We start from the raw sequence: 72,089 nt of genomic DNA, 5'->3' as shown, positions 1-72,089 counted from the left end.
AGAGAAGCAGAAGCAAAGATATGGGGGGTGGGGGGGCACCATGCACCAGGCACATTCCTGGGGGCAGAAAATTGTTTCACTGATCCCTCCCCCTTCCCCTCGCAGTACCCCAGCCCTGGCGCCCCCCCCCCCCTCCACTTACCTTAGTTCAGCCTGAAAAAGTTCAGGGTGAAAAAACGGCCTATTCAGTTCAGGCTGAAAAAAGCTCTGGTGGGAACTATATTACCCAGGAGACCTTGTGAGCCTCGTGAGCCTGAAGATGCCGCGAGCCTGAAGATGCTGTGAGTCTTAAGATGCCGCTCTTGCGAGCCTCAAGATGCCGCGGGGCCCGTGGGGGGGGGGCAGAAAACACCGAGTCCGCCCCAGGTGCAGTTTGGTCCAGCTACGCCTCCGGAGAGCAGCAAACATTTTATTTTTCCCATCTGACTTTTTAAAGTTCTTTCTTTCAGTTTATGAACAGCTCACACCCATTATTCTCTGCTGGTTCATGCTTCTCCTTGCTGTCCGCCATTTGCAGAAGGTTCCCATGGATGTTTGCTCTGCTTGAAGCTCGTCCGCCAGACATTTCCATGTGTAAAGTACACAAATGGACTGCAGATTACACACAGGTGTCGTTTTCCTTTTTTGTTCTTTGTTTTCAATGAGGTGTCTTCAAAGCTATGAAGATGAGAATCACAGCAAATTCCCACATCAAATATTCCCATATTCCCATCCCATATGTCTTCCTGGCTCTGAAGACACCTCATTGAATAAAAGGAAAAACGAAATGTGTGCGGAATCAGCAGTCAAAACTAACTTGATTCATGTACTTTACACGTGGAAATGGCGGGTGCGAGCTGCTCACAAAATGGAAGTGAGAGTTTGAGGAGGAGTGGACAAAGAAAAAGCATTTTCCCCTGGAACACTTTTTTCCACACTATCTGGACAAAAAGGCCGAAACAATTCCTTTTGAAAAGTCTGCAAGATGTTTTATTTGTGTTGTGTGGAACGGGCCACAGATCTTAGTTCTTCTCCAAAAGCTCTCTCAAATAACATCTTTCTAAATGACTGAAGAAAACTGGCTACCCAATCCTTCCTTAGAAGCCAGGTCCAGCTAAAGAGAAGGTCTGAAGTCTTGTTACCCACAAACATGCATTCCTTCTTAAAGGGAACAAGCACCAGGCAGTCCTTCCTCTGGTGATCTTTAGGTCTGACAAGGGATATTCTTGAGGTATGAAGTAGAATTGGAGGAGCCATTCTTTCAGATGACTTGGGCTTAAAGGTTAACAGCAGTATCCTAAAATGAGCTCTGAAACAAAGTTGTAACAAATGCTGTTATTTAAGGATAATGTAGTGCAAGTTCTTCAATTAGTCCCTCTAAAAGTTCACATAAAATTTTCAAAATCAGTCCTATCGGTATGCCAGCCTCCAGGTGGGGTCTGGAGACAACAGAGATCAATTCCCCTGGAGAAAATGACTGCTTTTGAAGGGTGAACCCTACAACCTAGTATGTATGGAGGGCTTTTCTCACGGCTCTTCGCTCTGTAGTGGGGTCTCCTTGCATTTCTCTATTTAAATGCAAGGAACTGCCCCTCTGCCTGCTGTGCAGCTTGCCTGCCCCCACTTCTAGGTTGCTCCCAGTCAGTCACAAGAGTGCCTTTTTCAAACAAAAAAAAAGCCCTTTAATTTTTTTTAATATCGTTTTATTGAGCCATCATTATTGACTCAATAGTATCCCAGAAATGTCTCCAAGGCATGGGCAGGGGAAGACGGGGAGGACCAGAAACCCTGAAGATTTTCTGCTCTCAGGAACCTTGGGGCTTCTAGAATCTGCCATGCTTTAAGTCTGAGTGTATCTGAAGAAAAACAAGAGTTTGGATTTATTACCCTGCCTTTCTGTCCTGTAAGGAATCTTAAAGTGGCTTACAAACTCCGTCCCTTCTCCTCTGCACACAACAGACACTTTGTGAGGTAAGTAGGGCTGAGAGAGTTCTGAAGAACTGTGACTAGCCCAAGGCTTCATGTGTAGGAGTGTGAAAACAAATCCAGTTCACCCAATAAGATTCCACCACTCATATGTAGGAGTGAGGAATTAAACCGGGTTCTCCACATTAGACCCCAGCACTCTTAACCACTACACTGGCTCTCTGAAGTCAAAATTCTGCCCCAAAAGAGATGTACCTTCACTGCACTGGACATTACATTTTATTTGAGAACACTGAAATTCTGGACAATTCAGGAGGTTACTATGTCACACTGCACAGGGATGCCATTGAAATTCACAAACACCAAAACAACTTCAACAAGAAAGAAGAGACTCTGAAAATTAACAAATCTTGGCTACCAGTACTTGGCTCCCCCTCCCCTTCCCTTGCATGCCACCCCTCCCCCTCCCTCCACTAGGGTGGGTGGGTCATGTCCAAGTGCTGGGGCCCTTCCCCCTCCCCTCCCTTGCATGCCACCCTCACGACGCCCTCCCCTCCCTCACTCCCCTTCCTTTGCATGGAACTTCTAGAATTTGCAGGTTCCATCTCTCTCCAGGAGTTTGGATCTGGCAACTACCCTCCCCCATCCTCCCTAACTTCCACACAGGGATTATTCCTGCATGGAATTCATTATGCTCCTGCATTTTGGGGGACTTCTTCATGATGTCATGGTCCTTCAAAGACAATGACTCATAGTGTCTCCATGGCTTTCACCAGCCAGGGTGGTATAGTCTTTAGAGTGGTGGACTCTCATCTGGAGAACCAGGTTTGATTCCCCACTCCTCCACATGAATGGAAAACTCCAATCTGATGAACTGGATTTGTTTCTCCACTCCTGCACAAGAAGCCTGCTGGAGTTTATAAGCTGCTTTGACACTTTTTACCAGACAGAAAAGCAGGATATAAATCCAAACTCTTTATCTTCTTTACTACAGATCAAGGAAGGAAGTTGGCTGGACAGTACTTCCAAATTGTTGCTCCACTGAACACATTATTTTAAACTTCTCCAGGTGACAGAAACATGGCTTGTCCACCTCATTCCCATCGGCTTTATCTCTCACCAGTCATGTAGCTCTTCCAGAGTCCTGTTCACAAAGCTGTTAGGTTCACCAGAGAGTTGTAAGAGTAGAACAGCTCCCACTGCCTGTCATGTTTGTACCACCCAAATGGCATCTTTCAAATGGTAACAGCACATAACTATGTGCTCCTATTTTCTCTTGTGACTTACAGTATAAAACATCCCTGATTACACCAATCATCAATCAGATGTTCATGAAAACTGCTGCATTCTTCTTGCCTGTCCTAACAAAGCAGACGATTAACCAAAGTTAAAGGAGCAATATGGGCAACGTAGATAAAGATAGAACAAGCATGCTAATTGGTGGAAGTGCGTCAAACCTGAACAAAAACAGAATTCAATTAATATTTTCTTTTTGTAATTCAGATTTCTCGAGATGTAGTCATTATTTTGCCTCACTGCACCAAGACAAGGTCAAGGGAGGAAAAAGTGTGCCACTAATGGAAATGCACAGAAAATCAACAATAAAAGCACCATCTAACTCTGAACCTGATTGATCTGCCATTAATAATACCTGCGATCATATTTGCATAAAGAAATAGTGGCCAAAAATATCATCATGCTTAGTTTGGGGTGAAAGACAATTTCCTGGAACTAAGCTCCATTTAATAACATGGGGCCTACTTCTGAGTAGACCTACTTAGGATTGGCCCTTTTGACTATCAAAGCTCAGGCTGCTATTAAAGGCATAAGAATAGGGCCAGTGAAAATATCAAAAAATAGTCGGCACCACAGCTAGGCCACAATATATGGGTGATGGCCTGTGTTTTCGTTCATTCTTATTTATATTCCTCCTTTCTTCCCAGTAGGGAATCAGAGCACCTTATAACATTGTTCTCCCCACTGCTGCATTTTATCCTCACTACTGCTACTCTTTGCCATCAAACTGCTCTTATGCCATTCCCAAGGGTGGCCATCCTCAGGGGGATCCATAGAGAGTACAAAGATGACTTGTGAGTCCCAACCCATTTGTGCCACATTTACCGGATTCTCTATGTTTTTTGGTCCTGGAGACAAATGATACTTGTGAAAAGACATCTTCTATTAGACCTCAGCTACTTAAAAAGGAAGCATTCTACACTTACAGGCTGGACTATTTCCTCATGAATGAAACCAATCTATTGACTATTCCAGTGGTGGCGAACCTTTGGCACTCCAGATGTTATGGACTACAGTTCCCACCAGCCCCTGCCAGCATGGCCCAATTGGCCATGCTGGCAGGGGCTGAAGAATATTGTAGTCCTAACTTTGCTGGCGTATAAGATTCTCTGAACTATTCTCTGTGTTTGTAAACACAGGCAAAGCTAATTAGATGGTCAACAGGCTATATGTTACATACTAGGGATAGTCTTTTACCCTCCCTTATGAATTAGCATAGGTTGTAGGAGACAAGCGTTCCTGTGCATACACAGTGGTACACGATTTTTTTATGTGTTATGGTAAAAAAAAAGATTTTGGAAAAATACCTTTTTACTATTACAAGTAGTAATGTTCTGAGCAGTTACGGACATGTAATTTCATTGAGGTAGCTTTTGTTGTCATGATTGTTTCTTAGGAGAGGGTCCTGAAGCAATTTACAATTGCAATTGTTGTTGCTGTTATGTTGTTATGTTGACACTCTTTTTTACAGGAGGGGCCAAATGAAGTCCTTGTGACAAGGTGTGACTCAACCTGGGGTCTTCCAGCCCTACAACACTTTGATGTTTGTCATTTGAAAAGGAAAGGTTCATAAGTTGTTACTTTTGTAAAAAAACGTCTGCTGTTGATTTTGTAAATGAATTGTTAAATGATACGCAGAGACTGTTATCTGGCAAAACATTTATTAATTAAGAATAATGCACTGTAATACATTGGTACAGCTATGGGAACATGGCAGCCCACAAACAAGGAGGGTCCCCTTATCTCTTCAGGGAGCCCATTCCACAGAGTGAGAGCAGCAGCAAAAAATGTCCAAGTTCAGTCCAATGCAAAGTGGACCACTTTAAGTGCAGGAACAGCCAACAAGGAGCAGCCTGATTTTTCCCATTGTCCATCATCCTCAATTAATTTGCTTTATGCTATTTATATGCCACTGGTGCAAAAAATAGCCTCAAAATACATCAGTATTGGGCCAGGAAGGGGTGTGTGTGTGAGAAACTGGTGCAGATTAAAACTCAGTTTGCAAAAAATAAAATGGGGTGGGTTACACTTGGGAAAATTCAGAAGTTCAAATTGCAGCTAAGAACCAAGACAGACCAATAATAAAATTATTGGTAGGCTAGAATATTAAGGAGAGAGAACCTTATACTAGAAGACATCTGGCTGTCTTTTAAAGACATAAACAGTTATTTGGGATTATATAGATAACAAAAACAGCATGCATTTCAAAGCCCACCCCCTAAAATCTGATGATAGTTTAAAGATTAATTTTCACTTATTTATTCAAGCCTACGGTTACTGCAACCCTTCTAAAACTGTTGTGATATTCTACTTTGAAAAGGTATGAAATAAATAACGAGACTGAGAATAAGGATAAGCAGGTTGCTTTTTTGGGAGGAGCCATAGTTCAGTAGTTTGAAGTCATCTTTTGCATGCCGAACATCTCAGGTTTGATGCTCAGCACCTTTAGCTACAGGTGCTCAAGTTGCAGAGGTGGTCAAGTGGCTGCCAGTCATGGTTAAAATAATGTGCTAGATGAATGGTCTGACTCTGTATAAAACAGCTTGAACATTTAAAAAAAATGAAACTATTTTTTATTATTTTCTCTATTAAGCCTCAAAGACTAAAAGAGCAGGATTTCACTTGGTTATTGTTATTTTTTTAGGATTACTGTATGACTGTACCAAGCTCTATAGAAAGAGGCCAATTATTGGATTCACTTTGTGGAATCTCTCTTCAGTGCGCAATTTGTCCTTGGGACCACTAGCCCTTACTTTCACCCAGGAGAGACCTTGAAATCAGCAGGCCAAATGAATCATTCCCATACATCTACAGAAGTTGAAACAGAATGACATCGAGAGGTGACTTGTCCTTCTTGGCGCCTCTTTTCTACTTCTACTTTTGTCTGGATCTGCGGAACAGCAAATTAGCTGTCACCGAGTTCCTAAATTTAAAGTTTTGCTTCAGCTTTCAGAGTCATTCTTTGCGCCTGCGTTTGTTTCACTTGGTAATTCGGCCTTTTTAATCACATTTTGTGATAAGATGAAAATTACAGGCAGAGAAGCGGGACCCGCTGAGTTCTCTGACTCATCCTGAAATTATTACAGCTTTGGGACTTGCCTTTGCTGCTGGCCTTAATCCTCCTCCTTAATTTTCTGATTCCTGCTTATATGTATGGGTAATAATAATAAATGCAAGCATTATTATAGTGCCATGACTATACTGCAGTAGGTAAAGGCTGAGTCAATTTTCATTTTAACTGGCGTGCATTTATTTAGCAGAAGAAGAATTTGATGGTTTTTTTGATGCTTTGAGGGGGAAAAATACCAGACTGTGAAAAAAAGACTGGTAAAAGATGTAGACCAGGTCAATGTCTCAGGTAGGGGCTAAGGTTGTCAACCACCAGCGGGTGGCTAGAGGTCTCCTGCTATTGCAACTGATCTCCAGGTTACAGAGATAAATTAATCTGAAGAAAATGGCCACTTTGGAAGTAGAACTCTATGATACTATTTCCTGCTGAGGTCCCTCCTGCTCAGGCTCCACCCCAAAAATCTCCTGGTATTTCCCAACCTGGACTTGGCAACCATTGTAAGGGCAGAAAAGTGGCAACCTAAATCTGAACAAAACAGCAGCTGAGATGGTAGAATTCTTCTTGAATTGTATTTCTTCAGAAAGAAGATGGACGGTCACATGTCTGAATAGTCTCTGATGTAAGAAATTCCCTGCCCTTGCAAATCTAGCATGATAGGGAAAAGGATACTCTAGAACAATCTGCCTGAGATCTTGTTTTCTGTGTACAACACCACCATATTTGCTACTGAAACTGTGAACAATGTAGTCATTTTATTTAGGTCCTTCATCTTTATTTGTCAGCCACAGGCCATCACATCCAATAATCACAAAACATAAAACCTCGCACAATATGTTAGATTAAATTAGGAATAGAGAATGAAATGCCATATCTAGAGTTGCAGCACTGCTTGCAATCCCTGCTACCATGTGGTTCTAAGCTACTCCTGCTGCCCTCTTCCTTCTTATTTTTGCAGCTAAAAATATAAAAATGGCAACATTTCCTGCAATCTCTGGGAATACATCAGCCATGAGAAAACATTTTCTTCATCACTACCATTGGTCCATTCAGTTCCTTTACGATCTTGTTAAGATTTTTAGCCCTTATATAATAGTAGAAGGGGCATCTCAAAATGTAGTGTGGGAGGTCCTCAATCTGACCGAATGTGCATTTACACAACAGTAGTTCTTTTGGGATTTTATTATATCTCCCCAAGATAAATTCAGTTGGGAAGGATTGAAATCTTAGGCTGGTGAAGGCCTTTCTGAGGTTAGCATCTGTAAGATTTGTTAAATATTGAGCTATGATTTTATTTTTCTTCACTGTTGAATTGTGTACAGTTCTGGGCACCGCAATTCAAGAAGGATATTGACAAGTTGGAACGGATCCAGAGGAGGGCAACCAAAATAGTAAAAGGTCTGGAATCCATGCCCTACAAGGAGAGACTTAGGGAGCTGGGAAATGTTTCGTTTGGTGAAGAGAAGGTTAAGAGGTGACTTGATAGCCTTATTTAGTTATTTGAAGGGATGCCACGTTGGTGAGGGAGCAAGCATGTTTTCTGTGGCTCCAGGGTTCCCCCTAGATCCTTTCTTAAAGATTGGTGTGACATTGGCCATCTTCCAGTCTTCAGGGATGGAGCCTGATTTCAGGGATAAGTTGCATATTAAAGTGAGAAGATCAGCAATTTCATGCTTGAGCTCTTTAAGAACTCTTGGGTGAATGCAATCTGGGCCAGGGGATTTGGTAGCATTTAGTTTATCAATGGCTGCCAGAACTTCTTCCTTGTCTACCACTATCTTCACTAGTTCCTCGGATTCGCCTCCTGAGAAGCTTGGTTCAGGTGCAGGAATTTTCCTCACCTCCTCTTGGGTGAAGACAGATGCAAAGAATTCATTCAGCTTCTCTGCAATCTCCCTGTCATCTTTTAGCACACCCTTTGTTCCTTTGCCATCTAACGGGCCTACCACTTCCCTTGCTGGCTTCCTGCTTTTGATGTACTTGAAGAATTGTTTGTTGCTGATCTTGATGTTCGCAGCCATGCATTCCTCATAATCCTTTTTTGCCTCCCTTACAGCTAACCTGCTTCTCTTTTGCCACCATTGTAAGGTTAAACAAACCTTTAAAAGCTCTCAATGTGAAATAAAATGAAAGAATACCTTGCTTTTAGCAAAGAATTACATATAGGGGAAGAAGTACAAAATAAACTATTTGGAAATTCCTCCCCTTGATGCAATTCTCCTGACACATTTATACTTGTATCTGCCACGAAAAGGGCATGCATTTAAGCACCCTGCTGCTTTGAATCAGAGGAGTTTAAGAAACTGAGGGACATCATGTTGTCTTCAGTGTCATTAAATGCAATCTCCCCAGCATGGGAACCTGGACCTCTATCCAGTCCCTTCATGATCCTTTTGATGACTGACTGAGAGTGCACAAATATGGAAAAATTGATAATTTTTAAAAGGTTCAATTTCTTCCCAATATGTAGATGAATTCACTTGCAGGGCCGCAGCTGCCAGCAATGATCTATCCATCTCAAAAGATGACTAGCCAGCCAGATAATGAGATCCTCTCTGTTGAAATGAACTCTCTGCTATTCAATTTGTCCAGCTTTTGACTTACGAATTTTGCGTAGCCGGTTCTCAGAGAAGGCAACAGAGGACGACTGGGGCTGGGCTATTAATGGGCAAAATTATATATACCCACACATTTACTTGCCTAAACCTTTCCGGGATTTCATGCTGACTATTTTAATCCTATGAAGAGGAGACGGCAAAGGCCTTCTTCCAGGTCACATATGCATTTAGTGTTGCCACCTTTTTATTTGTCCTTACCAAGTTCATGTACTTTTACCAGCAGCCTAAAATACAAAGAAATTAAATATGCAAAGTTTTTTTTTTCTAGCATGAAGATGAAGGGGTGGAAATATCTGGCCACCTGAGAGCTGGTCTTCCAAGATAGGGGAGTTCTGTGGCTCCTGTCGGATTTGGAGGGGCACAATTTCAGTGTTCGCTCTGAGCATCATTTTTTATAGATTCTATAGATTTGGCTGCACTGGGGTCTCCCTGCATTTTCTCATTTACATACAAGAAGGTGCCCTATTTGGTTCCCTGAGCCTAGCTGCTATTTTGCCTGCCTTCTGTTTCTGGATTCAAGTGGTTGGCTGCCACCTGGTCTTTAATTTTTTTTTTAAAGACTGTGCCTTCTACGTATTGATCCTGGGATAGATTGAAAGTGCTTAAATTAAAGAGGGGACCTGTATTGATCTCCCAGAAATGCCGATAGAACTGCTCCTATGTGGGCAGGAGAAGGCAGGGAGGAACGAAAAAGCAAAATGCATACCATGTTTTGCTCACTGCTGGAAACCAGGGGTTTTCTCTGACCTGTTGTATGGTCTCTTCTGAAGAGGAGAAAAGTATTGAAAATCTGATCCATGCACAAGTGAGAATCTGATCTACAGGTAATGTATGCTTGACCCAAAGAGACCAAATGTGTGCACTGATATTACCTGTTAAATAATCTAAAGTATTTGTTTATTTTATTTATTCTTTGGATTTATTTGCCGCCCTCCCCCGAAGGCCTCAGGAGATTTTAGGAGGTGAGGCCTTGCTTTTGTGGAACAGCGTGTGATTGGAATGCAAAAAGTCCTTGTTCCAATCCTTAGCATCTCCAGGTAAAAGAATTTGGTAGGAAGTGATGTGAAAGACATCAGCCAGAGACTTTGGAGAGCTGCTGCCAGTCTTAGTAGACAATACTGACTGATAGATCGATGGTCTGAGTCAGTGTAATGTAGTATCATGTGAGCTGTTTCATTTTTCTTCAAAGAGATGCCAGGCTACAATCTCTTTACAAACACAACCCTATGATCAGGAAACCTTTCTCCATAATCTTTGATTGCACGGGGACACCCTGCAGTCTCTGTAGAATTTTACATTCTTTCAGAGGTCCTTTTATCTATTCATACTTTACCTTGCAAGTCCCATTCTAAAGCAAACGTACACATGACTAATTATGCCAGTATGGACGGGCGTTTGCGTGCGGATGTGCATCCCAAAGCAAGAAATATGTGCAGCAGGCGGACACGAATTTTACACATATGTGGATATGGATTTTTACACATAAATTTTAAAATCCATATCCACATGCACATGACAGCCTGTGGATATGCATTTTAATGTATGTTCAGATACACAGCTGATTTACTGGGGTGCTGTGTGGTTTCCGGGCTGTACGGCCGTGTTCTAGCAGCATTTTCTCCTGACGTTTCGCCTGCATCTGTGGCTGGCATCTTCAGAGGATCTGATAGTTGGAAAGGAAAGCAAGTGGAGTATATATACCTGTGAGTAAAGGTCAGTAGGTGAGGGCATCTGAATAGGAGTGGCCTGGCAGGGTGAGCCTGTGGTGTTTTGAAAGTCCTTTTGGCTGCAAGAAATGATGGGATAGTACCTGTGTCTCTGCAGCATTGAAGAAAGGTTAGAGAACACAGTAGGTGTGCTTTCCTGAGCCGTAGTTTTTCCAATCTCCGTGTGTCTTGGAACAATTTCTCCCCATAGAGATGTTCAATGTATCGTCAAAGGCTTTCACGGCCAGAATCACTGGGGTGCTGTGTGGTTTCCAAGCTGTATGGACGTGTTCTAGCAGCATTCTCTCCTGATTTATACTCACAGTTCCCAATCCAGAGTAGTCTACATTCAGAAAATGTCTGATTGCACATGTTCTAGGGGTCATTGAAAACAGATGTTGGGTTGGATCCTATGGATCCTTGGATGACACTGCAAACACTATACCATACATCTGCTGTCATCAACTAATGGCTCTCATTGTCCTTAATTTCAAATTTGCCCATTACTGTTTTTTGCACAAAATGCATTAGATCCTGTTTGCAAGACAAACCTGAAAGTGAACTTCTCATTCAGATGACCACCCATGACTGTTAAAGGAACACTGAGGTTCCTTTGTCAAATTCAGGACTCTAAACAGATGGCATTTATGTTAAAAATAGTGATGTACTGTTGATCAAAACAAAGGAGACCTGGGAGATGCCAGACCAGAACCTCCCAGCATTTTCAAAATTCGAACAGGAGCCATATATTCAGACTGGGGCTGCACTGAAAAGAGGAAACAAGGTTTTTCTTCTCTCTTATGCAGTTTTGCTGAAAGAAATCTACAGCCTCCTAGTCTATTTGTCAACCCCAAAATTGGGGGGGGGGGATATCATTTTGCCTTCAAGAGCTAATAATATCACAGGGGGTCTGTCAGTTTCATTTGGCATAACTATGCTGGAAAGAAAGAGTAAAAACCCCTCCAGCTTGGATTTTTCATAGCATTAAAAAAAAAACACTGGGAGGGATCTGATCCACATATTTTCCAGTATTTCCGCTAGTTCAACCACTGTTACCAGGGTCAGATTAAGACCATTAGAGGCCCTAAGTACTGAAAAAAGTATGGTACCCCCTTTACTGTATATGTAATTTTTAAAAACACAATAGTAAAACGTAATGTGTGTGATACACAGCATTTTAACTTACACAAATCAAAGATACAAAATAATGTTTACTGTTGCTCACTTATAACTTTATTTATACTACAAAAGTTTTTCTCCTGCATTTTTAATTGCAAAGTCTTTGATCATATCCTCGAAACCAATCTGTCATGACAGCTCTGCTTCAATACTTAGCAGAGATAAGGAGGAAAAAACTCCTTGGGGCTCCCTTTACTTGAGGCCCTAAGAAGCACGTGCTTATTTTGCTGAACGGTTAATCCAGGGCTGACTGTCACCAAAGCAGACAGCAAACTCTCTGACAATGTTATTAGCTAGGCAGCTCACACATTAATTTCCTTCTGCACTTTCAAATTGTACATAATTTCTAATTAAGATGCCCACCAGTAAATTGAGGGAATTGAGACATTTTTGGCTGAGAGCTCAGGAACCCGGTAAGCTGCTCATTCCTGCTATGCCCATTTTCAGCCTGTCTGCAGGCTGCCTTTTGAGGTATCACTGTGTTAAAAATAATCTCTCTGAAGATATCATCACCACCCTGCTGTAGATGTCACTGATGTAGCACTTCTCAAAGGATCTATTAAAAGTAATGTCATTAATTACTTAACTTGTCATCACAGTGCTGCTTTCCGGAGGTTTCAAATGGCTCATTGCAGCCAAATCTGGAACAGGCAGCATTTGTACCTTACACAGAAAATCAGTGGGGACTGGGGGCACATTCGCACATGCAGAATAATGCACTTTCAATCCACTTTCACACTTGTTTGCAAGTGGATTTTCCTATTCCACACAGTAAAATCCAGCTGCAAAGTGCATTGAAAGTGGATTGACAGGGTATTATTTCTGCATGTGCGAAAGTGCCTTGAGACCCTTCAGCAGCTATTTAGGATTTTGCATTTATTGGATTCTTTGGCTCTGAAAGCACTATTAGTGGTCACCAGGAGGTTACATAAAGCCCAGACAGCCAATTGGTGGCCGTGATCCAGTTCTCAGGGTAATTTTATCTCATCCCTGGGGAACATGATCAAATGTTAATCAAGACACTGTGGAGAGCTGTTCAGACTTTTGCTCTGAGAGAGGGCTATTTTTCAAAAAGATAGAGATATTCCACACTTTGATTTTGTATCCCTTAGCATGATAATCTTGCCCGAGTGCATGTGTCCCAGAACTGAGAAGCTTTTACAGCTGAACTGGACTAACTACTGGTGGAGAAAAATATGTTTCTGACATCAGACCCAAATTATTGTCTGTTCCTTAAGAATAAAGAAATTGGCCACATCTGGTCACAGAATATAAAACCATGATCATAATTTTAAAATGTTGCATTGTTAATAACTATCCCTCTCAGTAAGCATTTAGAATTAGTGTGACCACTTTTTTAGCTGCCCCTGCTTCTGGGCCCCCGAACAGCAGCCTTTAACAAAGAAAAGCCACCAAGGATACACCAAGCTGGACTAGTTGGCCAGAGGTAGAAAGCACCAAAAATACAAACTTAACCATGCTCCAACAAAGGGCCTCATTTCTAGTGCAGTCCTTCTGACATTAAATTGAATGCAGTCACCATTTTAATTGCCAATGCTAATTCCCAGCGCCAGTATTTAGCCCTTGCCCTAACTATACTGACAGAAGTACAGTGACATCCTTGTTTGTATCCATACAACACCATGGTAAACTCTGGTTTTCAATTAAATATCAGGATTAAATATCTATCATTCTAATCATTAAGTTACTTCTTGAACCATGATTTGTTTTGCCTGACAACAGACTAGTAGATAGCTGATATGTGGATAGGCTTGTGGTAATTTGCATATTTAGCAAAGACTCATGATTATGCTGTTGTAATGATCACGATAACATTAAAAGGTGGTCTAAAGTTGGACTGGGCAAACGAAAAGAGCAAGACAACAATTGTGGAAAAAAACTGAGGCTTTTTTGTTGGGACTCATGGAAGATGATATTCCAGATCAATACAGACCACCCTTTATGTATATGACTACTGCAGAAAGGATTCTAATATGCACAAAAACAAAAAGACAATAAAATACCAACAAAGAAGGATTGGATTTTGAACATCACAGAATATTCAGAAATGGCAAAACTCACGTCTCTATTAAGGGACAATAATATGGACAACTTTTTAGAAAACTGGAAACCTCTTACAGAATACCTTTTGAGACCTTATTCAAACAGGGAAACAATAGCAGGATATGAAATCTAAAAGAAAACACGAATCTAGAGTTTACTTTCAATCAAAGATGAGACAGCTGGAAGTCATTGTAGGGCAGGTAATGTGTGGTATTTGTATTTTTTAACTTCTTATGTTATTTTTTTATTTTGTAGTAGTTGTTGGTGTGTTATGTATGTGCTTATGTGTTTTTTTATGTAAGAAAAAAATAAAAATTATTACTAAAAAAAGAGAACCACTGTGTTGTAATAGTCTACATAGATAAAAAGGAAACAGATCAGTTACCTGTGAATGTAACCGTCATCATAGGTTTAATGTGAGAAGAAAACCCAGAACAATTGTTGATAAAGCATTCCAATTACAACCATAGTACACAGGTTTTAATGTTTTGCAGGTATTTGAAGACCTGGTCAGAAGCTTAAAGAGAAAGAACTGAAAATAACTGCACCAGCTGACTAGGATTGAACATTAGAACATTGAACATTCCCCTTTTTGCGGTTATTTGTTTGAAACCTGGACTTGGGCTGATGAACAAGAGCCAAAGAACTCTTGCATTTTAGCCTCTGGCCCTGTGTAAGCCATGCCACAAAACCAGTGCCAGCTCAGGACACACACACACACACGGGCGTATATAATATCTTAAAGATTTCACACTGGCCACTACTTTATTTCTATGCATAATACAAAGTATTGATCATGATCCATAAAGTTTTAAATGGCCTGGGATCAGAATATTTTTTTAAACTGCCTGTTCTCATACAAGCCTGCCCTATCTTTAAGATCATTTTTGTAAACCTGTCTGAAAGTGCCTCTACCTTCGGAGGAAAATTGGACAGTTCCCATAGACATGGCCCTTTCTGTGATGGTGCCTCAGTTGGAGAACTCCTTCCCATAAACTGTCTGGCTGATGCCTGAACTGATGGCTTTTAGGAACCAGCTGAAGACATTTATTTTCCTGGGCTTGTTATCATTTTAACTCATTAATCATGCTCATAATCTGTTGCTGCTTTACTTGCTAATGTTCTATTGTTTACTTTTTATTGATGGAATTTTAAAGTATGTTGTTGACCACCTTGTTATCCAGTGGCTCAAAAGCGAGATACAAGCAGAACATTTGCATCAGCCATCCTGATAAAGGCAGAGGAAGTATGCATTATGATAAAGGTAAATCTGTGAAGGGTGATTTATAGCATCTGATATTCCGTTTGATTTCTACATTAATATAAGAAGGAAGGAAGACTGTAAATACAGATAGAGAAGTGGTAGCAGCGAGGGTAAGAAGTAGTATACTTGTGAAACAAAGAAGGAAGGAAATGTATAATCACTCTTAGGCTTCTGAATTCATTATATACTACACAATGTCCATATACCTTTCATGAACCAAGTCTCCAGCTATTCAAAAGCATTTCATATTCCCCAAGCCAGATAAACTAATCAAATCCTTTTCAATTAATCTAAAGGGGGGAAAAACCCTGATTAGATGGTTAGAGAATGGATGTGAATATTTTTTTAAAGAGTAGGCTTTGACAGGGCTTGGCACGCAGACTACAGAGCTTGCAGTTTGCTGACAGTCCTCATTATTATTTACTGTTTGTTATTACTGCAGCATCTAAAGCCATTTATCTGCAATGTAACCAGATGCCAGTTCAAATGCAAGCATGTTACTGGAGAACTAGAAAACAACAGAAGCATTTCCTCTTGTTCATAAACAAAATAAACAAAATACATTACATTCTTCCAAAAGCAGATAGATGAGATCACCTTTAATTTATAAATTACAAAGATTAGAATAAAATACGAAGATTAAAAGATAGAGTGCAAAGCAAAATTAAGATCGCTTATTTATGACTGTGCATAAGAACTTGGATGTTTGCTCTAGAGCATCCCTGGATTCATTAACAGATAAGCAGTCTTCTGCTGGTCTGTCCAGCACTCTAAGCCCATCAATAGGGTAGAGAAAAACTTTGTTCTGGCCTCGTTATGAAGGGGGCAATAATACAGAAAATGATGTACAGATTCTGCAGTTTTCAATATGCAGATGCAAAAACGCTCACTATGAGATGTTTTGGAGCCTCTTTCTTACCTCAAAGCGGAAGGAAGCACATTGCATCTGGCCAAAGTGATGGCATGTTGGTGTTCTGGATCAAAAAGAGTAAACAAATATCTGGCCACACCTAGTCGGCCAAGGGAGAGGGGATGCCAAGGGAGAGGGGAGAGCAGGACTTTTTTGCGTGAGCCATCAATTCCTGATGCTCTAATTCAACAAGTCTAGATTTCATAGTGCAGAACATCTCATTGGGCACACCTGGCTAATAGCCCAAAGCAGATGAGGAGATAATCTGCTGCTGAAATCCTGTCCTAACTTTAGGGCTTAAGTCTGAGCAGGTTCAGGCTGCTTCTGAAGAGGAACCTTGAAGTATGCCACTCACTCAAGAGGTGTGCTGGCCCATCACAGATACTCTTTATATCATTTATCTTCACATGGTGACTTGTGACTGTTGGAATAAGTGACTTCTGCATGCCTGGACACTGGGGGGTGCTGTGTATCTCACTCCAACTGCGTTGTTGCCTCTCTTGTTTGCCCTTTTTGTCTGGGCCAGGAGACCACCCACTAACTTCCTTTCTTCCCCATGCTGGTTTCACTTCTGTCCTAGACTTTGATCTGAGTGTATGGTCAATGGCAGCCTGTCACAGTGGGGCTCTCCCACTGTAGCACTCTCTCACTTGAACACACATAATGGCGCGGTAGAGTGCCCACTTGTTCATAGGGAAAGTATTCCTTAGATTAGGGTTTCTTTCTATCTACCTTTTTCCTGGAACAAAGCTGTGAACTGGAGATGCTTGAATAAATGTAAGTTTTACTTTTTACATTTTATCTCTTGAGAAGTTTCTATAAACTGCACTCACATACACTACTGGGCAGATCCATAATTCTAAACAAAATCTACAAGTGACATGGGTTTAGACCATATGCCCCACTAACATGGGACGCACCACCTGCTGTCATCCCTTTTTGCATACATAAGATTCCCAGCTCAATTCTGCAGAATCACTAATAAAAATGTTAGGTTTTTAATAGGTTTTTAATATCCCTACTTTTCTTTACCTTAAGGAATCTCAAAGTAGCTTACAATCATATTCCCATCCTTAGTGGGGCTGAGAGAGTTCTGAGAAAACTGTGAATGGCCCAAGATCACCCACTAGGCATCATGTGGAGGAGTGGGGAATCAAACCCAGTTCTCCAGATTAAGGCTGATTCCGCATGGGCCAAAAACAGCAGTGTGAAAACGGTGTGAAAATGGTGTAAAAGGGTTTAAAACGGTATAAAAGAGTTTATACTGTTTTCACACTGTTTTCACACCGCTGTTTTTGGCCCATGCGGAATGAGCCTAAGTTAGAGTCCTCCACTCTTAACCACTACACTAGATTGGCTGTTGTCAATGTAGACAATACTGACCTTAAAAGACCAACTGTCTGACTCACTAATGCTTTAACAGCACAGATATATTATGTGCAGATAGTACACTCTAGAGTGGCTTCCCACAGCGATAGTTAGAAGTGGGTGAAGAAGCATTTCACCAATAGCTACAAAATAGTCTGGCTAGATTTGAGCCCAGTAGCACCATAGAGATCAACAAGATTTTTTGTATATAAGCTTTTTGGCTCTCAAAAGTTTATAACCCCAAAATCTTGTTGGTTTTGAAGGTACTACTGGATTCAAATCTAGCTGTTCTAATGCAGACTAGTACAGTTACTCTCTGAAACTACAAAGTCATCTGGGATTTTTGCAGACCTCTTTAGGACTGCAGACCCTGCTAATTCCTGATATTCCTGATATTGGTATGGGTTTACCAACCTCAAGGTAAAGCCTGGAGTTCTTCTGAAATTACAGCTAATCTCCAGACTACAGAGATAAGCTCCCCCAGAAGAAAGGACAGCTTCAGAAAGTGGATTCTTTGGCATCACATCATCACAGAATTCCTTCCCTGAAAGTACAGGAATTTTCCAAGTCAGAGTTGGCACCCTATCTTTGTACAAGCCCAGTCACTGAGTGGGCTACATCCGTAATGCCCTAAGAATTACATTAGTAAGTGAGAGGAAAGAGCTCCAAAATCACTTGATTGGCTTACAGCCATGGCACAATAATTCAAACTGACAAGCCACAAGGACAACAAAAACCAATTCAATTGCCCTTATCACTGAGCCAGGAAAAGAGCTGTAGATCTGGATAGCAAGTGGAGGGGTGGGAGAGAAAAAGACACATATTGAAGTACATGGAAACAAGAGCAAAAAAAATTCCTTGGCATCAGCTGGAGAAAGGCACTGCTTGTATTTAGCGGCTTGAAATCTGAACATTAACGGTATCCTCTTTTTAAAAAAATATGTGCTCTAATGTTCTGAAATGAGTGGATAATCAGTTAATGGATATTGCACTAGGAAAATCTCCTTGTATGAGAGGATTAAGAGGCTGGTGTGACCACTGGAACATTATCCTTTCCCGTACTTCCCACATTATTCTTCCTTTGCTTAATAGCATTAGGACTCCACAGATGGGACTCAGTTTCTAACAGTGCAATCCTATAGAGTATTATTATAAGCCCATTGATTTGAAAGATTTTTTTAGGGTTAACCAAAAAGTTCAGATCACATCAAGCTAATATACACATACACGCACAATGATGTCACCGGAAATAGGGTGATACACATACACACACACAATAATGCATATTATATTTTGGTTTAGAATAATGTATACTATATTTTGGTGTTTAATTCAAAGGTAGATTTTTGCTGCCCTCTGCTGTGCACTGTTAGTAAAATTCCCATGGAAAGCAGTTATTAACCAGCCTTATGAATAACAGAACTGCTTTTTAATTACAGCCCAGGCTGTAATAAAGTATACAATGCAGAATTTACACTAGAATTTCAAATGGTTTGTTCCTTGAGCTGACCCTGCAATGATTTGTACAATGCTTCTGAAGTTTACACAGACCTTCCTACCAGACTAATTTCATGAGGCACAGAGGTGGATTGTGAAAATGTACCCCTTGAAAAATGCTCTATTTTCTCTGTGGAAAGTTGTAGAATTGTAGTGGGTTACACACAGCTCTTCTTCGTGATTCAGTGTGATTGTGCTGCAGGTAGGCAGGCAGAAGTAAGGGTGTGGCCTGACAAACTAAAGGCAAGGTGAGCAGCACGTGAGGCATAGTCAGCCAGTCTGGAGTCAGGGTAGGCAGTAGGCAAAGAAGTAGTCAAAAACAGTCCAAAGCCAAGGCAAGCAGCAGGCAAAGGTGTGGTCAAGGCAATCCAAGGTCAAGAAACAGGCAGGAGATCAGGCAGGCAGGCAGGCAGGCAGACCAAGAGTCAGAAGAAGACCGGGCACATTTAGAAGAAAATACACTCATTGCACCCAAGCAGAGCCAAGCCCAGGGCAGGGTTTACAAAGAAAGTTCTGGCTAATGAGGCTGGAATCCTGCAAGAGCTCAATCCTCCTCAGATGCGGATGTCTCCATCTCTTAAAGCCTTCTGCCATTCCTTGCAGCATTGCGAGCATACCTCCTTTGACTCTGCAGCTATAGTCTCTGTCTACGTCTCCTTTGAGCAGCTGGCTCAGTACTCAGCTCTACTGAGATTCCTGAAGACTCTCGCAGTTGCGAGGCATCAGGCTCTGCCTGAGCTTGCAAGGAAAGGCTTGGAACTGACTCTGCTGCCTGCATTTCCTTGTGAGGAGCAAACTCTGAATGCACAGTGTCCTCAGGTTCTACATCAGAGTCCTCAGGGTCAGTGCCCATGGGCTGGCTCATGACAGGGATAAGAGAAGATTAATTTCTGCCTCTTCTATGTTTCTTTGTCTACAATCCTAAACACAGTTATTATGGTGTCACTCCCATGGAACTGAAAAAGAAATATTTCTGGATACATACGCTTAGGATTGAACCATTCATCTGGAAGTAAGCCATCACTCAGTAAGGCTCACTCCCCTGATATGGCTCATCATATTCATATGCATAACCCATATTTGTTTTGCAGAGAGCCTGGTTACAGTGGCCCGGACAGGGGAGGCTGGTGGCATAAGGCCCCTCCCCAATGGACTGAATAGCGTGGAGCCAGTGACAGGGACCCCTCTACAATGGCAGGACGCTTTATAGCAGCAAGGACAACCTTTACAACAGCAAGGAGCTGGTGGTAGTAGTCCCCTCGACAGGTCAGATAGTCGGTGATAAAGACACCCCCACCACCACCACCACAGCAACGGGTGCAGGGCCCACCACAGTGGCAAGTGTAAGTCTTTTCAACTCGTCGGTTTTGCTATTGTTTCTCTCATAATGTCCTATTGATTAATGAAAGTGGAGGAAATGTCCTGTGATGCACCATCAGCTACCTAACATCAGAAAAACAATACATTGTTTTGGCATTCAGTTGTATTCAGCTGTGTTGGCACTCAGTCATGGTTTAATTTAAAGGAATGGAGTTGAAGGATAACTGGAAGATCCTTGAGTAATATTTGCAATCACATTAATTTTCATTCAACAATACATAGCCCAGCTCAGCTAACAATATTATTTTGCAATGAGGGCTTGCAAAAGAATCAAAGTCACTGTAAAGGTAGAGTGGAGAATGCCTGTTACCAATTCAATAAAGTTTTAAAATATTGATTCCCCCACCCCCACCCCCACCCATACATGGTGTCCCTGAGCAGAGAAGTTCAAGGTACTACTTGCAAGGTCGTTTTCGTTTGGAGGAAAGAACACCAAAGACACTTCAGAGTTTATTGGTATGTTTAACCAAAGCTTAGTCCACTAACTTGATTAATGAAATGAATTAAATAAATAACTTGAAAAGAAGTTAACAACTCCGTCCAGTGAAAGAATCAATGAAATCATATCTGCCTTGGAGGCACTGTGTCATATTCTCCTTTTCATGGCTAGTTCAGTTTTTGTGCAGTAACAGCAAGTTTAGCTATCATATAGGGTAGTATTTTTTCCCCAAAATAACATGGAACTTGCAACTTAGATTGCACTGCAGATGTATGGTCACACTAATATAGTCAGAGCAGAGGTCTAATCAAATTCCTAAGTAGCCTGCCCATCACTGAACCATGTAATCAAACAAATTGCAGGGTAGTTTTATCCAGTACTGAGAAAGTTAATCAGATTGCAGAGCAGATTACCCAGCCTTGCCTCTTCATCGCTGCCCATTGAAATTACCAGCTATTGTTCAATCACCACAGCAGCTGTCTCATCACTTTTTACACCCCTTTTTATAAGTGGGTGTGGCTCTTACTGTAACTGGCTGTATCAAAAAGCCACACAGCTAGCCATATTTAAGGACTGCTTGTAAGAGAGTAATAGTCCCAGTGGTAAAGGCCGCAATCCTAAAAACACATTCCTGGTATTAAGCCACACTGGACAAAATAGGGCTTACTTCTAAGTAGACCTGTTTAAGATTGCTCCCAAAGTTTCTACAAGAAGTGAGACTGGTGCCAAAGATCCTTGTATTACACTTAAATAACTTCAGATCTTGAATAAACACTTTAATTTTTATAATTACCCTGTTTCCCCGAATATAAGACAGTGTCTTATATTAATTTTTGCTCACAAAGATGCGCTATGTCTTATTTTCAGGGGATGTCTTATTTTTCCATGAAGAAGAATTCACATTTATTGTTGAACAAAAAAATGAACATTTATTATATACTGTACAGTAGTTGTCATCACAAACCAGCATAACTAGACAAAATGTGAATCCTATCAAGAATTTGTGCCTTCCCTCCTTCCCTATCTGGGGTGGTCTTGTCCTAATCACAGGGCCCCGGTTTTAGGGGAGTCTGTAAACCAGCAAGAACATTTAGCCACAGAGTGATTGCTGTCCCACCCGTCTTCCAGACTGCAGGATGTCCCGGAGTTGTTGAAGAGGCACCACCCAGGGTTTGCCTCTTCCCTAGATACCCTCCTCTTTTCCCCTCCTTCTGACTCTGGGGCTTCCAATTCCCCTTCCTTCCTGGTAGCCCTTTTCTTGCAGTTTCTCTATGTTCTCTCCTGTCTTGCTTCGTCTTCTCTGCATTTCTCTCTCTTCTGTTTTTGCGGCTCCCTCTCTGCTCCGTTCTCTTTCTCTTTCCTTCTGACTTTCTCCTGCTCCGTTCACTCTCCTTCCTCCACCCCAGCGCCTCCTGCTTTAAGCTGTCCTCCGGCCGGACTGGCTGCACGCCGCCAGCCTCTGTCCGCCATCCGCCCTTTCTTGACAGCCCGGCCTTCACTCCCTCTTAGAAGACTCGGGGCTTAGGCGACTGTTGCTAGGCTCTGAAGTGAGCTGCAGGTTAGGGCTGCTAGAATCCTGAGAGAGTCCCGTCCGCCCTTTCCATCTCCTGCATGAACAACCACACCTAAACCTCAAAAGTCACTCTTTGCTTCTTCCGCAGGGCCTAAAAGTACATGGAATTCTCCTACTGGCCGCTTGGCAGTGCAAAAGCGCTGCAGAATCCCACAACACCGCTAGGAGCTGTTTAGTCCCCTTCCCCGCTTCAGCCGTGCGTAGAAACTGACCCGGTGCGCCTTGCAAGCCGCGCGCCCGGTGGTGGGGAGGACCCATTGCCAAACAAACCCCGGCCGTGCGATAACTTCCAGCCAACCGTACCCAGGCCGGGGCAAGTTCGCAGTTTTGCATCTCCAGGCATCCGCTTGCAAATGGGAGGGGCAATACCCACGATCCTTCCAGCGCTGCTTGCAAACCGCAGAACGATGCTTGCCCCAGGCCGTTGTGGGGTGCAGGGAGAAGGCTGCAACTTTGGGGTCTTTGCAAGCTGAGCTTGCAAGCTTGCAGGGTGTGGGGAAAGGAAGGGAGGAGGTGGTGGAAGCGGGCGCAGTAAACGGAGGGGAGGAAGAAGAGGAGCCCTGCATTATTGCTGGTGAAGCTCCTGACCGCACCTCCGACGACCTCCTCCAGCACAACAGGCGTCCCTGTCATCATCCCTCCTGGGAGATAGGGGCAGAACAGCGGCGGGAGGCAGCAAGGGTTGGCCCGGAGGGGCAGCGGCCGAGAACACAAGGTGAGCCGAGCCTTGCAGGCGTGGGGAGGGGAGAGGAAGGCAGCAGCAGCCACTTGCTCTATTGCCTGGGCGCTGCATCGCTGCCGCCGGCGAGCCCACCAGCCAGAAACAGAGGCTGGACTGGCCCTCGAGGCGCAGGTTAAATGCCCACTTGCTGCTCGGCCAGCTAGCTCTGGGGCGGGCAGCAACGTCTCAAAAAAAAATATTAGAAGGGTTTTAACTTACTAGAAGAAGGGAGGAGTTTGGATTAATAAACCACCTTTCTCTCCTGTAAGAGTCAGGTGGCTTTTCAGAGTAGAAGGCGAGAGGGGAGAAAAGTACGACGACCTTTCCCCAGCGTGCACAAAATGCTCTTTCCTCGGTGGCCCGGGTTTCTTTCTATGGGAAAGAAAGGCGGGGTAAAGCCAAACGTTGCTGTTGCTGGTGCACTTCCTCCAGGGGCAGCTCCACAGCTTCCTGCTCGGTGTTCTGCTGTTCCGTGGCGAGACGAAACAAAAACTTTGCTACGCCTTATTTTCGGGGGGTGCCTTATATTGATCACTTCAGCAAAACCTCTACTATGTCTTATTTCATGGGTATGCCTTATATTCGGGGAAACACGGTAGAAAGCTTTAAGACACAACTGATTATGAAAACAGGAAGTCAGCGGCAGAGCAGGGTTATTTAGTGTATCTCACAATGTTCTATATATGGTTACCTCATAAAAGTTGTGCAATGACATATTGGCAATCAGGGAATGTGTTATTTCCCTTGATCTGAATACATTGAACCAGGACATGAGTCATACTGATGAGCCTTTTGGAGGCCTGATATTTATTATTATTTTATTATTCCCCATTGTTTCCATGCCAGAACCATCCCATTCTGGTGCAGATGGCTTTTCTGCTGTCATGGAGAGATTACCAGCTACTTTTAAAAAAGCACTCTAATCACTCAGGCCCCTTCCGCACAGGCCAATAAACATGGGCTACTCATGGCATAAAACCTATGCTGGGGGTGGGGGACTTCACACAGATCCTGCTCCTAACGCAAGTCCGCTCCATGAGTTTAGGCCTCTCATCAGTCAAGGGCCATTTCCCCCAAGAACCTCAGAGCCTCCTCCCAGATAATTTGATCTTAACTAATGATCTAGGGTCTAGACAAAAAGCAAAGGAGTGATTCCAGGAATGTATCAGTATCTGAATGACCAGACAGGAAAATTCCTGTCCTTCCCCAACCATGACAAGTACAAAGTCATATCTAACTTTCAAATCTGCCCACTTTAGATAATCTCTGTGCACAAGGAGAACACTCCCCTCCACCGTGTGGATAAACGATATCTTTTAGGCATGATCATCTTGGAGAGATGCCATTTCATCTCACACAAAAATGTATAAAAATGTATCCTTCAGTCCCAGCTTTTGCAGTCATTGTTGGACGTCCCTGTTATCCTGGCCTTACTGTTCGCACCTCATCTCTTTCATTTCATTTCTCCAGTCAGTCACAGACTTGCCTCTGTACCTCCCTCTCTTGCCTGGTCAGTTTCAGTTCCAAGCAGTTTCTTCACTGCAGAGGACACCTTCCCTTTCTTCCCCCACTTCTCTTCAGGGACAGGCTCCTGCGTCTCCTTTTCTTTTATAGGTTCATTCTCCCTTGTAGGCAGGCAAATCTAAGGAAAGGTTTGTGTTTTAATTGCTATTTTGTGTTTCCCCATTCTGCAATACAATAGAGCAATACATTTTTCTCTATTGTGTTGCATAAATTAATGTAGCTTATATTTTTAAAAACTCTTTCGTTTAAGAGTCTTTTTCTCTCTTCTTTTTTCCAAGTTAGATCTGAATGTGGACCTTAGAATACATAGGCTAAGATCCCAAGAATATAGGTGCCCAAATAATTGTTTGTTCCATACAACCATGGGCATGTCTTTGCATGTTATGGCTCTGAGACATGTATACTATTTTGTTGTTTCGAATGTGATGTGTAAAAATGTAGAAGGAAGAAAATATTATTTTGCTTGCTGCATCTAGAATCCCAAGTGCCATGCGCTATATAATAAATTATATGCTATGCTTTTTTATTATGAGCTAACATGCCAACCATCTGTTAGGGAATGCCCTACAGAGCTTTGCTTGTAATTTCTAGAACTCCTGTGGTTAATGGTTTATATGACAAAGCACTATTTCCTGAAATCCATAACCTGTACCCACTTCTCACTCCCATGCTGAGGAATGACACTACATGAGGTTGCAGCTGTTTATTGCTATTAAAAAAAACCCGGAGCCTGCAGTCAACATGGTCTTTGATCATTTCTTCATCAGCCCCCGCTGTCCCATTGCTAGCAGCATGAAACTCTTGGTAGATCATTTCTGTAATGAATGCAGAGGCATGACTTCGAATACATCTCCAGGCAGCTGCTTCTTCCCTTTCAAGCTGCAATTAAAGAACAGAGGAAAAGGCTGGTCCTGTTTGCTGATATGTGGACACTTTATTTTATATAATAACACCCTGCCCTCAAGCAGTTTCCTCAGGCCTCTGCCAGCACGCTTGGCAGCTGGTAGACCAGCAAAATGCCCAAACCCTCCACGGCATCCCACACCAAGTCCACACAATCAATAGTGGAGATCATTGAGATTGGGACTGAAAGTAAGCCTCCCAGATTAACATTGCCACTCCACACACATACCCCCACCTCACCCCTGGCCTTTTATCCAGGATTGGTGGAGGACCAGGAAGCCTGGTGGGCTGAGTCACACATGCCAGGTCAACATTATGAGCTACAAAGTAATTTTATAGTATCATGATCTTATTATTAATGGACCTGGCGTTACACAACACCAGTGTTGGAGAAGGGTGTATCCAGATTCTTTATCATCAAGTCTCGGCATGGGCAATTTTTTTCTTGCCTCACAAGGGAAACAGGGAATGCCTTGAGACTGGGTTTTTTAAGTCCCTTTCAGCCTGACTCCCTTTTTTGCAACACCCCTCCCATCTCCCAACTGCTATATAAGGACTTGGGGATCTCTATTCGTACTCATATTTGATATCTGCAATACAACAACAAGATTCCACTCCAGTATTTCCTGAAAGACCAACAAGATTTTTTGGGGGTCTGAGTTTTTGAGAGTCAAAGTTTCCTTCATCAGATATTTGACAAAGGGAGCTTTGACTCACAAAAGCTTATATCCCAAAAATCTTTGTTTTCTAAGATACTACTAAATTCAAACCAAAGAAAATGGTGGAGAGCAGAAGACAAGTGGGTAGGGTGGCAGGGATTAGGGAACTAAACTATTTGTATTGACTGGTTTAACACAAGGGTATTTTTAAATTTGCCAAATAACAGCCTAATCACTGAAGAAGGAAACTGGCACACGGTCAATTTACCATGATGATGGTGGCAGAAAGTGCCAGCAAATCAGTTGACTTATGGCAACCCCATAGATTTACAAGGCAAAAGATATGCAGAAGTAGTTTGCCATTGCTATGTCTACAGTACTAATGTGTGGGCTCATCAAATGAATCTTTGCTGCCACCAGAGAATGTGCAGCAGATTCATATTCCACTATATTTTTATTAGTGTTTTACTTTTTAACTAAACCCTTCCAAACTATTCTGAAACACTGTAAATTCTGTAGAAGCAAGCACGCTGTGACTGGGCTTGGACAGATTTATGTAAAGGGGCTTGGACAGATTTATGGAGGAGAAGTCTATCTATGGCTACCAATCTTGATCCTCCTTGATCTGAGATGGCAAATGCCTTAGCAGACCAGGTGTTCGGGAGCAGCAGAAGGCAGTTGCTTTCACATCCTGCATGTGAGTCCCCAAAGGCACCTGGTGGGCCACTGCGAGTAGCAGAGTGCTGGACTAGATGGACTCTGATCTGATCCCACAGGCTTTTTCTTATGTTCTTATGTTCTTCCCACCAACCCTCCATTTTGTGACTGGTGACTCTTGAAAAAAATTAAGTAGCTCCCATAAACAGACGGTCTTCCCCTTCTGTCTTTCACTATTCCTACTGGCTGACAATTGTCACGATTTCTTTGTTCATGTTGCCAAAACTATGAGCAGCTTAATTTCATTTGTTCTAACCTTTGCTTTTCAGTGTCTTCTATGGTCTCTGGCAGCTGGATGTTTAATGTCTCAGGAAGAAGGAAGGCCGATGAACCACACAGAACTGCCATGACGAAGTATGTCACTTGGGGCAGAAGCTCCCATGCAGTGTCCAGCAGGAAGATGAGAGGAGCCACAGACCCACCCAGACGTGCCATGAAGGAACAGTATCCAAGGCCTTTTTGTCTAGAAGAAAAGCAAAGACAAATCCAAAGGTGCCTTCAAGGGATAAGATAAATATGTTGTAGGAAATCTTGTTCCGCAATGTATCTATTCTTGTGGATCTGCAGTCAGATTACTATGATTATATATCAGTACAGGTTGGACTGTAGTGGTGCCTATTGAGTCAAGACTTGAACAAAAGAATATTCACATTTCTTATTGGATATTGAGGATTTCTCAATAGGAAACTGTCAGGAGACACAGAGGTGTTTATTAACCAGGTTTGCACAGAGACTACAATCTAGAGAGTACTGGGACAAACCAGCTGAGTTAGTTATGAATGCAAAGGTCTTTTTCTTCTTACCTGAGAACAGTGGGATACAGTTCTGGTGCATACAGGAAGACCGTAGTGAAAGCAGCTTCAGAGAACCCTTTCCCTATGATGGCTACCACAGAGCGTAAAATCTCCAGTGCTGGAAGCAGAAATATAGAACAAGTGGCAGATAAAAATTGCCATCAAAACAGTTGCACATGTTCAGATTTTGTGACACCTGAATTTTGATAACTGCTGGCACATAACTTTATATTTGGTTATAGTTGTAATAATTGTAATTCTCATTTAAAATAACTGACTAATGTGAGTAATCTGATTAGCTGAAGTGAATATCCACTAAAATATCTGAGATCTGTACTGGGCATTAACTGATATCTGATTTCAGTGCTTGGCACCTGACTGATGTTTGAACATGCAATGCCGACTTCCTTTATATTCCCTCTTTGCTCTAGGACTCACTGCAGATTAAACAAATTAAAAGCAATTCCTGGCATTTCCAGTTAAAGGAACCTAGATAGAAGGCATGGGGAAAGAACTTTCAGTGCCTAAGCGTTCCTGACACCATCAGCAGCTTCATAAGTTCAATAGTGTTTGACAGGTTACAAGATTACAATTTGGTGTCTGATATACATCACAACCAAAAGCTCCTAACAGGACTGAAGTGCTCAGGTCAGCCTTGATAGGTGTATAGTTCTAGGGTCCACACTAACACCTCTTCTTAAAGGACCTCAAGCAGCAGGGCTTGAAAAAAAAACTCTGAATCTAGCCTTGGAAAGGTGCTATCAACTAGAAAACATCATGTTGGCCTAGTTGGAATAATGTTCTCCAGAGCCTTCAGGTTTTCTTCCAGTGAGAAAAAAGTTTATTTTCATTTTATCCGAAGAACGGTACACTCCTTCTTTCTGGGATGGTCATCCTCTTCCATCGAGCACACAGCTTCGGGAGGGACGCACATGGAGCGGTGAGGGAGGTAGGGGACACCTGCCTAGCCAGCCAGATCAGCCGAATCAACCCTGGCGGTCAATGGGGTGACAGATGTTGCAGCCAGATCGCCCTCACGTTTTCATTTTATCAATGTCTTGTATTTTTAAGGGCAAAAATAATTCAACTTTAATTGAAGAACATTTGTTTTCAGCAGTACGAATGAATGATTGTTGAAGTTTATTAGCGCTTAATTTGCCTCTTAGATATGAGAGAATCTAGGTGTATGTTGACATTTTTCTATTTGCGATTGCATGCGTCCCTTCTCTTATTGCAGTATGTTTTATGTTTTGGGAAATAGACCTCTGGGCAAGTCGGCGTAGTGGTCAGAGTGCTGGACTTTGAGAAGGGAACTGCTCACTTGAATCAGTCAGTCTCTTAGCCTGATGCTGCTTAGGATACAGTAGGGAAGGAGTCCTTAAGAACACTACCCTGAGCTCCTTAGAAGAAAAGATGGGATAAACATATGATATGAAAGTTCCTTCCTAAGCTGGCTCTTGAAGAGCTGAATTTCTGTGTATGAACCCAGGATGCAGCCTTAGTTATCACACCAGAGGTTTTCCTGTGTCTCCACTTAGAACAGCATATAGTCAGATACAACCCAATTGCAGCCATTTTCAGTGGCTGCCCCCATTATGAAGCATATTCATTGAATACAACTAGAGCAGGCCTGGAGAAAAATTTCCTGTCCCTTTAATCTAGCCTTAATGTGCAGAAATGGACAGTTGAAGCTTTTTGTAGCATGGAAAGCCAACGTGGTGTAGTAGTTAAGGTATGAGACTAGGAACCCATTCAAATCCCCACTTGAGCCATGGACGCTTGCTGGGTAACCTTGGGTCAGTCACACATTCTCAGTCCCAACCCTGGCTAGTATTTGGATGGGAGACCTCCAAAGAATACCAAGGTCGTGACATGGAGGAAAGCAATAGCAAGCCACCTCTGAAAGTCTCCTGCCTTGAAAACCCTATGGGGTTGCCATAAGTCAGCTGTGATTTGATGGCAAAAAATTATAGTAACATGGAGGCATAATGTTATCTGGTAAATAAATCTCATTATGGTTCCATTTCAGGGTATGTTTTTTACTCCAGGCAGATGGCAACCCTAAATACAAGAGAGAGGTCTTTTTCAGGAAAAGCTGTAGGGTTGAACTTTAGAAGGGCATTTGATACATCACAGAAAGGCAGCAGTACAAATTTTTACTAGACAAACTGTTTTACGAATCCCATGGTTGGCTTATGGCTCAGTTCTTAATTGTATTTTCATGGTTATTCTTGTTACTCTCCGTGGGTCACAGATTTCTGAGAGAGAGGCAGGCTTATAAATATTTTAAATATAAATACAATCACATAATTTTAAAAGGAGCCCTACTTACATGTCGGGATGACCATGTTGGCTCCTATGCATAACCCAGCTAGGATAAGAGCCCAAGCCTGGCACTGCTTTCGCCCGATTCGGTTCACTGCAATGAACACAATGAGCTTGGCAGGAATCTCAATTATCCCAAAGACAAACTGGGTCATGTACCTTCCCAAGCCAAAGCCTGTGATGTTCATGCTCATGCCGTAGTAGGAAAAGGCCACCCCAAACCTGAATGTGGGAAAGAAAAAGGAATGCACAAAGGAAGTACAGACTCAGGCCCACAAAGTACAGAAAATCCATGAATGAGGAAAAGTATCCCTCACCACAAGAGCCCCATGCACACAGAGATCCTTCTCAGCATCGGCGTTCGAAACAGGCTAACATAGGACGAGGCTCCACCTGATGTTTCCGCTGCTGCCACAGCCGCTGCTGTTTTGCTCAGGATCTGAGGAACAAATGCTGGGTTTAAATGCTGCACATCTTGTCTAGCCTGTCAGAAAATGGCGAATTTCATCTTCATCCAGAAATTTGATATTGCAGTACAAAAACTGAAAAGCTGATCAGTTGTTCAGATTTTTCATGCTTTCTTTGCATACATCCTTCAGTCTACTTTTACATACATATGTAGAACTTGCGCTGGTTTTTGTCTCAGGGACTGTTTCCACACATGGTTATTTTCTACAAGTCCAGCCCTTTAAATCTTTGGGCCTAGATTTTTAAGTTGTACTTTTTGTGCAAAGTCTTTTGGGGGGGGGGGTCAATTTCCACTTGCTTGATTTTAGTGTAGAGTTCCTTAATCCATGGTTATTTTGTTCTGCCCATTTCTGAACATCACCACAAAGCCACACTGATGCTTCACCCCCTTTCTTCTGACAAATGCCTATCATTGTTGTTTAAAAAGACCCCACCACCCTATCCCTTGCATCTGTACTTCACCTTCCCCTTCTGTTACCAGATCAACCCATGGTGGATTAGGGAAACCTACTTTTAAGACAACAGTGTCTGTATTCATCCTGCCAACTCTTGGGGTGCCTAGCAGTGCCGTGCTAAAATGGGGAGCCCATTCTCTACATTGGATAGTGTACCGACAAGGACACAGTAAAATCCTGTCTGGACTTGCCCTCCCCCACATCGGCCTTGCAAAGAGCCACTTCACTCTTCCTAAAGGGATTAAGAGCACACAATGCCTCAGCCTTGGAAGCTGTTGCTTCCCGTCTCCAGCCCTGAACTATCCGCCCAATGAAGACAAAGAACTTGCAAATGTATCTGCCCCAAATGTTCCTGCCAGTGTTGTTTTTACCCCAGTGGCATAACTAGGCAAACTGGAGCCCTGGGCAAAACCTGAATTTGATCCCCCCCAAGGCGCGTGCCCGGTGCAATGCGCACCCCCTCCCCCCTCAGCCTCTTTGTAGCTACGCCCAGTGGTATATCTAGGCAAACTGGAGTTTGGCACACACACCCATGGGCAGCCGCCCTCCCCCACCATGACCAAGCAATAATTTTTTACACCAGGTCGTTTCAAAGTCACCATCACATTATAGAACATGCCCCAACTCACAAATCTGAACACAGCAATAGGCCATGCCACACAGCAGAAATAATTTTTTGAAAACATTTTCAAAATGCTTTCAAAATGTTTTATTACTGCTATGAAAACATTTTATGGTGTTGTACCCAGTCCCCCCAATTGGGGGAAACAGCATCACTTTCAATGTTATTTAAACTGGAACCCCAGATTCTCCCTTTAAGGTGGATTTAAAAGGAGAATCTGGGCTCCTTAGTTTAAACAAGTGATGCTAGAATCCACCCCCAAACAGCATCATTTTCAGTGGTGATTAAACTGGGGAGCCCAGATTCTCCTTTTAAATCCACCTTAAAGGGAGAATCTGGGGTTCCCCAGTTTCGCTTCTTTAACGATGAGTGATGCTATTTTGGGGTTGATTCTCCCCCACCCTGAAACAGCATCACTGTAAATGTTTAAACTGGGGACTTCAGATTCTCCCTTTAAATCCATGCCAAAGGGAGGGGAGTTTAAAAGGAAAATCTGGGGAAATTTGGGGGGTGCCTGCTGTCAGGGGTGCAATTGTTAAGCTAGCACCACCAAACTTTCAGGGTACCTTTAGGAGACTTTCCTAATGATACCACCCAGGTTTGGTGAGGTTTGGTTCAGGGGGTCCAAAATCATGGACCCTCAAAGGTGTAGCCCCCATTTTCTATTAGCTCCCATTGGAAACAATGGGTGATGGGGGCACCCTTTTTGGGAGTCAATAGCTTTGGACCCCTTGGACCAAAATTCACAAAACATGGGTGGTATCAGTAAGAGACTCTCCTGATGATACCTCCCAGGTTTGGTAAAGTTTGGTTCAGGGGGTCCAAAGTTATGGATCCTCATAAGTGTAGCCCCCATCTCCTATTAGCTCCCATTGGAAACAATGGGGGATGGGGCACATAAGAACATAAGAACAAACCAGCTGGATCAGACCAGAGTCCATCTGGTCAGCTCATCTGCTACTACGCAGTGGCCCACCAGGTTGCCTTTTGGGAGACTCACATGCAGGAGGTGAAAGCAATGGCCTTCTGCTGCTGCTGCTCCCGAGCACCTAGTCTGCTAAGGCATTTGCAATCTCAGATCAAGGAGGATCAAGATTGGTAGCCATAAATCGACTTCTCCTCCATAAATCTATCCAAGCCCTTTTAAAAGCTATCCAGGTTAGTGGCCATCACCACCTCCTGTGGCAGCATATTCCAAACACCAATCACACGTTGCGTGAAGAAGTGTTTCCTTTTATTAGTCCTAATTCTTCCCCCCAGCATTTTCAATGGATGCCCCCTGGTTCTAGTATTGTGAGAAAGAGAGAAAAATTTCTCTCTGTCAACATTTTCTACCCCATGCATAATTTTATAGACTTCAATCATATCCCCCCTCAGACGTCTCCTCTCCAAACTAAAGAGTCCCAAACGCTGCAGCCTCTCCTCATAAGGAAGGTGCTCCAGTCCCTCAATCATCCTCGTTGCCCTTCTCTGCACTTTTTCAATCTCTTCAATATCCTTTTTGAGATGTGGCGACCAGAACTGAACACAGTACTCCAAGTGCAGTCACACCACGGCTTTATATAAGGGCATGACAATCTTTGCAGTTTTATTCTCAATTCCTTTCCTAATTATCCCCAGCATAGAGTTGCACCCCCTTCAGGAGTCCATAACTTTGGACTCCCTGAACCAAACCTCACCAAACCTGGGTGATAGCATCATAAGAGTCTCCTGAAACATCCCTGAAATTTTGGTGCTGCTAGCCTAAAAACTGCACCCCCTGCAGGCCAAAAACAGAAAACCCACTAAAATACCAAAAAAACCACAAACGAACCCTGCATTTTTGGCGCCCGCCACAAGGGGCCGCCCTGGGCAACTGCCCACTTTGCCCAGTGGGCATTACACCCCTGATTTGCCCAATGCTTCTTTCTCTGACTAATCTCTCTCTAACAACCACCTCTTTTACACTGTCATAGAAACTGTAATTTCATCAGTTTCCTCCCACCTTCAGGTATTCCCAAGCTTGGTCCATTAAGCTAATGACTCACATTAGATTAATGACTGAAACCATTAAGGTTGATGTTTGTCTCTTGTCTTTCCCCGGAGATTAAGGGCCACTCTGCACAACCCTGAGGGTCCCTTTTTCCCTATAAGAAGTCTGCTCTCCCAGCAACCATTGTTCAATATCTTTGGACACTTCTCTGTTGATATTGTCTCACAACTCGTACTTTCCTTTACCAGAGTGAAGCATGGGCTGCTCAGCTCTTATAAGACCATTCTGCTCCAAGATCAGGTGACTATAACCCTTACTCCCCAATTCCCTTCATCTATTCCAAATCTATCCACTCAACATTCTTTATATTCCTTTGATTACTAAGTGCTTGTGTACCCCAATTATCCCTAAATAAAATTGTTAAATTTTATTTGCTCTTCCACAGATTTTCTTGCAAAAGTTGACTTTCATATGCATAGGCAACAAAAACACCAAGCTTGCCTGACCTTTTTGCCAAGCTAAGAGTCTGCTCTCACTTATTCCTCATTCTAAAAGGGCCAGACTCTCACCATTTTGGATAAAACTCCCTTCCTTCAAATTGCCTGTTGATGATACGCTAAAAATGCATGGCTTAATTTAGAAAGAAAAACATATTACACTTGCATTGTTTCACTGAAGTCTGCTGACATCAGACCTTTCATAGTTAAAAAGTACATTTGGCTTTCCACCTGAAAACTTTATCTCTTTCAAAAAGTTGGATAAATGTTTTGAAATTGCCCTAGAATTTGTGGTTGGAGAGGGGGATTTGGCTGACTGTCCCTCATGCCTCTGCTGAAAGGTTACTTTTTCCCCATCTGTAGATCTGCTGTTGGTGTTTGTAAACATTTTTTAAATCAATCCCGACCCTTACTGATCAGACTTTGATTGCTATTTTTTAAACCACTGTACAATAAAGGTGGTGATAACTCCGCCTGAAGAAAAAAAACTATCAGTTTGGAGAGGTAGCGGATGAATTGCAAGGACTACAATTGGGAGACAAAGCTGTATGTTTCATAGGAAAACCCTCCAGAGGAGGGCAACAGCGAACAACTCAGAGCTGAAGCTTTCATTGCAAGGGAAACTAGCCAAAAGACATAAGTGTGAAGAAGCTGAGGGTCTGCAGTTTTTAACAGAACTGGGAATGAGGAAAGTCTTAAGGAAATGGAGAAGTTGACAGGAATGAGGAAAATTGACTAGCCAGGGGCAAGTTGTGTACCAGTGGAAACAGGTTGCTCTGGGGTTCAAATAATATAAAAATTACAGATTGGACTCATAGGCAGAAGCATTTCTGCTCATAGAGTCCAACTTTCTCACACATACCCTGCTGAACCCCAAAATGCCCCCTCAAATGCTGTCCTTGGGGATTCCTTGACTGCTCATCCAAGTCAAAAACATTGCTATAGCAAATGATAGTTCTGCCATTTCCTCCTTCAGTCATTAGGAATACCAGAAGTTTCTCAGATAGTCAGGGTCAAACTATGCAACATGATTGACCATAAATCCAGTTGTGGTTGCCCGAACCTGCTGTGTTCTTAATGCTGGCATCAGAATAAGGCACTGTTGCCATATGCCTTCTGGGGGTGGCAGAATTTCCATCCCTAGCAGGCTGTTCCTTCCACTTCTTAGATGGGTAGGAGGAGAAAATGGAAGGGGAATTGGAGGGGAGGAGGATGAACACCAACATCCTGATGCACCGATACCACAGAAGTGGCCTCAGCATGTTAACCATAAAAAATTTAGTCAAAACTCTGTGGTTAAACCAGAGTGACAGCTAGTGCCAGTGTTCCCAGGGACAAACTGACATCACGTCTATTCATGACTGGAGTTGAATATCCCTCTGGTTGCCAGTCTCACGCTGGCAGCCCTAGAATAATGAGGGAAATAAAAAAAGAGCATAGTTTAACAAGTTCTTTCTCTGTGTGGAGCTGTAGTAACAAAAACTTTCTTTTCCTCTACTCTTGTCCACTTCAAGTCCCAGAGGAAAGGAACTAAGGCAGTCTAAAACACTGAACTGTATGAAAAGAACAGAGTTGTCACAAACATCCCACAACACAAAATATATTCGCTACAGCCACACAGTAGTTGAGGAGGACTTATCTAAGTACTGCAGGACCTACTTCACCAGGTGCTTTCTGGCTGACAAAATTTTCAGAATGTTAAATTCCACAGACCACATTTTTAAAAAATTCATGAGCGACGTTGGATTGGCTGCTTCCACTAATTTATTTATTTTATTTATTTATTTATTATGAGATTTATAAGCCGCCTCCCCCCCAGAGGGCTCGAGGCGGCTCACAGAATAGCTGCATGTTCAACAACAATCAACAAAACATATCAATTACAAGGGTGCAGCTTAGTTCATTAAAACTTAACTTAAAACTTGAAAACTTGAAAACAATTTCAATTACATACCAGTTAAAACATCAAACATCAAAGCGCCCGATCTACAGGCCATTTCCCCTTCCTGCTGCAGACCTCCCTGATGTCGTTGCTCAGGGTCCCAAGTGTCCTGGGAGCAGCATTTCAGGGAGACTGGTGGGTTGTAGTAGAAGGGGGGAGAAAGGAAATCCATTCTTTTGATGGAAAATTTACTCTGGATCCAAACATTGTTTTAGATTTAAAATATATAAGAGTATTACAGTGCAATCCATTGGGGGGAGGGGTGAAAGGGCTGTGGAATGGCATGACCCCTGCCACCAGTGTCATTGCCAATCCAGGTGGTGTAAGTGGCACCTATATCAGTGAGAGGGCACTAATGCTGGAGTGCCATGCAGCTCCGTGGCACCTGGGCATGAACACTGCTGCTGCATGGGTGCTGCTCTGCTGCAGAAGCCCATGCTCGCACTGATGGGAGTATTCCCAGGGGGTGGAGCCAGCTTTAGTCAGCTTCAGCCCAGAATTGTTGCCTTTTGCCGCCAGCGATTTACACCAGTAAAATTGTGCAGCTTGTTGAATTATAATTTCGGACCTTTGCTGAATGTTGTGGGTTTTTTTTTCTTTCTTGCCACACCTCCCCATTCCTCTTTGGAGGCGCCACGGCTGCATGATCTTCAACAGCCACAAAACCAAACCCCTACCCCCCCTGGACTGGGCCGCTAAACTACAATAAACATTTCTAGTTTTGTCTCTATAGTACAAAGTTCATGCAAATTAAGGGGGGAAAGACAAAGGAATTCAATCACAGAATAAAATCAAAAAGATTTCTACAAAAGAAATCCAGCTATCTGACATTTTAAATTGACCAGTCCCTAATATGACAGTTGAAAAATGGGACTTGGTCACACAAGCATCGGGGACCCTACTGTCGCACTGTTATGGTTTAATCTGGATAGAATTGATTTTGACTGTATCACTATTATACGTGTGTTCCAGCACTGGGCCAGGAATCAAACTACTGTGAAGACGCAGTGTGGCACATTAGAATCCAAATCCAGTTTAGAATCAGGCACACCTAACCCCATTGAAGTTAGGATGTCTATGTTTACACAGGATTGAGCTATATATATGGAGCCAAACCAGGATAGAGCACTCTCATGGCGGTTTCTTCCCAAACATTTAACCCAGGCTGTCAAACAAAAACTAGCTACCCCCAAAGACTGAAAATCAGGCAATCAACTGGCGATGTGGCTCGTGCCAGAGGGCAGTGAGGTTATTACCTTCCAGTGCCCAAAGTGAGCAATCTCCTGCCAGCAGGAGTTACAGGTTATTCAGATTAGACCTATTTTGTTGTTCTTCAGCCATGATGCCCTCGTCTCACCTCCAGATTTATTTTGGCACCAAAGTCCTTCCGTCCATTCATCTTAGCACACAGCTGCAGCTGTTTGTGAGCTTGCTTTAGCTTCCCTTTGGTCAACAACCACCGGGCAGATTCTGAAAGCCACCTATTAAAAGCAAAAAAGAATTTGGAGCTCTCCTCTATTGTCCTATGCTCCAGATTAATTTGAAAAACCATGCAGTCTCCTGCCCACGCTTTTATGAAACAAAGCCCTGAACTGCAGGTCAGGGTGTGAAAAAACCTTGGGCTTTTTCAAAAGGCTTGCTGACAAAGACTCCTAAATGAAGGGGCTAAATTACTACATGCAGGCATGTGCTGTTTTCTCCTGATGTTTTGATGAAAAACCCTAGGTTCATTCTCAGACAGCCCATTCCTGAAGGGAGGTTTAGATGGGTGTGCGTACCCCAGACTGTTCAATAACAAGGCTCTGGTTTCAATTGATTACTTTATTATGAAACAGCATCAGGAAATGAGAATTTAGACTTCTATTACTAGACCTAAGCATAGCCAATGTTGCAAGCACTGTTATACCCCACATCATCCCTACATCCTGTCACCCCGCCCCACTGACCAGTTCCCAAGTGGTGGGGGGACCTCTCCAGGCCCACCATCTGCTGGAAGGAGAAGCCGCCTTCCCTCACAACCTACATGCCACACTACTGAGAGACCTGCAATAGCAGGTGGCTTACAAGCTGATAAGAGGTCTGAGAAAAGGAGATGGGGGTCTGAACAGAAGCAGGTGCTCACATCCCAGGTGAGAGGTGAAACATGGCAGGATCAAGCAGGGGCTGATCATGACAGGGTGGCAGCCGGCCACATTACAGCCCTGTCACCTCCAAAGACGATTGCAAAAGTACAGGTAGCAAGAAAACAGCTAAGTTCCCCTGACTGTGCTGCAAGCCCCCTATGCAGCCCAATGAGCTGTGCCACCCTTTCTGCTGCTGTAAGTCTATTCCAGCAAAAGGGATGTTCCTAGGCTCAAAGGTCACAGGAAGCTGACTAAAGTCAGATCTGCCCCTGGGAATGTCCCAGTTGGCATCGGCATGGGCTCCTGCACCAGAGGAGTGCTAGCAGAGTGGCAGCGTTGGTGCCTAGGTGTCATGTGGGCATGCAACTCCTTAGTGCAAGCAAAAGTGCCCCTGCATTGGCATAGATGCCACTTAAGCCGCATTGCAGGGGTCACACCACATCCTGAGCCCTTTTCCCACCCCCACCCCCACGCTCAGGATTGCACTGTTAACCTCAAAACTCTCAGGAGAAATTGGTTGTGGTGGGTTTTCCGGGCTGCATGGCCATGGTCTGGTGGATCTTGTTCCTAACATTTCACCTGCATCTGTGGCTGGCATCAGATGCAGGCGAGACGTTAGGAACAAGATCCACCAGACCACGGCCACACAACCTGGAAAATCCACCACAACCAGTTGAATCCAGCCATGAAAGCCTTCGACAATACATATCAGGAGAAAGCTAGTCAAATCTCAAACCTCTAGTCTAAAACATTCTGAACTTTGTGCTTGTTAAAAAGGCAGGACCAGGTTAAAAATGTACACAGCACAGAAGGCAGAGGTGGGTTTCCAGGTTCCAGCAACAACACATTTCTTGCAGCCTTTTCACTTCAGTTAAGTAACAATTTCTTCCTCCCTGCACCCAGTTCTAGTTTAACTCGACATTTACTCTCTTTGGCAAAAGGACCATTTCATGAACCATTGGTGTGCATCGTTTAATCAAGACCCTGAGCACATTTAGTCCAAACTGCTGTATAGCTAATTTCTTTTTATATCAAATGAGCTGGATACAGATTAACACCTTTCTCTTAATGTGTACTGGGTTCCCGGTCAACTCCAGGAAGCAAGTTTCAAGCAGCAGGAGAGGTTGCTTAGGGCAAGGTTTCTTCCTTGGCTGCTTCTGTACAGATTCTGTTAGGTAATAGATCTTTGATCATCCCAGAAACTGTGCATGTTAGCGTGCCATTTATTTCTTCATATACAAAGCAACATAGGGGTATGTAACATACAATCACGTACTTCCTAATTAAAACCATGGGGAATCACATGTATTCTACCAGATTTTCTTAGTGTATACTAATAAATGCATATGCCATGAATTTGCAGGTGCTTTATAAGCTGAATGTGTGTGTATATAAATAATATTAAAATCATCAAAATATATTAAGGGCTCATGATAATCTATATTAGAATATTGTATTGCACATAAATAATACAAATAGGACCCATTTATTTTATTTATGTGCAGTACTATATTTCTAATGTAGGCTATTACAGGCCCTTAATATATTTTGATGATTTCCATCAATTTCAATTTTTCAGGTACTTAATTCTAGTGTTATAGGGTTAAGTTTTGTTCCCCTTCCTTTTTTTGTGCTTCATAGATTGCTACAGTCAGAAATCAGTATGCGCTGACTTTCCTCACACGTGCCTTACTAGAATGGAAATGCAAAGATTCCCTCAGTATTGCATGCACATACAAGGGGATAGTGTTAACATCCACTCACCACATGGAGATAATGCCTGGTACACAAGGCAGAGTGACTGTGAGAAGGAGCCAGCGCCAGTCCCGTACCAGGTAGCCAATCAGAGCAAGAAACATGTTTCCTATACTCCAGAAGAGACTGGTCATGATCCCAGACCAAGAGCGATGATGTATGTCCACCCATTCCATGCCTGGAATATAAGCGTTGAGCAAGAATCCATACACATCATTGCCTCTGTAAAAACCTGAACTCCTGGCCCCACAGCAATCTAATGGCACATTTATTATTTACTAACCTTCATCTAAGCACTTTCTACAGAATTCATATTGGGAATCAGGGAATGTGGGCAGTATTCAGAAAGAAAGGCCTGGTCAGCTGGCATTTGAGGTTAACCACCTTCTCCTCCTGCCTCTGCACTAATCCAAAATCAATCTCTTCTTAAGGACTCAACCTTATACTGGCCGTTTGCCCACAACTGTTGAAAGGAAAGCTATATAGAAACCAGCTGCAGGGCCAATAGCCACTCATGAGGTGGTGGGAGGTGCCTCATAGCAAATCAAATCATTGGTCCATGCACTTGATTATGATTGGCAGAACTTTTACAAAGTTTCAGGCCAATATCATTCCCAGACATCAAGATATGAAACCATGAATTTAGGTTCAGTGCAAAATATGTGTTCCGCAACTGAACTATAACCCCCACCCCCACCCCCCCAAGGGCATCAGAGCTCTTACTGGCTTCTGGAAGCCCTGTGCAGCCCTTATACTTTTCAAGACTTTTCTCAGCAACTATATTGGCTAGAAACTTTGTTCTCTTTTTTAAGGGGAAAAAAGCACAGTTTTTTAGGATGTTGAAAACTTTGCCAGACACTAGATTCCAGCAACCTCCTTGGTGAAATAGGAGACTTGGTGCTATACTTTCTACAAAGGATTCTGTCTTGGGGTCTGCTTACTACAGCTTCTCAGATCTTTTAAATCAGTTGTGCTTACCCAGAGGTGCAACGATGAGAGAAAGTCCACAGATTGCTATCCCAGTAAGAGTCCGTGTGACTGCCAGCATGCTGTACGTAACTGAAGCAAAACTCACCAGCCCAAATACTAGAGTGCACACATATGATACCAGGAGCATGGTCTTCCGGCCAAACCTGTTGCACAATGGAGAAACTGTTTTCTAGGTTATCTAGATGACAATAGGTATGTTTGTGAGCAGAGGTGGGATCCAACCAGTTCTCACCACTTCTCTAGAAGTGGTTACTAATTTTTTCTGAGTGCCGAGAAGGGGTTACAAAAGCAACCTCCCTGCCCAATAGGGACTGGAGGTGTGTGTGTGCGGCGACGCCACTGTTTGAATCCCACCACCATCAGAACCTGTTATTAAAATTTTGGATCACACCACTGGTTGTGAGCTACTGCCAATCTGAAATTGGCCCTTTCATATCTTTTCCATGTTGAACTTTCCCCAACAAAGAAATAGAGTGTCTCCATGAATAGAAGCAACACATGAATAGAAGCAACATAGAGGATTCCTCCATACAGAAAAGAAAGATACTACAGCAAAGATTATGTGGGAGTATCCACTACGGTTCTATTTTGTGAGTGTGTTGTAACACCTAGAGTTGTCAACTGGCCTGGAGAAATATGCTGTGTCCCAATTTCTGAAGCTAAAGGAGATATTTTCAGAAGGTAGCCCTTGATGGTCTGCAGTGGAATAGCTAGAATCAAGTTCAGTATCACCTAAGAGGCCAACATAATATTGGGAGATATGAGCTTTGTCATGTAGCTGAGGAGGAGGAACTCTGACTGTTGAAAGCTCATCTTGTTGGTCTCTCAGGTGCAATTGGACTGGAATCCAAATTAGTTGTTCTTTACCATGTTATTTATCTCCATGTCATGAAAAGCTTCAACTGTTTTTTTTACATATAAAGCTGTCCTTCAGCCCATTTTTCACCAAACCTGTTGACAACCCTATTAATTTCTTTCTAATAAGAATGCTTTCTGGAACTATTTGTCCATTTTTGAAAAATCATACCTTTCCTTCAAGGAGCTGATAATAGCGGATAATGGGGAATTGTCTCAATTTATACTTTTAATAACCCTATAAACTACATTAAACGGAGAGAGAATGGCCAGACTAAGATGGCAATGCTAATTGCACCCAAACTATTACACAAAATGGAGAACCTCTTCTGTTCCTGGGTTTTGACATATTCTGGTAGTTTGTGGGTTAATGGGTATAGCAATGGGAAGTTACCTGTCTCCAGCAGCTGGGATGTGAAAGCATTCAAATCTCTAGACTCCTGTTAGTGAAAAGCTGATTAGGCAGGACTGAGGAAAAGGGGGAAATAACCCCTGTCTCCCCACATCAGCTTTCTGAGAGAAATTAGCTCTGCAAAGCAGCTATTTTTTGCTGGTAAAGAAAAAAGGCAACCAAGTTATCTCCCCCATTCAGCTTCTTTCAAATAAATTTTAAACAGGCTCTAGTCATGAAAGTAACACTTATTAGGTTTCAGGGAGGGGGTGAGCAGACTTTGAAGGGTTGCTGAGGCTGGCTATGAATTGAAATAAAAGAGAGTTTAACAACACCAGTTTAATGTGAAGGAATTGTATCTAAGTTTTTGTTGGACTGTACTAAATTGGCCAGATATCTGCTGCTGATCATATTTGTTTCTAGTGTTGCCTTATTTACTTCATTTATAACCTCTATGTCCCTGCAATGGGGACCCAAGTGGCTTATGTTGTTTTCCAGTACTCTATTTTTATCCTCACAAGGTTTGGTTGAGAGTAGATTTGGCTAAGAGTGCCTGACTGGCCCAAAGTCAGTTTCCACAGCAGAGTGAGGATTCAAACCTGCCTCTCCCAGATCCTAGACCAACTGTAGCCACTACTCCACACTGCCCGTCCTTCACCCACATACATGCATAAAGAACAATGGCTGCTCAGCCTCTAACTTTGGATGTAGAATGCTTCAAAAGCAGGACCCACCCATACTATCCCTCCAGAGAAAACTAAGGATCCATAACTCAACATTTTTCACAGCAGTGGATTGTGAACAGTATTGTGAATTAAGACTTCCAGGCAGGTTAGGGTTTCCCCCTTTCCCAGCCCCCATCCTTCCCCTGCCCCTGGCTATCAGCAGGGGATGGTGGGGGGTAGAGTAGCCAGATCCAGGCTGGGAAACTCCTGGAGATTTGAGGATGGAACTAGAAGAAGAGCTGGACCTCAGTTGGGTACAGTGCCATAAAGCCCACCCTCCAAAGCATCCACCATATCCAAGGGAGCTGATCTCTGTATTCTGGAGATGAGCTGCGATTTCAGGAGAGCCCCAGGTCCTACATGGTGGCTGGCATCACTAAAGCAAGTGCACAGAACAGGTGTTTCTTGAACTCAGTGCAATGTAATTTAGGACTGATTCCCAAGCAGCCTAAAGTCTGTGAGTAAAATATTACATTTTGTAATTAAAAGTTGTAATAGGAATATGTGCACACATTTTCCATCTGGAGTTGCCAGCCATGTGGTGGCAATTGCCAAGATAATAAGAGGACAGAACCTGGGGATGAAGAGTGGCACTGATGCCATTATGTCACTTCCAGGTAAGCACAGGGAAGCAATGCCACAGGGTCTGAGACTCTCTAGGAATTCTTTCAATTAGAGGAAGTTCCTAGAACATCATGGATTATGTAAAACCACTTCCAAGTGCTCACTGGGAAGTGACGCTATGACCTTTTGCACACGTTTGGTCTCTTCGTGTCAAACCGTACATTACAGGAAAAACATTGCAGGAAAAACAAAGCAGTGTTTTACTTTGTTTGTATTTTACTTTGTTTGGCTATTCTGCTCCTTCCCACCTTCCCCTGCCCACACAGGAGCAGTTCTGCCGGCACCCATACAATCACCTACCCACACTCTTTTTTTCTCCAGTTGCTGAGCAGGCACAGAGGATGAAACATGGGGGCAGAAGTTTGCCCACCAAATTGAACTATCTTCATTCCTACTGGACTAGCAAAAACAATCTGAACCAATTCAGTGCTGAACCAGAAAGCAATCTATATATATAAAAAGCTAACAGTGTATGTGTTGATGACAGGGTACCTCAGTAACTGCTGGGCCAATTCCTCTGAAAATTCCCAGCCACTATAGTCAGTCAGGCGAGAGTGTTTTCAGATGTTCACATACCTGAAATTTCATACCTGGCCCAGGTATGCACTTGCCTTTTCCCTGAAAACTTTCCCTGAGAGTGAAGGGACAGGGAGGGCCTGTGTGTAACTGTCACCACTTAGAATGTGTTGAGTGCCCTTAGAATGTTCACTCAAGATGTAGCCAAAAGATGAGCTGAGTGGAAACAGCACATAGGCAGTAACTCGAGTGGAAGTGAAACACATACACACGCATACACACGAGGGAGAGGGGAGGAGGAGGAGGAGGAGAAGAAGAGGAAGAGGAAGAGGAGGAGTTTGGATTTATATCCCACCTTTCTCTCCTGTAGGAGACTCAAAGGGGCTGACAATCTCCTTGCCCTTCCCCCCTCACAACAAACACCCTGTGAGGTAGGAGTGCAGGACTGAGAGAGGAAGCTCCAGCTTCGGCGACAAGCCCAAGGTCCACCCAGCTGGCGTGTGTGTGGAAGTGTACAGGCTACTCTGAATTCCCAAGATAAGCCTCCACAGCTCAGGCTGACAGAGCGGAGAATCAAACCCAGTTCAGCTTCAAGATTAGATACCACGAGCTCTTAACCTCCCACTGCCACTGAGAGGGAGGGGTGAGTATCAGGGCAGGATCCAGCAGGTTTTCTCAGAGGTTCCAAAGGAGTAGGTTACCCCTAATTGTTGTGTGTGGCTGTGCCGAGAGGGTTTACACTAATTGTTGTGTTGAGATTTTGTCCGCGTGATTTTTGCCTTGGATTTGCGCCCCTTCTACATCAGAAGTAGTGCTGGGAGCACTTGGAAAAACAGTCCCTAGCAAGGAGGTGCACCAGTGTGGCGTGGCAGCCTTCAAGCCTCGCGTGCGATTCCCGTTTTCACCCAAGGACCGGCACAGTGGCTGCGTCCCTTGCCGCAACCCCGCCCAGTAATGCCCGCCCTGGAATGGCCGGCCGCGCCCGGTCGTGCCCCACCCAGCCCCATTGGCGTAAAACCATGCAGGGTTTGAATCCCGCCACCATGGAACCCTGACACTAAAATTTTTGGATCCCAGGCCACTGGGTGGCATGCAAGGGAAGAGAGGGAGGGAGAGGAAAAGGGGACAGTGGGAGCTGCATGCAAGGGAAGAGAGATGAGAGAGGGGGGGAGACAGAGTGAGCTGTGGCATGCACAGGGAGGGGAGGCAGGAATGGCCCTACATCTTACGATATGGGCCCCACCCACACCCTAGCGGATGGGAAAGGGAAGGGAGGGAGGGAGGGTGTGGCACATGCAAGGGAAGAGAAGTGAGGGAGGGAAGAGAGTGAGGGGTGGCATGCAAGGGAGGGGAGGCAGAGGCCCAACATCTTGATGGATGACCCACCCACCCCTAGCAAGAGGAGAAAAGGAAGGGAGGGAGGGAGAGGGGTGGCATGCAAGGGCAGAGAAGTGAGGGAGGGGAGACAGTGAGGGGGGGTTGCATGCCAGGGAGGGGAGGCAGGGGGCCCAGCATCTTGATATGACCCACCCACCCTAAGCCGGAGGGAGAAGGGAGGGAGGGAGGGTGGCATTTCACAAGGAAAGGGGAGGGGGAGGGAAGAGAGGGAGGGAGAGGCTGACTTTGCAAGGGCGGGGAGGGAGGGGCCAGGCACCCTAGATTCCCTAGACATACTGCAGTTACAGTTAAGAGAAACCAAAAGGCTAGGCATGGCTACTCAGGAGTAAGCTCAGTACAGCAAACTATGACATACTTTTTTAAGATGAAGCTGCGTCGCACCCGTCAGAGGGTTTTCCTCAGAGGCGACACCCATTGCCACCAACCAAACTTACTCCCAGGTAAAGGATCATGACCCGCCAGCCCTATAGATGTGTGGGAGGGGTGCCTTTCCATTCCCAAAGGAATGCGGGGCACACATCACTGACACTTACCATGAGTAATGAGCTGCATGTTTGCATCTGAGCATGTACTGCTGCAGCCTCTACAATTGATTTGCTGCTACTGTTCCTTTCCCATTTCCACCACAAATAAGCCACAACAGCAGCGTGGCTTGAGACCTGCTTAGTCTATATATATAAAAATCTATCAGTGCGTTTTTTCTGCTGACAGGTAATCTCCCAAACTACCTGGACCCGATTGCTTTGAAATTTTCACCACACAACATAAAGCGCATTACGTTAATGCGACGAGGTTTCCCATACTGTTCCACACACCTCCTGACTGCATTGTGTACATGTAACCCTGCAAATGTAGCCAGCTATTGTGTACATGCACGCACCTGTGACAGTTGGAACCACAGTTCTGTTCCACAACAGCGCCATCTGCTGGCAGTCAAAGCAACACCCTCTGATACAAGGGAAACAACCATGCCTTCCTTGAAAACCACTGCCTTATGGAGTGAAAGGGATGGGGCGGGCTATCTTCACATGGCCAACCCACCCTAGCGGAGGAAGGGGAAGGGGAGGGCGGGTCCAGGGGTTTGCTGGACCAAACGCTCTGAAATTTGAACACAATGTAGCTCATGCCTCCCAGCGTGTTTTATGCTAGATAATTTGCCTGCAAGGGAAGGGAGTGAAAGGGGCAGGACCAGCCACCTGCACATGGCCCACCCACCCTAGCAGAGGAAGGGGAACGTTAGGGAGGGACCAGCCGGGTTGCCATGCAAGGGAACGGGAGAGAGGGAGGGGAGCAAGAGGCCCCTTGCCCCTCCCCTCCCTTGCAATCATTGTGCAATGACACATGTTCAAACCGTTCGCTTCCCCTTTTCTTTCTTTTTCACTTCACCAGACTCAGCCACAGCAACGCATGGCTGGGCCCGCTAGTTATTTACAAGAAACAACTGGAACATTGAAGGGAAAACTTAGGCAGGTGCTATGAAATTTAAAAATATATATCTATTTTCTCAATTTGTAGTTGGGCCTAGCTGACTCTGAGTCCTGATAGGGTTGCCAACCTCTGGTGGAGGGGAGGGGCTTATCACCTGCCCCCAGGTCCTGTTGCCCATGGCCATTTGGAGCAGCAGTAGGAGAAAAAAATTAAATTGCAGCGTCATTATTTACCAGAAGGTCTTACTTGAAGTGACAAAGGGTACCTCTAGGAATGACAGAAACTTTATGGTTTTACCTGGCAATTCCTAGTGCTAGCCTTTGTAATTTCTGGGGTTACTTTATTACTTCCATTAAAAACTTCCAGTAAGTACATGAAGCTGCATTTAAAATATATATATATACTCTATCCCTTACAACCTTCCTGCCAGTTACCAGACAATGAAAGCAATAACAATCAACTACTAATAGCAGTGTTTATTATGCTGCTAACAGAGCTGCAAGACTGAGTAAGTCTTTAAAGATGCCATAATACACATTGCTGAAAAGTATTATAAAACTGTGCCTTGTATCCTAGAGCTTTCAGATGGAATGATGGAATGATGAAGTAGGATTCACAACTGACCAGGAAAAACATAACCATTTGGTCTATACTTGTGCCTTAAGTTGCATAAACCATCTTGTGAAGCTTTTCACAACTTGGAAATTAACCATCACAATGAATCTGCCCGTTTGGCAACATTAGCCTGATGCAGAGAGCTAACGCAACAGTGAGAGTGTTCGGCACACTGAGTATTTTACTATAGTTTGGATTATGAAAGGAGCACAGAGGCCTAGCTTAATGACTATGACTTTATTACTAGCGCTACATGAAACTTGGGCTGTTGTTCAGGCTCATCCTTCAGCTATCTGACCTTGAACAACATTTCAATTTTCTTGTACAAGTCAGATAGGAGCAGCTCCCCCGTTGTATGGGAGGGCTATAGTAACACCTAGGAGACCCCAATTAAAATCCCATGTTCAGCCATGAAGCTGCTGGCTAATCTTTATGTGGTTGCTATCTCTCAGCCTAATGTATTTTACAGAGTTATTACAAGGATAAAATGAGATAATCCCTCATTTATCCTGAGCTCCTCGAAGGAAAGATAATGAAATATAATGAATAAATCATTCCAGAAAGCAGGAGATTACAATTACTTAGTGGCATTTTTTGCTAAGCAGAATTTTCAGGGGAAAGTTGGAAAAGCTAAGGGAGGTCCATGTCCTTAGTTCTCATGAATACAGAGTGGCATTGTAATTTTGCCAATTCATGCTAGTAGCAAGGGGGAGGTTGTTTTGTTTTCATAAGAAAACAAAGCATCCTGTCCTGGTTTTATGGTTGCCACCCTCCAGGTAGGGCTGGAATTACAACTGCTCTCCAGATGATAGAGATCTGCTCCCCTGGAGAAAACGGATGCTTTGGGAGGGAGCGTATATGGCACTATACCCTGCTGAGATTGCTTCTTTCCCCAAACTTCACCTTTCCAAAGCTCAATCTCCAAATCTCCAGAAATTTCCCAAGCCTGGATTGGCAACCCTGATTATATTTACAACAGATTGTGGTGGTAAAAGAGACAGAGCCACTTGTTCATGCAGGACAAAGATTTCCTTCAAGTTAAGGGCAAATGCAACAGGAATGTGAAGAGTGTTCTACCAACTGTGCTAGTTTTCCATATGGTATGGCAGGAGGGCCTGCTGATGCTCAGAGTGGCAGTGGGGGAAATTTTTTTTTTAATTACTCCGGTCTCTGAGGTGGTATGTCACATCTTGCTTCAAACCGGAAGTGACAGTAGATCTAAGAGTTGCCAGAAACTCTACGACTTAACTATGTATTTTCCAACAATTCATAGAGCTCTCTATTGCCATTTCCAGGAATGATACCAGGTTGGCAAACCTAGGTCAAAGGTCACTAAATGGGTTGCATGACAAGCGGGCATTTGAGGCTAGTTTTTCCAGATCTCAGTCCAACTACACTTCTCCCTCTAATTTAGTAAACAGTATTTCTAGGCCAAATTAAAAGTTGTTGCTTTACCAGAAGACAAAATCTCCAATAAAATGCTAGCATTGCTTATAATTTCTCTTGTGGGAAGCTCTTACTGACTGTTGTAGTAGTTTGCTATTGGGGTGGGGGGGAGATAAAATTGCCTGCCAGAATGAAAATACAAAAGACTAAAATGTAGGACCGTGGGGATGGGATTACCTGTCCGACAGGTAGCCAAATATCACAGCCCCAAGGGTGACACCAATGAAGAAAAAGGTGGCAGTTGCTTGGTTCAGACTCCTTTGCTCACAAACCAGGTTCCACTGGAACACAAGAGTTAGAACAATACTCAAATACTCTCCTGATCTTCAGATATTTTGAGACAACTTTTTTCTTGCTTTCGATGGGCACAAGCTTTCTTTTTGAATTTTAACACAGTGTTCCCACCTTTCATTGAGGCCAAACCCCCATACTTTTATTTGGCCCTTTCTGCACAGCACAAATAAAACATCTTGTAAACATATTTGAAAGAACCATTTTGGATTTGTCCACATAACACAGACAAAAAAGAGCATTGCCAGTGAAGGTGGTTCCTCCCCCACCCCACTACCCCCCAGTTCTTACTTTTGTCTTTGCCGCAGCTGGTGCTCACCATTTTTTCCCACTTGTGATTCACGCCCCCCGCCATTTGGTGAAGGTTTCCCTCAGTGGTTTCCTCTGTTTGCAGCTCATCCACCCACCATCTCCATGAAAAAAGTACATGAATAAAGTTAGTATTGACTGCTGATTCAGCCTGTCTCATTTTTCCTTTATCTTTGTTTGTTTTGAAGGAGATGTCTTTGAAGCTATGACAACTTGACATATGTGCATATTGCAGATTCTTGTATTACGTCATCATAGCTTTGAAGACACCTCCTTCAAAACAAAATGAAAGGAAAAATAAGACATGCACTGAATCAGCAGTTGAAACTAACTTTATTTATTCCAAAGATTATAGAGAGAACTGAGTGAATAGTTCAAGAACCCTACAGTGGGAGGGGGAAAACCCTTAAATAAGCAGCCAGGGGAAATGAACCATGGCCTTAGATGTCTGTACACCAATGCACAGAGCATGGGAAATAAACAAGATGAGCTAGAACTCTTAACATGGCACAGCAAATATGATATAATAGGCATCACTGAAACATGGTGGGATGAGTCTCATGACTGGAATGTAATAAGTGTGAAATATAACCTATTTCAGAGAAATAGATCAACTAGGAAAGGCGTAGAAGTAGCATTATACATCAGGGATGATTACACATGTGAACAGGTTCATGACTTAATCCTGGAAGTCAGGTTGTGAATATCTGGGTAAAAATTAGGGGGGGGGGGAGAGAAACAACAGTGATCTTGTTGTGTGGGTCTACTGCAGACTGCCCCCAATTCAGACTGAACAGCTGAACGATGCCTTCCTGAAACAGATGACCAAACATTCAGAAAGGAGAGAAATAGTAATAATGGGAGATTTTAATTATCCTGATATTTGTTGGGAGTCAAACTCTGCCAAGTCTACAAGATCCAACAAACTCCTCACTTGCCTTGCACACAGTCCCATGGTCCAGGAGGGGGAAGTGGCAACAAGGGGATCAGCAATTCGAGATCTTCTCCTAACTGACAATGATGACCCGGTTAAAGGGTTGGAAGTGGTAGGATCCTTAGGTGGGAATGACCATGTTCTCCTGCAATTGGTTATACAGTGGAAAGGGGATGCCAAGCATACTCAGCCATACATTCTAGACTTTAAGAAAGCTGATTTCAGTAAACTTAAGAAACTACTGGGTGTGATCCCATGGTTAAGAATGCTAAAAGAGAAGAGAGTGCATGATAGATGGGAGTTTCTCAAACGTAAGATCTTGAAGGCATAATTTCAAACAGCTCCAGTGAGAGAAAAAACAGGAGGTTTCTAAGCAAAGCAGGATGGATGTGTAAAGAACTTTCAACTAAGCAAAGATATAAAAGGGATGTGGAAATGGAAAAGGATACGAGAAATGGAAGGGGGGGGGGATCACCAAAGAGGAATTCAAACAAATAGCCAAGACATGTAGGAAGAAAGTCAGAAAAGCTAAAGCTCATAATGAGCTCAGGCTTGCCAGAGAATTAAAACCAATTAAAAAGGCTTTTTTGGTGATGTTCTAGCAAAAGGAACGAAAAGGATATGATAGGGTCACTGCATGGAGAAGATGACAAGATTCTAACAGGGAAAAGACAGAGCTGCTCTTTGTCTCGGTCTTTTCCCAAAAGGAAAATAGTGTTCAATCAGGGGGGAATGGAACAGAAGATACAGTGAGGGAAATTCAGCACAGAATAAATAAAGAGGTAGTACAGGAATACCTGGCTACTTTAAATGACTTTCCAGGGCCTGATGAATTACATTCCAGGGTATTAAAAGAACTGGCAGAAGTAATCTCAGAACCACTTGCAATATTCTTTGAGAACTCCTGGAGAACACAAGAAGTCCCAGCAGACTAGACAAAATGTTGTCCCCATCTTCAAAGGGGGGGGGGGGCAGATTACCACCCAGTCAGCCTGAAATCAATCCCAGGAAAGAATCTAGAGCAAATCATTAAACAGACAGTCTGTAATCACTTAGAAGGGAAGGGAATACTGTGATCACTAAAAGGCAACATGGGTTTTTCAAAAACAAGTAATGTCAGACTAGTCTTAGCTCTTTTTTTTAATAATGACAAGCTTGGTAGCTGAAGGGGATGCTGTGAGGACAAGGTCAGAATTCAAAATCACCTGGACAGATTAGAGAGCTGGGCCAAAAGAACAAAATGAATTTCAATAGAAATAAATGTTAGATACTACACTTAGGCAAAAAAAATGAAATACACAGATGTAAAATGGTTGACACCAGGTTTGTCAACAGTATATGTGAAAGGAATATGGGAGTTTTAGGAGATCACAAACTGAACATGAATCAGCAGTGTGATGCGGCAGCCAAGAAAGCCAATGCAATTCTGGCCTGAATCAATAGGAACATAGTGTCTAGATCGAGGGATGTAATAGTGCTCTATATTCTGCATTAGTTGGAATGGAATATTGTGTCCTGGAATATTGTGTCCAGTTCTGGATACCACATTTCAAGAAGGATATTGAAAAGCTGGAATGGGTCCAGAAAAGGGCAACCACAATGGTAAAAGATCTGGAATCCATGCCCTACAAAGAGAGACTAAGGGAGCTGGGGATGTTTAGTCTGGAGAAGCAAAGATTAAGGGGGGACATTATAGCTATGTTTAAATATTTGAAGGGATGTCATGCTGAAGAGGAGCAAGTTTGTTTTCTGCTGCCTCAGAGACTAGGACATGGAGTAATGAATTCAAGGTGCAGGAAAATAGATTCCAGCTAAACATTAGGAAGAACTTTCTGTCAGGGCTGTTCAACAGTGGAATTCACTGCCTTGGAGAGTGGTGGAGTCTCCTTCTTTGGATGTTTTTAAACAGAGGCTGGATGAGCATATGTCGGGAGTGTTTTGATTGTGTGTTGATTCATGGCAGGAGGTAGGACCCTTAACACTTCTAACCAATGCAAATGGTTCTTTCTCCCACCCTGGACACTCCACAGGTATATATACTCCACTTGTTTTACTTCCATCAGATCCTCTGAAGATGCCAGCCACAGATGCAGGTGAAACATCAGGAGAAAATGGCCATACAACCCGGAAAACCCACAACACTCTAGAGATAGTTCACTTGGAAAAACTGCCACTTTGAAAGGTGGACACTATGACGACAACATGGCCAGGGTTGAGGGTGCTCGAAGACTACGAGGCAGCAGGATGTCATCGTCATCGACATGGGCAGGGTCCAGGGCGCCCAGTTCCACCCCCCTGCCAACTTCCTGGTCACATGGGGGCGATTTTGCGCCCCTCACGTGGCCAGAATAGTTCGGGAGGGCATGGCCCCACCCCCTGAGCACTGCCCCAGAATCCACCTGTAGAGAAAGTGTCTGTGTTAGCTTAACCGTCGCCATTTTGTGTGCAGTCTATTAATGTAACCGTTGCTCTTGAACTTTGTAAAAGTTCAACATCACTACCACGGCCTTGTTAGCCCTTTTGTTGTGAATCCAAGAAATAGTTCTTGAAAATAATTGCCTATCTTTGGCTTCCCACCAGCTTTCCCATCCTGGTACCGAGTAACTGTCAATTGATGGTCTTGGCCCAGCTGCACAAAGTTTTGCTAATGGTTGGAATTTCAATAAACTTGCAGCCACAACACCTGATAAGAATGAAGATTTACATCACCTGCTTTAGTTAATTAGCACCAAGTTGTGATTGGTTCACTAAGATCACCTGATGTGCAATTCCCCTATATCTGCTTTTCCATATTGTAAGAGAGGCACCCTTTTTCCTTGCTTCCCCCCTCCCTTTTCACTCTCCATATACGCAATGCTACCTCATGCTGGCTAGAGGCTGTCTATTGAATTATGAGAACTGTTTGATTCCTTTCTTTTTGCCTGCTAAGCAATGGAGAAGTTTTACATTTTGATTTTATTAGGTTCAGTTATTTTGTCTCTGCCCTTATTCAGCTAATTGTATGCATAATATGCCATCTGACTATAGTTTGTTGAATAATGCTGAGTTCAATAAACTTTAAGAACTTGTTTTAAAGAAACTGCCTTTTTTCTGAGTCGTGTGAAAATTCAAAATCCAAACCCACGTTTAAGGAGAGTAGGTAACTCATCCTCTACACCACCCCATAAAAATTTGTACCTACATCGCTGACATCTGGGGAAGGCTGAGTTTCAAGAGAACAGGGACCTCAGTGGGGTAAAATACCATAGAGTCTACCCTCCAACGAAACCATTTCCACCATGCCAATTGGCCATGCTGGCAGGGGCTGATGGGAATTGTAGTCCCTGAACATCTGGAGAACCACAGGTTGCAGAATTTAAATCTGTACCTAGGCCATGCTACTTGACCTAGTGGGAAAAATATATGGGAAAGCAATTGAGATTTACAGGGTTAGTTATTACTGTGCTTTGTTCTTATAGATTTGTATTGCTTTTTATTTTATGATTTTGCTTGCTTTGTATTTGTATTGCTTTTTGTATTGTATTGCTTTTTATTTTATGATTTTACATTTTATGTTTTTATTACTATTGATTGTTTCCTGATTGCTTACTAGACCTATATGACAATCATTAAGTGCTGTACCTTATGATTCTTGACAAATGTATTTTCTTTTATGTACACTGAGAGCATATGCACCGGAGACAAATTCCTTGTGTGTCCAATCACACTTGGCCAATAAAGATTCTATTCTATTCTATTCTATTCTATTCTATTCTATTCACTGAATAAAATGCACTGATAGGGTCTCCAGCTTCCCCTGGCCACCAGTGGGGGTTGGGGGGTACGGTTCTCAGCTCCTGGTTGGGAAACTTCAGATTTGAGGAGATTTATAGCCTGGGAAGGACAGGGACCTCAGTGGGGTATAGTGCCATAAGATCCACCCTCCAGAGCATCCATTTCCTTCAGGGGAATTGATCTTTGTTGTCTGAGGATTTGCTGTAATTCCGGGGAATCCTCAAGTCCGGGGGATCCTCAGGCTGTGACTTATTTGATAAGCTCCTATTTTCCTGCAAATCAGTGAGGCTTGTTATTGAGCATAGCCTTCATAGAATAAAATTTTATTAGGTCACTCTTTAGACTCTCATAGGACATTGTTATGACAGTTGTTCATTTATTAATTGTGAATTGCTTAGAGACCTTGTTCCCTCTGGGTATTTTACTGACAGATTGGCAGTACACAGAAATAAGGATATTTTGATTAGGAGATTATCTTAAATGTAGTCTTTAACATTTGGGTTTCCTTAACTGTTTAAAAAATTAAAGCCTTGGGATACGTTTGCTGTTGACAATTTGAGTATAGTAGTTAATTTAATTGACTTGATTAGATTATCACTGCTATATGCTTTTATGGGATTTTATAAGTTTTGAAAGATACATGGTTATTTTGTTATGATGACCTCTGTGAGGATGTATGGATAATGGTGATTCTAATTCTATGTAACAGAGATTAATAAGGATTGTTCCAATCTTGTTTGAGATGTCATTTTGATTTATCTATTATTATTTGAGTTTTGGACTGTATCTAATAACTGAATTGTATTTTATGTATAGTCTCTATGCACTCTTGTCCACTCTGGATTCATTATTAAGGTGTGTCTGCCAAAATGGAAGACTAGATTGACACTCTATAGGAACTCAGTTAAATAGCCTGACATTGGCCTATTATGCATGAAGTACTTTCCTTGGGGCTCGCTCCACACTGAGATCATAGTGGGGTCTCCTTGCATTTCTCTGCTTACACATGAGGAGGCAACCCACTGCCTGCTGCACAGCTTGCCTGCCCCCACTTCCAGGTCACTCCTGGTCATTGCAAGATTTCTGGCTTTGTTTTTAAAGCCCTTTAAATGTTTATACTGTTATATTGTTATTTCTGTGTGATATCAATATTTCTGTGTTACATTGATATTGTTGTGTTTTTTGAGAAAGCCGATAGAAAGGCAAGAAGTTGCAGGGGAAAAAACACGTGCATTCTCCTTCTCTGTCCATGGAAAGATTTAAAAATAAGACTATATCGAGCCACTTTGAAAGGAGCCATGAACAAAGAGAGCACATCCAGCTGTTATCTGAGGCTGTTGGGGGACTTGGTGGAACACTGGCAGCCTGCATGCACACTCCAATGGGATCCTTTTCACTGCTCTCTCCAGCAGGGAAGCAGTCATTTAGGTAATGTATACATTTTCCCCAGCAAAGGAAAAGGTAACTATTTAACTGCCATGACTGTCAATGATGAAACCTTGGGATAAGCTAGAGATAATTAACAAATTCCCAACTTTTTCTCAAAAATTGTATTTCAGGACTTTGGAAAAGTTTTGAAAATTAAGACAGTCGTTGCATTCATAGTGAATATGAAGACAAGCCCCAGGTGAAGATAAATAGAACGAAAATTTAAGCATTATTAATGTTTTTCTCTCAAGTCATTCAAAAACATGTAGTTGTATACTGTTTAACTCCTCTACTTTTCTACACAGTAAGTTTTCCATCTGGAAGTAGAATCTTGAGAAACCATTCCCATCATATTGGGAATGATCATATTGGGAATGATCATATTGGGAAGATCATATTGGCTCAAGCAAAGAAGGGTTGGGGAACACAGGATGCAGTTTTTAAATAATATTTATTCAGCAACATCACTGCTGCTGGCATCTTACAGAATTATATCAGCAAAAATAAATAGGTCCCTGCCCACAGGGAGTTAACTAACAGTGGGAAAATCCAAAGAAAAAAGATAGAAATTAGAGTAGGGAGCAAATTTACTCATTCCTAAAACCTGGTAGCCAGCAGTTAGGATAAGGATGAAAGGGGTAAATCAAAGGCCATAAAGGAAAAGTGAGTTCTACTACTGAACCAAGCGGTGTGGTCCTGAACAAATTGAGAACACACACACACACACACACACACACACCCCGCCTCCGCAAAGCACAAATATGCTGCCCAGAACTCTGTAGATGGTACAGATGTATACAAACAGAGATCTTTCCTGAGCTCCTTAACCTATTGCTTTGCATTTTCAGATAGTTCTGAAGCCGAAGAGAAATGGGAAGGATTACCTGGGTTGCTATAGTGGAAGTGAACTGTGAATGATCATAGACCCATCCATGCTGGCAGCTCTGGACAGATGAGGTATTGGATGGCATCTCAGTGGTGTTCAGCAACAGATGAAACTGAGGCTCAGAGAACATCTCACAGGAACTGAAGGCTCCTTCAGAATCTCTTGGAATGTTGATAAGTAGAATCTCTGTCTCAGTGAGGTTGGCAAATTGGTCCTGATGTGGAATAGCACAATGATGGGGTGGGATAGCAGCAAGAAAATTGTGCAGTAAGAAATGGAGAGGGAGGATGAATCTTGGAAGGCAGAGCAGAAACAGTGTAAAGATCTGGAATTTGCCAAAGCTTCCAGCCTCCTGCAAAATATCTTCAAAGTTCATCTTGGCTAGAGCACTCGCTTGTTCTTAGAGTTTGAGATTCCAGAGAAGGGAATCCTGGTAGATCTTCTGCTGCTTGAGAGCAATGTGCCATCAGTTTTCTCACTGTCATTGCATTGAACTTTGTAATGTAGACCATACACCTGCCCTCCACTCCTGGGCTTGGGCCAAAGGTTGTTTCCCATCTAGGAGTTTAGTGGAATCACAATAATCGAGACAGGCAGGCAGATGAGGCAGGAGTGTGGCATGTAGACTAGAATTCGTATCATATTGCCATATACATTATAGATTTCTGATAGCACAAATTGGGTCCCACACAGCAAACAAGGTTGTTGAAAAACAAAATAGTTCTAAGTGTTAAGAGGCAGCCAGTTCAGTTATGCTTTATCACAACAACCCTGTGCAGAAACTTCAGTTAATTATGATATGCCTACACGATTCTATGTAACCTGAGTATCTTGGTATGATGATTTCTTGTGGTTCCCTGTAACATATAATCTAGGACAGGGTGCCCTACTTTTGGGAGTCTACAGACACTTTTTTGATCTTGTGGACACAAAATGGCTGCCACAAAAGCCTGAGCCAATAAAAAATGTCAAGGAGTGAGGTGATGTATAGTAGCTCATCAACATTTCAGGCAGAAGCGCTGTATAGAATAGGAACCAGACACAGAAATTGATAGCCCTCACTTTGTAGTGTGTTGCTATGAGCAGTACTCCTCTCCCACTCCCTTCTGTTTTGTGGTAGGGCTAGGTAATCTGGGAGGTGGAGCCCTTTTCCAGAGCCATTTGGCATCCTTGTCCACCCCATTTATATCTTATCTACTAGGGCCCTTACTGCAGCATCAAGATTAGTTACATTTTCATTGCTGTTCTAGCAATGCCTCTAGTTGGGAAGTGGAGCTATTCAACCAGGCATTATTTATTACTTGTAGCTTCAAAAGAAAGCTCATAACATTATATCTGTATGGCACAGTTTTGTTGTAATAAAAGGAGTGGTTTTTTTAGGAGTGTTTCCTTGATCATAAATTCTGGTTATGTAATTCCCAGCATGTGCTGCAGCTTTCTAAGAACTGCAGACCTGCCTTGCTGTAATTTTTTTAAAAACTGACAGTGTGTGTGTTCATCATAGACTTTCTTTGCTTTGCTCTGAAAGTTAACCTAAGACATATGTTGCATGTTTGCAGAATGTTTATGCATTTCAGTGCCCAATCAGATTCTTAATGATATTTTCTTGTTTTGGAAAACAAAAGTGTCTCATCAGCCACAGATTTTGTTGGCATTCCTATGTAGTGAAAGCAGGTGGGCCGGGGGGGAGAGATATTTCCAAACTTAATTGGGAAACAGTTATTTACAACATTATTTGGAAGATCCAGGGGGAAATGTGGACTATGTAAAACAATGATTAAAATCATTTCTGTTTTCAGCCTGATTTTTGAGCCTAACTTTTCCTGTGCTCTTTATATGACAAATGACAAAGGGGCATAGCTGAAAACAGCACATTCTTCCTTCCAGTACAGGATGTGGGATGAAAGGAAGCCTATCCTTCACCAAGTTTGGAAACCTGAGAGGATTTCCTTACCAACTTCTTCACTGGTGCAATATTTTTACTCTGAAATTGAATTGACTGGTGCTATGGAAATTGGCTAATCCAGGGGTAGGGAACCTGCGGCTCTCCAGATGTTCAGGAACTACAATTCCCATCAGCCCCTGCCAGCATGGCCAATTGGCCATGCTGACTGAAACTTGATAGGAGTGGATCCTGAACAGGCTGGAAAACCGCAGATTCTGGGAATCCATCAGCCTCTTCAGTTAGCAAAATAGGAAAGGCAGCTTAGTAGGCACAGCCCTCTAGTTCCTAAAGCTATTACAGCTTGGCAACCCAGTATTGGCATCCAGTGGGAAACTGTGAAGGGTTGGGTCCTGCCTAATTGGCATCATGCCAACACCACAACATCACTAACACACACAATGGACATTATGTCATCACATCAGCACACTCTTCTAGGATTCACCAAATGCTCTATGACTTAACCAATGCATTGGTGTGATGCCAAATTCCCCCTACCCGCTCTGAGTGGTGGCAGGGAATGGACTCCAGAGTTGTGGGTTAAGCAGGAGACCTGGCCACCCTGTTTACAGCATTGTTCCTACTGCACATACAAAACTTTCTACAAGACGTCATGAAATCCAAATGTTTTATTTTGTTGCATGCATAAATAATATTTTTTTAAAAATGAAAATTTAAAAATAAAAGCCATACAGGAACGTAATTTCAAACAACAGAACTCTGGTATTGCACATCATCTGCAATTAGTATGGTTCCATTATTATAGCCCACTGTTACTAAGATCCAGAAGTATCCATTCCATTTGCCAGCCATGAGTTCTCAAGAGACAACTTCATGTCACAGTCACTGTTGCCCTCTTGTTGCTGAGAGAGACGAACATCCGTGCTAACTGGACTCATAATCTCAAGAGAAATTTCTGCATGCATACTTTCTTGAGATGTTTTAGTCTCCAAGATATTTTCATTTCTGAAGTAAAGACTGAAAAAAGAACCAAACTTGGTCACTGAAAGGTCTGAAGAAGGTACAATTTTCTAAGTATTTAGCTTTGTTTCTTTATTCTTACTTACTTATGACAGAACACAAGGTGAATATTGTATACCAAAATGAAAATCCAATTCCTGCTCCAAGATAAAACATATATAAATAACAGATGTTTACAATTTAAATGTAGTGGAAGATTACATTTGCTGTGACTTACCTGACCTTTCCTGCAATAGATTTCATTTTTGTATACTCATGGAAAGTCTGAACAAGCTGGATATCTGAGTGAACATGAAATCCAGCAGATGGATATCGAATGGAACTCAGGTATGTACAGGTGTGGTGAGGGTGGACAGAGATAAGTGACTGAATATTGTGAATCATCTTTGCTAAATCTAAAAATCTGGCAGCTGTTTCAAAGTTCACTATTCTTGCTTAGACAAATATGCCTTTGGAATGGATCATACCTGCATGACCAGCAATTGTACAATCTCTCATTGAACATTCTCAGTGGAATAATTAAAACTTATTTGGACCAAATATTTTCACAGTATTTAAACATTTTAATTGCCAAGCTGTTTTATTTTAATTGCCAAACTTATCTTGAATTAGTTGCTGAGTTTTGTCTTTGGGGATCAGTTCCAACTGGGTTTGGGGGCAACTGTGTTTATTGTTCCTAATAGTTCACTGGGAAAAATATTTACAAACCAATTTGGTGTAGGTTCAGTTGAATTCTGTCCATAAGTGAACCATGTACATGCAAAAATGTAAAGTCTTCAACTGAAGCAAGCAATTAAAGAAATGTATTGTTGAAGGCTTTCACGGCCAGAATCACTAGAGCACTCTGGGTATTCCAGGTTGTATACCTGTGGAATATCCAATGCAAATGGTTCTTTCTTCCCTGGACATTCCACAGGTATATATACTCTACTTGCTTTACTACCATCAGATCCTCTGAAGATGCCAGTCACAGATGCAGGCGAAATGTCAGGAGAAAATACTACTGGAACACGGCCATACAACCTGGAAAACCCACAACACCCTAATTAAAGAAATGACAATACAAAAATTAGTGTGAGCAGATAAATGCTCCCTGGAAATGCACTGCTTAAAGGTTCAAATATCATGTTGCCTATTTTTTCACATCCTAACATATATGATCATCCTCCAGTAGTGAAAAGGAAAAGCAATAAACAGAAACCCACGTGAAGTCATGGGCACATTCAAGTTACTTTTCAGGAACACTTGTATCATCTGACTCAGACACTCACCTGTCACCTTCCAGGTGTTCAACAGTTTCTGGCAACTGCCTGTTGGTAGTTTCTGGTAGCAGAAAGGCCACTATTCCAGACATCCCTGCCACTGTACTAAATATTATAGAAGGGAGGTATTGCCAAGTATCATCCAATAACATGATCAGAGGAGCTAAAGAGCTGGCAACTCGTGCCACAAATGAACAGCAGCCAATGCCACTTTGCCTGCCAAGAGAAGAGGAACCAACATTACTATGTACAAAAGCCTCTACCTTTTTAGTCATACCTGCAAGTAGTTTGGCCTTGCCCTTCTTTCCTATCTAATTCTTTGCTGCTGGTTCTCAAGTTCCACCCCCTGCACTGGCCAGACAGGCTTCCAGCAGATGTCAGTCAGAATATGGAGACCATCTTTTTCACCACACCCTTCAAATCACTACTCAAAGCTCATTTTATCAGTGATTCTTTTGTATAACCTTTAGCTCTCATTCTCAGCTAAAACAAAACTTTAATTTGCAGAATCTGTTTGTACACAATCATAGTCTTGGTGTACTTTTTCCTGCTCTTTCCTCATTGCTGAAACCATTTAATATCATATTTTTGATTCATTGCAAACCTAAATTTTAATATCTTTTGCATTTCATCATGTATCTCTATCCAGTCTTTTCTTGCTTTCTTTCATGTCCAGCACATATGATAAAATGTCATATCTGTGTTCTGACGTTTCCAGCACTTCCCACTGTAATCCTTGCTTGTTGTTGCTTTATCTTTAGGTGCTATGTACCATCGGAAGAACATTTTATAACATCATAATGCATTTTCATGCGCATTGCAGACTCTCAAACAACAGTCTCAAGCATGCAATATATTACAAAATGTAGCATGACAAGAGACCCCCTAAGATCTTATGTATCGGTTGGATCAGTTTCCTTTTATCCTCATCATGCCGCAATATGTGGTCTGCTGGTTTGATTGATGGCTAAGCCCCTTACCTGAGTACAGTGGGATAAAGTTCAGCTGTGTACAGGAAGACTGTAGTGAAGGAAGCTTCAGAGAAACCCTTCCCCAATATGGCCACAGCAGATCGAACATGCCCATGCTCTGGCAAAGGAAAGAAAAAATAGTGGCCCTTTCTGCTCAGCCAAAATAAAACATTTTGAGGAAGGAAATAAAACGTTTCCTCCAAGGAGTTCCACACAGTTTTAATTTTAACCCAAAACATTTTGCATACGTTTTATTTCAGCCTCAAAATGTTTTATTTGGATCCTCTAAACTAGCAATCTTTTTTCCTAAAATGTTTAAAACATGTTTCCTACTTGCCTGTGTGGAGAAACAGGAAACATTTTATTTCTCCCACCCAAATGTAAAGCTCCACACTCCCCTGCTACTTTCATTTTTCTGGCTTTCCACCATTTTCAGAGATTCTTTGGCTGTCCTCCATCTTACAGACGTTTTCTCATCTGGCCTCGCGGTTGCCCACCATTTCTATCATTGCTGTACATTAATAAATTCATTATTGCCTGCCGATTACACAAACATGCTATTTTTTTTCAATGTTGTATGTTGCAGATTGGATGCTATGGAGTTATCACAATCAGCAAGGATTCGGCGATCAAGTGCTCATAGCATTGAAGCCACACATGCAGTGGTGGGATTCCAATAATTTAACAACTGGTTGTATACAAGCACCATTTTAATAACCGGTTCTGCCGAAGTGGTGCGAACCTGCTGAATCCCACAACTGCACACATGCGTGTGTGTTTTTAAAGAACCGTTTTCACCTGAAAAGTTTTATTTTTACAGGCTATGCAAACAAAATCCCAGAAAATGCTTCTTTTCAAAACATTTAGCAAATATTTTAAATGCTGTGTATGGAAATGGGAGATCCAATGATATTACAATAAATCTTACATACTATCAACATTTTATTTCAGCACAACTAGATTCCACTTTATCAGATGCTATGAATGAATGCTTACTGAGTTATCGAGGATGTGGGGAAAAAGCAGGGTCAAGGAATCATTAAATGCAGGCAATGAAGGAGAGCATAATTATGTAAAATTCAGACCTAATCTGAAGGAAATACAGAAATCGTTCACTAGGTATGCTAAGCTTGACAACACTTGTAATGGGGAGTCATAGATTTTAAGGCAGTTGCAGTTACAGTGTGATACGAATCCTAACTATCCAGTCAGCTGCCTCAAGTACAAAAGGGAAGAGGCAGTTCAGAAATCTAAATAAATAAAATAAAGGTAGGAACTTTTAAATACATTCTAATTCAGCTGTTATTGAAAGTGTGGTTGAACTGTGTCTTATGGATGCTTATCTCACTCAACAGACCAAAAGGAGGAACAGAAGAGAGAGTGGAGCATACAAATGGAGGGAAGTGGAGAAAGACCTGAAGGGGAAATCACAAGAGGGGTGACTGTATCTGGGTACACTTGCAGTCTTCTCAGGGCCTGGAAGTCAGAGATGTTCCACCAGGCCTGTGACAACAATTTTTTCTAGTCATTTTGGCTTCCATTGGAATCAGTGTGGTTAGACCTTGATGCTGAGTCTAGATGCCAGGTCTTTAATGGGTCTTTTTAATGAGTGCCTCCTGTTTCCAGGCACAAGGTCTACCATCCATTGGAAACTGTGGCGGTAGAACTGGCCTCTGGAGTCTGGATGCCAAGTCTGCCACCAATTGAAACCTGTGGCAGACCTCCAGATAGGAAGACAGGCTTACCAATTCCCAATATTTGCAAACTTGCAACAGTATTAATACTTTCAAAATTTCAGGATAATGGTAACCAAGTCCTTTCTAAAGTACTAAAAATTAAAAGGAAAATCTACACCTCTAATCTCTGTTCTTTAGGCTGGCCTCTACCCGGGCCAGAGCCTTTACGGCCCTGGCCCCTGCCTGGTGGAACGCTCTTCCTCCAGCTGTCTGGGCCCTGCGGGACCTTGGCAAGATCCGCAGGGCCTGCAAGACTGAGCTGGTCCACCGGGCTTTTGGTGAAGCTGGCCGCAGATGGCCTCATGAGACCCCTGCAATATTTTGTCATCCCTGGCAGTGCCCTATATTGATTTCATCCTTAGGCGCTGCCAGCCCCTCCCAGCCTTAAGACTGGGTGCTACCAACATGGTTTTTTAGGCTGCCATCAGTTGGTTTGTTATGCTGCATACTGAATTTTAAATGTTTTAAATGTATTTTACGTAATTTATTGGACATGATATTGTATTGTGAACCGCCTAGAGCCCTTCGGGGATAAGGCGGTCTATAAAATCCAATAAATAAATAAAAATAAATAAATTTATTTAGGAATAATTCAAAATGAGTTATGGAGATCAGGGAGGATTTGGCAAAGCAATGACACAAAACTGTCAATTTTTAGATGATCCATTTGCTCTGAGACTTTTTTCCCTTTAGGAACTCTCAATATTCGCATATATTTTAAGACTTCAATCCTGCAACCAAATTACACCTGCTCAAATTCTATTGAGCCTCTGCAAGTTTATCGCTGGTTGCAAGACTCCATTCACATTCAAATTTGCATTGATGATTTCTCTTCTTCCTTCATCTACAGAGAAAATGGGGCAACAGATGAGGCTAGGACTAAATGCTTAATGAGGCTACAAAACTGGCAAGATGAACCTCCCACCTGCAGGGATGGATGCATTCAGTGCAATGAAGAATCCAGTCCCAATCAGAGTCCATGCTTGACAGTGCCTGCGGCCAATGCGGTCTAAGACAAAATAGACACACACTTTGGCAGGGATCTCAATCGCCCCAAACATGAACTGTGTCATGTATGGATCCAAGCTGAAACCAGTGATATTCAAAGTGATGCCATAGTATGAGAATGCTACACCAAACCTGCAAAGCAAACAGAAAGTTCAGCAACCATTAATCTAATCCAGTGACAGGAGAATCACATCTAGGGTTTTGCACAGCATACTTGCTGAATGGAAACTGATAGGTAGAATTAATAGCCTATGAGGGCTGACAGCTGCAAACTAGAAGATATACATGCCAGCCAGAATAGGGACTGAGATCAGAATAAGATGACAGTATAGGCTCAAATGGATTCACGCATGGCATGAACTGGTTCAGTGAAACCTCTTCCTGATTTGTGTCATATCTAACCCCAGTGAATTGATACTCCTTTTAATGTTTAGTATTTCTATGGGGCTGTAAGAGTACTAATGGCAGTGTATAGTACCCCCTGCTGCCATTTCAGCTTGGACCTGCAGTACTGGGGTACATTAGTTTCTTGAAGTTACATGTGACAGAAATCAGGTTAACTCCCACCCCCTCCCCCCGACTTGTGTCACATACATTGTCTAGTTGAGCCATAAGGCTTAGATCCACCAGAAGGATTTATACAAATGAAACAGGGAGAAGACCTAGGTTGCGCAGGGCCTTTAAGATTAACATATTCTGCCAGGTTGAGGGTTGCAACAGTTTTTACAGCAGTCGGCTTCCCCTGCTGGACCCTGCTAAAGCACTATGTCCTCTGCTATTGGTACAAGGTTGTTGTTTTTTAATTCACCCACAGGAGAATGGTTACCCTTGGATGGATGATAGCAACATAAGGCAAATTTTATTGTTAGGGTGCCATCTTTAAGTAGTTATGATTTTAACTGTTTAAGATTATGTTTATCCAATGTGTATTAATGTATTGTTAGCCACCCAGAGCTTAACTTAATTGGGAAATAAATAAACAAATAAGCAGCTTGCATATATACTAACAATGTCACTGGCTATTCCCCCTATCCCAGGCAAGACAATAATATCACAGTCGGTTCACATTGAAAGAATTGTTCTGCCACTGTGACAGAGGTTTTACGAATTGCCATAAATCAGGACTGGGGGAAAATATAACAGGAAAATTTGGGATTGCTTTGGTTTGCATACCATGTTAAATATAAAAAAAGACCTCTTTTGTACATGAATTGCATTAAAAAATCTAGTTTTTCCATAGCTACAAACACATCCTTCTTGATAAAAATAAATACATAAATTTTCATTCTAATTCTCCCTGCAATTAGATGTAACAGCTTTTGAAAGAGGATCTGGCGTCCTTCTCTTAATTATGCTGGAACTAAATACAGTCTTAATCATATCGTATCTCAGAACCCATGTTTATACCATACAATTGTGGAACAAAGTGTGATCTTCCTCAATATAGAAGTCTTCAGCAAGTGCCAGTAGAAGTAGTTCCGTGACTCATTCATAATCACAGCCTTATTCAGGACCTACAATGCCAGCCAAGTAGTGACAGAGAAGGGAAAGAGAAAATACCTCTCAGAGTCATGTGCTCCACTTTAATTAGACTAGATCCCATCCATCCTCCCCTTACAGACAACCCTAACTATTTAGAGACAACATGGTGCAGTGGTTAAGAGCAGTGGACTGTAATCTGGTGAAAACTGGATTTGTTTCCTTGCTACTACACTTGCTGGGTTACCTTGGGTTAGTCACAGTTCTCTCACACAAGGTACGGTATCTGTTATGGGGAGGGGAAGGGAAGGTGATTGTAAGCTGCTTTGAGACTCCTTAAAGGTAGATAAACTCTTCTGTTTCCTCAGGCAAGGAGACCAGTATACATGAACCTAACATTTACATTATTTTGATAAATGGAGACCCAACAAGAATTCACATGGATATGAATGTGGACAACACCAATTGTGAAATACCAACTTTGTCTATTTCCCAAAAGAGCATAAAACATAACAGTCCTGCTAGATCAGGATCAGCCAAAGTTCAATCCAGTCCAGGATCTTGTTTTCAGCAATGACCAAACAGATGTTCCAGGAAGCCCCCTGTATCAGGGAAGATTCAGGTGAGGCCCATTCTCAGCAGAAAGGGGAGATAGAAAACATGGCACTGGGACTTCAGTGGGAGCTGGGTGGAGCTGGGAAAGACCCATGTCAGGACATGGCTCCAAAGGCCAGTCAGCAACCTTGTTGGTGGGAAGGGTATGGCCTGACACCCAGGCTGCTGGGTGTGGTTGGATGGCAGCAGTGGCAACTATCAGGGGACAGGATATGCTCCTAGCTTTGTAGGGAGCCCAGGGATCAACAGAGGGCAGATTGAAGTTCAGAGTGTGAACAGAGGTCCAGATGTTAGGGAAGGCAATAAGATGTTATTCAGGTACATATTGTAGTAATGGAAGGAAGAATGAACTCCTTCCCTGGAAGGCCCAGGAGGCATGCCAGAGACAACTACTACTTTGAATCTCAGTTGCTGGTGGGCTATTTGTTGCAAAGAACTATAAAGGACTATACAGTCAAGGCCCCATCCAGTCTGTTGCTGGCACCCAGACTTCAAGTAGCTTGGGACACACTGACCACATTCCCCCAAGGTTAGTATGAAAACTGTTGTGCTCCTCCCCTCGTTGACAGTCCTCAGGACCTGGTAACCAGGCAGTACACAGTTTATGACTAGGAAAATTCTATGTACATAACATGACTAACCACTTGTAATGGTGGTGGCAGTGGAAAGTACCATCAAGATGCAGCCAACTTATGGTGACCCTGTAGGGTTTTCAGGGCAAGGGAGATTCAGAGGTGGTTTGCCATTGGCTGCCTCATTCAACTACCAACACCCATTCATAATAACTACCCATAATATTCTTACCCATAATATTCTCAGGAGCAGCAGTGGCATAGTGGCTAAGAGCAGGTGCACTCTGATCTGGAGGAACCGGGTTTGATTCCCAGCTCTGCCGCTTGAGTTGTGGAGGCTTATCTGGGGAATTCAGATTAGCCTGCACACTCCCACACACGCCAGCTGGGTGACCTTGGGCTAGTCACAGCTTCTCAGAGCTCTCTCAGCCCCACCTACCTCACAGGGTGTTTGTTGTGAGGGGGGAAGGGCAAGGAGATTGTAAGCCCCTTTGAGTCTCCTATAGGAGAGAAAGGGGGGATATAAATCCAAACTCTTCTTCTTCTTACCTTATGTGGTGCACAAATAACACCGATATACACACATACATTGCAGCAGCTGTGCAACACTTTGTTCCCACTCTTCTCACCATATTACTTTAATATATTTAAAGTATTGCCTATGGCCACTGCATTCATGAATCAATTGCTAATCTTCAGTTCTTGTCCTGGAAGAGGAGGGCATAAGTACTTCTTTCCTCTTTGCAGTCAAAACAATTGATCATGTAACAAAATGCATTATTATAATTAGCAGGGCAATTTAAAAATTAAGTTGATTAAAAATCAAATAAATGAGCTATGGCTTTGACTGTAAAAAGAAAATAATAACCCTCCACTATAAAAAATGATGATGAATAATTGATTCAGGAATACCACCATCAGCTCTGTCTGTAGAGGAAGTAATTAAGACAAAAGCAGAAGGGAATGGAAAGATTGAAAAGGACAGTAACCCTGAGAAACTTAAACAGGTATTATTGTTAGCCTACCTGAGCCTGCTGTGGCAGGGGAGAGTGGATTGGAAATCAAATGGATGGATGGATGGATGGATGGATGGATGGATGGATGGATGGATGGATGGATGGATGGATGGATGGATGGATGGATGGATGGATGGATGGATGGATGGATGGATGGATGGATGGATGGATGGATGGATGGATGGATGGATGGATGGATGGATGGATGGATGGATGGATGGATGGATGGATGGATGGATCACAATGAGCAAGAATTGCTGATCTCTGCTCCCTTGCAGGCCACTGAGTTATATGGCAGACAGAAGGGTGAGCACTGTACCTGCTCACTATTCCTGCTTTAGTGGACCATGTAGAATTGCTCCATTTGTGGGTTTTTGTGTCCTTATTGCTTGTCCTATGGCTGATAAGCAGTTGACCCTCTTTGATAAGGTTTCCCTGTGTGCACTGCCTTTTCTCTCCTTGAGTTATTCTGTCTCCACTGAAGTCCAAGACATCATTTTTCCTGCCAATCTCATTTTTCCTCCCTGTGCATGATGGGAGGTTGCCTGCCTTTAAAAAAAACAGCCAGTTTTCTCTCCCAGTTCAATGCCTATTAATCATAGCATTACAAGTATTTTTTTTTCCATGATCATTGCACATGACGCTTAATGAGTCACCTAGGTAGCAATCCTTCCTTGCTCACAGGTTGATCTTTCTTCAGCTTTCAGACTGGGTTCTTTTTAGGGATTCACTCACTTCTGTGGTTATCTTGGAGTGGAAGTCCTTCTTGCCATTGACTGTGGCACATCTGGAAAGGTAGGAGTGTGCTGTCTCCACCTCCTTCTTTGTAAGAAGCCACCGAACAGATTCTGGAAGCCACCTGATTAGGGACAGAAAATAAACTTTGAGTCCTGTACACTGGGCAATTTGCACATCAAGATTTGCAAGAATTATGTTATGTCTGAAACCTGCACATCTTGATATTGCTTCTACACAATGGGCAATTGTTAATGTAGTGTAGTGGTTTGCGTTTCAGAGTAGGCTCTGATAGACACAGGTTCAAATCCCCATTCAGCCACAGAAGCTTACTGGGTGACCTTGGGTTAGTCACATACTCTCAGCCTAACCTACCTCACAGGGTTGTGGTGGAGATAAAATGGAGGAGAGCAGAATAATGTTCTCTGATTGGAAAAAACATCAGGATATAAATGAAGCAAATAAATAAGTAAAATTTTAAATGAACTAATTACATGGCAACATGCCTTTGTCACCAACTAAAAATATTAAAATTGATTATTGTAATACATGCAGCTGTATAATACAAGAAATAAATACAAATAATAAAGACAGGTCCTGTTTCAAGAGATTCTTCTTCAATATACAAATACCAAGTAGACAAAAATGTTGTTCAGTTTTCTTATGAAGCAAATATTCGCTATAATAAATAACAAAGGACATTAAAGCTGGATATAATTTTTTTTGAACTCGTTCACATTGACCAGAAGAGACAAATATGAAAAGGAAGAAACTGGGAGTGACTGAGAAAAGAACTTGACCACATAAGGCGTGGAGTATAGGGAAACTTTTGAAGTTCATGGTGGGTTTTAAGGTTTGGAAGAGTCCATGTCCACTCACCACCAAAGGACAATGCTGAGGAGGCAGGGAGATGTCACAGCTATCAGTAGCCAACGCCAGCTTCGGATCAGATAGGCCAGCAATGCCAAGAGCATGTATCCAACGGACCAGGAGAGACCACTGATGGTTCCACAAAAAGTACGATGCTTGATGTCCGTCCATTCTACAGCTGAAAGTTAACAGCACACTTTGGGAAATCCATTCAACCTTTATGCAGGACAGTCAGCAACTGCTGGTTCCATTGTTAATTACAGCAAGGAGAGTGACCAAGGGGCCAACACTTCACTCTACGCTTGATAAAGTGCTCTCCTCTTGAGGAGAAATAGATTCAGAATGCACAAAAGCAAATATTTCTTTACTCAACCAGTATTTAAACTGGGATTCACAGCCAGAGGACATAGTGATCCCCATGAGTGTAGAATGCTTTAAAAGGGAGTTAGAAAGATTCTTGGAGAACAGTCCATCAATGGCTACCAAGCATGGGGTCTAAAGAATATCCACATCCAGAAGCAGTAGATCTCTGAAACCTAGTGCTAGGAAGCAACATCAGGGAAAGGTAGCCTCTATGGCCTAATTGTTGGCCCTCTGGGGCAACTGATTGGCTGCTATGTGAAACAAGATGGTGGATTAAGAAAGATTACAAGTCTGACCCAACAAAACTTGGGGAGGGGCTTTGGCTCAATGGTGGAACATCTGCTTGGCATGCAGTAGGCACCATGTTCATTACCCATCATCTCCATTAAGGATCAGGTTGTAGATAGTGTAAAGGGCCTCAGCCTCGCTCTTTGACTTGCTCAGAAACAGCAGCACAAACTGTACTCTCTAAGACCAGGGAAAAAGACAATGAAAAAAAGTGAGCTATGTTTTTTGTGGGGGTTATTCTTAAAGCTCAATTCTTATCTGGTGTGTGTGTTTTTGAGCACTTGCTGTTTATTTTTTGAGGACTTGGGGAAGCTTTTGTCTGTATGGGAGATTCCTTTGTTGTTGACTGTGTGTTTGCCTCAGGCAGAGGTGGAGCTACTAGGGGATCAGGGGGCGCGCGTTGCACCGGGCATGCACCTGGGGGGAGCGTTTTAGCCTGAAGGGAACAGGCCGCTTCTCCAGCCTGCACTGAGGTAAGCGGGCAGGGGGCAGGGGGCATGGAGTAATGGATTCAAGGTGCAGGAAAAGAGATTCCATCTAAACATTAGGAAGAACTTTATGACTTTCAGGACTGTTCAACAGTGGAATTCACTGCCTCGGAGAGTGGTGGAGTCTCCTTCTTTGGAGGTTTTTAAACAGAGGCTGGATGAGCATATGTCAGGAGTGCTTTCATTGTGTGTTCCAGCATGGCAGGGGGTTGGACTTGACGGCCCTTGTGGTCTCTTCCAACTCTATGGCCCTTTCCGCACCGCAACGGTGCGGGGGTGCGTCGGCATAAAAGACTCTGACACACACACACCCGGGACCGTTTGAATGGACGGTCCCAGGAGGGCAGCAGGTGGCGGTGCAGCCTTCACACAGGTAAGCTTGCTGCGCCGTCCCTGCAAGCTTACCTCGTCCCCTGGCCTCCGGCTCATCGCAGAGGCCAGGGGACACGCCCCCACAGGCTGGAGTGACGGCTCTAGAGTCGCAGGCCAGGGGGGCGTCTCCCCTGGCCTCTGCAATGAGCCGGAAGCCAGGAGATGAGGTAAGCTTTCAGGGATAGTGCGGGGGACATGGCGCCTTCCAGCCGCTGCCGCTCACATGGCAGTGGTTGGAAGCTGCTGTTTCCGAAAACCTTGCTCAGGGAGCGAGGTTGGGAAACAGCGGCTTCACGCCGCTGGAGGGGAGCAAGGGTGGTGCTGCGAACAGCTCCCTAGGGATGGTGTTTTTGCCGTCCCTAGGCTGCTGTTTTGGGTGTGGAAAGGGCCTCTGATTCTGAGACGCTGGAAAACTGCTGGCAGTCTGAGTAGACAATAGAGACTTTGATAGACCAATGGTCTGATTCAGAAGAAGGATATCTCACCTAAGGTCAAGGAGATGATAGATATGCCTGTGAGCCCCACCCCACAGAGTGACCTCATGACAATGAACATCAGGTAGGACACTGAAAATGCAGTCATGGTTCCAAAAAACAGGGTGACAGCAATGGCGAGCAGAAGAATCCTCCTCCGGCCAAATCTGGGGGAGATCAAACCAGAACACTGTTACCATTGTTCTTCCTGAGAACATAATACAAGAATACTATAAGGACTACCTTGCTGGTTCAGGCCAAAGTATTTTACTCTCTACTGCATCATTTTCAGCATTAAGATTTGCCTTCAGCTACGTGCTTGGGAAGTAGGGAGAGAGTTTGAGACCCAGTGTATTCTACTCCACAGGGTCTACATTTTGGAAACATGCATCTTTTGCTGTGAATGCCTTGCATGACCTTGAGCTAATCATAATGTTTTACTTTCAATCCCCTGTCTATAGATGATAACAGTCAACCTAAACCTGAAGCTGGGAGATCCGTGAATGAATCTCCCAAGTGGGTGTTGTGGGTTATCTGGGTTGTGTGGTCATGGTCTGATAGTATT

The 72,089-nt window shown here is 42.9% G+C and overlaps 2 protein-coding genes across 2 annotated transcripts; both read right to left on the bottom strand.

The window, feature by feature from the left end:
- Positions 1–25,278: 25,278 nt before the first annotated feature.
- On the bottom strand, positions 25,279–56,729 carry LOC125438817 (solute carrier family 22 member 7-like). Its single transcript, XM_048507398.1, has 10 exons — positions 56,352–56,729; positions 48,909–49,012; positions 40,722–40,876; positions 39,753–39,921; positions 37,223–37,346; positions 30,227–30,348; positions 29,917–30,131; positions 27,594–27,702; positions 27,047–27,253; positions 25,279–25,390 (listed from the first exon to the last, which is right to left on the bottom strand). Exons 1-10 carry the CDS (start codon positions 56,727–56,729, stop codon positions 25,321–25,323), a joined length of 1,653 nt encoding a protein of 550 aa, XP_048363355.1. The 3' UTR covers positions 25,279–25,320.
- A 2,180-nt stretch (positions 56,730–58,909) lies between these two features.
- Positions 58,910–71,840, bottom strand: LOC125438610 (solute carrier family 22 member 7-like). Its single transcript, XM_048507068.1, has 8 exons — positions 71,537–71,840; positions 69,550–69,718; positions 68,671–68,794; positions 65,661–65,767; positions 64,171–64,385; positions 61,519–61,627; positions 60,548–60,754; positions 58,910–59,273 (listed from the first exon to the last, which is right to left on the bottom strand). The coding sequence occupies exons 1-8, from the start codon at positions 71,631–71,633 to the stop codon at positions 59,072–59,074; spliced, it is 1,230 nt and encodes a 409-aa protein (XP_048363025.1). The 5' UTR covers positions 71,634–71,840; the 3' UTR covers positions 58,910–59,071.
- Positions 71,841–72,089: the final 249 nt, after the last annotated feature.

The sequence above is a fragment of the Sphaerodactylus townsendi genome, linkage group LG01, assembly GCF_021028975.2.
Source record: "Sphaerodactylus townsendi isolate TG3544 linkage group LG01, MPM_Stown_v2.3, whole genome shotgun sequence".
NCBI lineage: Eukaryota > Metazoa > Chordata > Lepidosauria > Squamata > Sphaerodactylidae > Sphaerodactylus > Sphaerodactylus townsendi.
The sequence above is the reverse complement of the archived record's forward strand: the minus strand, read 5'-3'. Positions and strand labels throughout refer to the sequence as shown.

Excerpts from the sequence above, each read along its gene's own strand:
- LOC125438610 (XM_048507068.1), bottom strand. The coding sequence starts at position 71,633 with ATGACTGCATTTTCAGTGTCCTACCTGATGTTCATTGTCATGAGGTCA. Across the intron at positions 61,628-64,170 it reads GAATGCATCCATCCCTGCAG|AGCATGGGCATGTTCGATCT; the intron begins GTGGGAGGTTCA and ends TTCCTTTGCCAG. Across the intron at positions 60,755-61,518 it reads CTTTATCCCACTGTACTCAG|GCAAAGTGGCATTGGCTGCT; the intron begins GTAAGGGGCTTA and ends TTCTCTTGGCAG.
- LOC125438817 (XM_048507398.1), bottom strand. The coding sequence starts at position 56,729 with ATGAACTTTGAAGATATTTTGCAGGAGGCTGGAAGCTTTGGCAAATTC. Across the intron at positions 49,013-56,351 it reads CTTCCACTATAGCAACCCAG|TGGAACCTGGTTTGTGAGCA; the intron begins GTAATCCTTCCC and ends CTTGTGTTCCAG. Across the intron at positions 25,391-27,046 it reads GAAGACACTGAAAAGCAAAG|CTTGAAAGGGAAGAAGCAGC; the intron begins GTTAGAACAAAT and ends CTTTAATTGCAG.